This window comes from Acipenser ruthenus, chromosome 18 (assembly GCF_902713425.1).
Source record: "Acipenser ruthenus chromosome 18, fAciRut3.2 maternal haplotype, whole genome shotgun sequence".
Lineage (NCBI taxonomy): Eukaryota > Metazoa > Chordata > Actinopteri > Acipenseriformes > Acipenseridae > Acipenser > Acipenser ruthenus.
Genome location: NC_081206.1, coordinates 6,033,506 through 6,094,453, shown reverse-complemented (window position 1 = coordinate 6,094,453; position 60,948 = coordinate 6,033,506). Strand labels below are relative to the sequence as shown.

The following is a 60,948-nucleotide window of genomic DNA, read 5'->3' as shown; positions in this document are numbered from 1 at the left end:
TTCAATAAGGAGGGGATAAAACGTTTGAAAGGTTCATGCAATGAATGGATTAGGCTTTCATTATTTAAAAAGGTTAATAACTCAGGTCTCATAGAGACTGCGAAAAGATTACAAGGATAAACCAAAATTAGAAGAAAAAAAAATTAATTACAATTGCAATACCTTAAATTATGTAAATGCAACAAACCATGTTAACAGAAATAGAGATTGGAAGTGAAAGGAAGGGATAACAAACAGTTACCGCCGCTAACCACAGGGGTAGTGAACGCACCAGCACAAAAGAGAGTCCTCTATTAAGCAACTACCCCGTGGTAATAGGGGAGGGGCGTTCACAGTGACTCAGGAGTCAGATCTGCATGGCTGAATTGTGGTAAAAAAAAAAAAATAATAATAGAAAAGAAAAGGCTTGATTTTGAAAATAATTTATATAAGTATTAGTGTAGCAGAAGGAGCACATAAATTAACTTGTAGTGTTATTTATTTCAACGTGTTGTTGCTTATATATATATATATATATATATATATATATATATATATATATATATATATATATATATAAAACTTTACCTAACAGACCACAATCTTTTTTCAAGTTTCTTACTGTTCATACATATTAGTCTTCATGGTGTTAAAACATTTGTGAATTAGGTTACAAGCACGGGTTTGTTAAAGTATGACGAAACAAATGTACCTTTAGGCTACCTGAGACCAGCTGTACCTTTCTAGGGCATTCAAATATTTGTTTACATTTGCTTGCTACAGGTCTGATGTCAAACACTGCCTGATAGCAGTGCTTGTATACATTAACATCTTAGTTTTTTACCGAAACGAAGTTAATAGTAGGCTTTCGAGTTGATACTTGAAGTCAATAGTCTTTTAAGTTGATAACAATAGGTTGCTTCTAAATGTTGGAGCTTAACTTTTTCCTTCGTTTGGATTATCGGAGTATCAACTGTTTCCGCATTCCCTGTGTTCACACAACTGGTTTCACCTGATCGGCGACACACACACAACCTGAAAGGATTGAATCCTAAACTTAAAGGGTTGGTTGTTTCAAAGTGATTCGTTTTTTTGTTTGTAATCTCCTTAACTCGTTTCCTCCCATGTGGTGCAGCATGCATTAGGATGGAAGCGTTCTTTCGAAGGTACCTGCCTTGCCTAGTCAAACTGTGGGACTGGCTCTGGCCCGGCGGCCAAGAGGATCCCGTCAGCCGTCCCGCTGAGATCCGCACTGTAGCAGGTGACATTAAGATCCCAGCACCTGCAAGAAAGACGTCAGCGCCGCTCTACGCGGCATTGTATGATTTCACAGCCAGGAGCGAAGAGGAATTGACTATTAAAGAAGGTGATAAACTGTCGGTGATAGAAAAACAAGGGGACTTCGTGTTAGCCCAAAAACTTTCAGGCTCTTTGGAGTCGGGATTAGTGCCTGCCACCTACGTGACGCTCATTCGGGACGAATTTGCTAATAACCCGTAAGTACAAGGCTGTTGTGATTTAAATTCGTGTTTTTGTTGTAATTGCTATTTTATTTGTAAATTAATTATACTATACTCTAACTGTTTGGGCCTATATTACGCAGGGGATATGGAGTAAATACTAAAAATTAGATATAATTTGGCTTTGTGGTAAAACCAGGACGCACCATCCACCCGCTCTCCCTCTATGGATCAAAAGGTGTTTTCTGTTTTTTTTTTTACAGGAACCGCGCCTATTAAAAATGGCACAGTACGATACTCTTGTGTTGTTACGTCATTTAGCTTATAGGCTGCACCTATTGTTTACCAGCAAAAATAAAGAAGTGTCACAATGACCAGATGTGTCATGGTTGAATATTATTTCAAATATTTCTTTTGTTTGGTAGAATATTCTTTCATTGGTGAGATCTTAGTTTTTACAAACGTTTTTATCTACACCAGGGACAGTAAATGTACCATCGCAGAGCAGTTAAACCACTACATGTTTACAATAAGCCTAGTCACGCCTGATCCTGTTTCCTATTAACAGTACAGGTCACAATCACAGGCGTTACAAGCTCAATGTAAAACATGGAATGGCTCCCACAGCTAAGCTGTTTAATGTGTACCTCTGAACGAGATTGTCTTGGAGGGCAATCGTATTCATACGCAAACTAGCAACAACAGCAAGATATCCCTTTTAAAATGTAAAACAAGATAACGTCTTTGTTAGCAGAGACAATTAAGTAGTACAAGGTAACGATACACGTTGTAACTTTAGTAGTCGCAAATTTTCTACATGAAAACTGATCCTCGTGATGGAAGTATGCAAACTACACACAAGGGCACTCAGTTTTGAACAACAATGCATTGCTATGAATGGAGAAGTCATTTCATGATCGGGTATTTCAGATGCATTAGACTGGTGCACTGCAGTCTGATCAAGCTTTTAGAGTGAGGTTTACTAACCTCTGGGAAGCTATTTTTGCATTTGTCAGGTATTCATTTTGTGTGTGTGTGTTTTCTTTTAGTTGGTATTTTGGAAATGTGAGCAGAAAAGATGCAGAAAAACTGCTAATGTCCCCTCTGAATAAACCAGGCTCATACCTGGTGCGCATTAGTGAAAGTAACAGTGATGAATATTCTCTATCAGGTAAGTCTGTTTTATTTCTGTTTACTTACAAGTGTTTAGGTACCTGGTGTTACATACAAAATATCATGACTTCTCTACTCCCCCTGCGAGGTATGACACAGGCCCGGTTTTTGGGATGGAACCGCATAACAGTCTCGCGTTTTGATTGGTCCATGTCTGTCACATGAATATGTCGTCACACGAGTGGAAAAGCGGGCAGGCATTTTTAACATTGTGATCAGATAGAGAGAGTGATCTGCTTTCCACAACCTTACCATTAAAATATAATGTGGTATTACACTGTACTGATATTACAAACTATGAGGAATTACTTTATATAAATTATCATGTTATGCACGAATGTAAGAATTGGCTTTCTGTGGTGGTGTACTTTTTCTTTCAAGTAGCATATATCTATAATCGTTTTTGCGATATATTTTAATATAAAACATATACGCTATTGCAGTTTTGTTACAGAATACATTAGTTTATCTCTAATGTAATCAAAGTTTTACATATAGACTGCCCCTGTTTTCATTTACGTCCCAAATTCTGGGCCGCTTTGCTTTTCAGATAATGTCCCAAATTCTGGGCCGCTTTGGTTTTTAGATAACGTCCCAAATTCTGGGCCGCCTTGGTTTTTAGATAACGTCCCAAATTCTGGGCAGCCTTGGTTTTTAGATAACGTCCCAAATTCTGGGCAGCCTTGGTTTTTAGATAACGTCCCAAATTCTGGGCCGCTTTGGTTTTTAGATAACGTCCCAAATTATGGGCAGCCTTGGTTTAGATAACATCCCAAATTCTGGGCCGCTTAGCATTTCTGAATTCAGCCCAGTTTTGGGGAATCAGCTGACAGCCGAGTTTATGCATGCACAGTTTACCATAAACTGGATCGTGAATTCATTTGAGAGTAACCCTTAGTACATTAATCAAAGTTCATGTATTTTTTACTCTCCCCAGAAATCTTTTTTTTTTTTAATGAAAAAAACAAAAATGTAAATGTTAAAAAAACGTATTTCTTATTACATGAAGAAACTACATTGCACTGAAATAGATACATGAAAATTAATTTAAGCATTCGTTTTCCTTTATTAAAGGCTAATATCAAAACACATTTTTGGGAAGGAACATGGTATTCTGAAAAAAGGACATCTCGTTTTCTTATGTAACATACATCAATATATTGTAGTGTTTCAGGTTCTTTTTGGACAGAAATGAGACTGCAACTGTGAGTAGATGAAGGCCGTTTATTTTGACAATAATTAAATAATCACAAAATAAAATCATAAAGTGAGGGAAAGGAGACTGGGAGTCGAAAGTGAAAATAAATGATTGTAGTAATTTTTCTTTTACTCCAACTCCAATTCCCCTCCACACACGTGTACCACCATGCAATCCTGGCACGCACACACCACCATGCAACCCCTGCACGCATACACCCACCATGCAACCCCTGCATGCATACACCCACCATGCAACCCCTGCACGCACACACCACTATGCAACCCCTGCACGCATACACCCACCATACAACCCCTGCACGCATACACCCACCTTAGCAATTCTTTGCAAAATATATTTTCGGGTATTCAGCCCCATTCATGTCTATGGCAGTGTTATAAAACACATTTTCAGGCATATCTCTCGAACCCGAGCACGTAGAACCACCATTCAAAGTGATATAGACTCAGGGGAGCACCCCAAACCACCCCCTAAAAAGGTGTGGTGGTTCACCGAAAAACTCATGTCATGACGAAAAAATTCACTTTGCCAAGCCGTCCTGGCATTTGAACCATAAAAATAGTGACTCCTTGTGCGGGGCCCCATGGGGCCCCAATGCAAAAAAAAAATCAAGTTCCTAACCCCCACAGAACCCGAGATACGCCCTGTCAAAAATGTCCAAAAACTACCCTTTTCGGGGTTATCTCCATGACCCCGGGGCCTAGAAACCGGGTTGAACTTCCTAGGGTCATGTCTGGGGGCCCTCTTTCACAGGGAGCAACCCGTTTTCAAATGCTACATTTTCAACAAATTTTCACATTTTCAGCATGATGGCATGTCAAGGTTGCATTTCCAATAGCTTTTGAGCTCCAGGTTGGCAAAAAAAGTCTAAACTGGTGTCCTTTCTAGCTGGGGACACGTCACTTGGAGGGATCGACAGGGGCCCCGAGGTGGACCTCCATACCGATTTTCAAGTCTTGGGGACCCCCGGAACCCAAGATACAGCACCCTGAAATATGTCTATGGGAAATCCCATTATAAAACCCCTTTGGGGCAACGGCCACCATCTGGCGGTGGGGTGGTGTTTGAACCCGTGGCTGATGTCTTTCTTTAGCTAAGACTCTTGTGTATGCAAAGAATGTCCTTATGAGTTTGTTGGCCCAGGGGTCGTGGAGATACGGGTACGATAAGAGACCACCCCCTTCCCTATGGCAAATCCCATTATAAAAACACCATCGGGGTAAGGCTCAGCTAATGGCGGTCGTGGGTCTTACGAACTCGAAGGAACCCATTTTCTTTAGCTAAGATTGTTGTGCATCTAAAAAGAGTACAGAAGCACCAATTTAAGTCCATTCCAAGTGTTTTGTGATCACAGTATCAGCCTGAGTGTATCGGTGCACAATTTTGCACCAAAAGCGAGGGGAGGCGAAAAAAAGCACTACATACCCTATTCTTTAAGATATCACTTTGCACTGCAAATTTGAGGAACGCAACCACTTAGCAACTTGCAAATTGGTACTGCAATTTAAAGGCCTGTAGTGCCTAACTGATTCAAGTGTTTTTGGAATGATTCTTGCAAAGACTGATTTATAAGAAAAAAGAGAGATTGACAAACAGCATTTTGCTTTATATGCAGAAACGGGCAACTACAAGAGTGTGTCAAACAAGCTGTGAATGTCCCAGGAGGCTACAGAGTACCTCTGAGTATGAATCCAGATGCTCGCAGTACCTGTTCTTAGATGTCCGAAACCACTGTATCGCTGTATAACTGTATACCCTATAAATATAACTTTTTATTGTGTATTTGAGGAACACAACCAATTACAAACTTCATTTGAATTGCTGTGCTATCAGAATATCAGTGTATAACTTTGCTGGGTATTGCAGTGTATGCTGGGTATCAAAAGGTCTTCAAACTTTTACAAAAGGCCGTCAAAGTTACAAAAAAATAGGTGTGCTCCTAACCTAATACTTGTCTTTTTAATTCTGTGCATCCAAATACTTGTAGTTAAAAGTTTTAAGAATTAAGCTTACTGTTTGTTGTTCTGTCCTAAACCAGCAGTTTGTCACCCAGATTTATTAAATAAACAGGGGGGGGGGGTCATCAGATTATTCTCCATTTTATTGTAACTGAGGTACCGTTCAGTTGAGTGAAAATTGTAAAGGGGTACTCGAGCTGAAACCTCCAGATAGAAGGGCTACAGTTTCAAAAAAAGGTTGAAAACCCCTGACCTACAGTATAAATGATCAGGAATAGATAAGGGAAATGCTGACTAATACAATACAATAGGATTTATTTGAAGTTGTTGAAGGGCACTGGTCTCTTAAACCCAGAAGTTCTGATAAACCCCTATGCCTCACTATATATTGATGGACATTACATAAGCAAATGAGATGACCTTTTTTTTTTTTTTTTGGTATACCATGTTCCTAAATGTTTTCTGAGGAGAGTACAAAAAACATTAACTTTGATTCATGTACTCTTAAATGAATTAACGGTCCAGTTTATGGTAAACTGTGCATGCATGACTTAGAAACTCGGCTGTCAGCTAAGCAGAATATCTCAAAAACTGGCCTGAATTCGAAAATGCAGAATTCGGAACGTTATCTGAAAACCAGAATTTGGGACGTTATCTAAAAACCAAAGCGGCCCAGAATTTGGGACGTTATCTAAAAACCAAAGCGGCCCAGAATTTGGGACGTTATCTAAAAACCAAAGCGGCCCAGAATTTGGGATGTTATCTGCAAACCAAATTGGCCCAGAATTTGGGACATTATCTGAAAAGTAAAGCGGCCCAGAATTTGCGACGTAAATGAAAACAGGGGCAGTCTATATGTAAAACTGTGATTACATTAGAGATAAACTAATGTATTCTGTAACAAAACTGCAATAGCGTATATGTTTTATATTAAAATATATCGCAAAAACGATTATCGATATATACTTGAAAGAAAAAAGTACACCACCACAGAAAGCCAATTCTTACATTCGTGCATAACATGATAATTTATATAAAGTAATTCCTCATAGTTTGTAATATCAGTACAGTGTAATACCACAATATATTTTAATGGTAAGGTTGTGGAAAGCAGATCACTCTCTCTATCTGATCACAATGTTAAAAATGCCTGCCCGCTTTTCCACTCGTGTGACGACATATTCATGTGACAGATATGGACCAATCAAAACGCGTGACTGTTATGCGGTTCCATCCCAAAAACCGGGCCTGTGTCATACCTCCCCCCTGCTCCCTGGTTCAGTACTGAAGCAAGTCAAACCAAGTTGAACGCTCACTAACTTATTAAAATAGCATTTGTAGCTATATGTCCTTTATGTTGTAGGTTAATCTAGATCTACATTACAACAAAATGCAACTTGTATCATAAATTGTGAAGATAATATGGGGGTCTGCTACACCAGAGCACACCAATTCTCTGAAACTCTAGAATGACATTGAAGGTATATTTAAAATGTGGGAAATAAGACCATGTAGCTTTCTCAGCACAGTTTCAATTAAATATATTTGCTGAAAGGAAGTGGTTAACCACATGCTGGTGGTATTGGACAGCTGCGAAACATGAAGTGTAAATGTATCATAGTATGGGCTCCTGCTTTAAATATAAAACTAGACCTTAAAGATCAATATATACAGTGTATAATTAAATTAGAAGTGCTGTTCAATTCAAAACTGAACATAGGGAAGAATAGAAGATGACATAATTGGTGTGAATTCTCTTTAAAACGCTTCATGGATGCATGTGGAGGTTTCAGAGGTTTATGTACAGCGAGTCAGTGAGAAGTCCAGCTGTCTCATCTCAAATCCTTTTTCAAATGATTTTCTTTGTTCTGCATCACATGTCTAGTTGGCTCCTGACTCCTCCTGCCATAGCTACTTGCTGACTGTTCTGCAAAGAGGGGTCAGTAAGAGACCAAGGCAAGCCCTGTCAAAGCACATGTGCAACTGAGTTAAAGAAAGAACTGAGTGACACACCACTTTCTTTTACAAGTTCAAATACTGCACTCAAAACTGCTCAAAAAACAAGCCTGTCGATGGCATCCATCCCTTTACAATTGGGGTTATCAGTAACATGGTGCTCACTGTGACTTTTATTCTCTGTATTATCATGTAAAAATAGAAGTCTGACATAGTCAGAGGGACAGATATAGCCCTGATTTCTGATCCTCTCAATAGCTTGTGCATAAGAATGTCCTTTTCAAGTTTCATCATAACTCAATAAGCATACGTGTGACTGACAGACAACCTCCGTATACCCCTTGATTGTGATGCGTTCAATAATCTGTGCTTGAGAACAATTGGACATGTGGTTCTTTGGACAATGGAAAAGTCTAAAATGACATTCGGTTCCCATAATGCTTCTTGCCTTAAGGACGCTTTCATCTGTCTGAGAAGCAATTTCCTGTATACCAAGTTCAATTCTAAATAAACCATTAACGCTTCATAGAAATACCATTGTCTCACTAACTGATTGTAAATTTGTAAAATGTTGTTTGTTTGTTTGTTTTTTCTGTAGTTCGGAATGAGACCCAACCCAATCATTTTCGAATCTACAGAACGCACGCAGGCGATTACTATATTACAGAGAACAAACATTTCCCCTCCCTTGATGAGCTGATAGATTACTACCAGAGCCACTGGAAGAGTCTAGGGGTGCTATTAGCTCAGCCTTGTACACAACAGGTATGACCACTGTCTTCAAATATTTATCATATTACCTGTCAACCATTATTAGTAAGAAATATCTAGCATCCATCGGTATCATAGACAGAAAGCAAATAGTGACCACAGCCTTTTTGGTGTGTGTACAACATATGCATCGCATATAGTTTTGGTTCTTAGTTTTGTAAAATGAACAGATGTTTAACTGAAAATCTTACAACCTCTTTCAAAAAACAGGATCTAATTAAAGACTGGAGTAAACGCTTTGAAAGTATGCGTTTTATCAGAGCCAGCTCAGACCTGTCGGTGTGTTCGGTATGCTGTGCAAAATTGTGCTGCTGTTTGTATGCTGAGCAGTCTTTTCACCCGCACACGTACGCATGGCCAGTGTGCTTCAGGGAAAGGGTTGACGTTCAGCTTGGTTTTCCAGAAGGAGCAGTTTGAAGGAGATTCCTGGGAGAGGCCCCGGGAAGAGTTTGTTCTCCAGGAGAAACTCGGGGAGGGCCACTATGGAGAAGTCTGGTCAGGAGTTTGGAAAAAGACAAAGAAGATGGTGGCCATTAAAATGCTGAAACAAGGTGAGCTCTCTGATCAGCTGAATGTAAAGCAGAACGTGTACATAATAACTTGAAGGGATTATAGCCAATCGGATAATTCCATAAATGTTGCCACGCAGCTTTTTGAAAGAAGCACATTTATTTTCATTTGAAATGATATCCAGTATCATACCAGGTTACAAGTCCGGTATGTAATACATTCTTTCAAAAATAGTCATAATATTGTCAGGTGTTTGATACCATTTTGATTAAAGCAGACATCAGCTGCTAGCCACAAACAAGTAAAGACAAACTGTTTCTGTGGTAAGGGTTTGCGCAAAACCAATCATACCACTATTTCAAAGTTCTGAGGTTATGTGGAAGAAGTTTTAAAGAAGTGTCATGGCTTCGAATGGGTATGTTCCCATTTTTAATCTGATTGAGCAAGCTGACAAACTGCATGCAACGTGCCAACAGGAAGTTCCGGTAGACATATGTGTACATTAGCAGGAATAACTGAGGATTTCGTAACAAAAACAAATCACGTATTTACAGCAACTATGCTGATGTCATAGCACCACAGTCCTGTGCAACTTACAGGGTGAGTATAACAGAGTAGCAAGAAATATCCTGTTTCAAAAATTGCAAAACCAAAAATAAATACAAATTGTATCCAACAATGCGGCACGAAAATGGTGCTATTTGCTCAATAGTTGAACGTGTGAATGTGGTTTGCAGTGCATTGCTGTTGCTTTCACACACACACACACACACACACACCAGCAAAACAATAAATGATTTATTTTGACTTATAAATAAATAGCAAAGACGCATAATAAGAGCCGATTAGTAATCAGGGCGATATCAGAAAATATGGACCGGTATGGGAACTATTGGGGCCCCCAAGAGAAGACAATGGCCTGAATTGCCAACCAGTCTGTAATTCAGTGCATTTTTATGACTAGATATCAGTGGTGATATGGAATGTGAAGGTGTCTTTTGCTTTTGATTTCTGTTGTTTTATGTCGCGTGGACTGGATATTGCTGTAGCTTCTCAGGGCTGGTTAATTGTTCAATGTGTTTTGTTGGTCACTGACAAGCTTTTTCTTGAATTTCTCTGCAGAGGACATGAAGCAGGATGAGTTTGTCAAAGAGGTACAAGCCCTGAAGAGCCTCCATCACCCCAAACTGATTGAGCTCTATGCCATCTGTACCCGCGGAGAACCCGTCTACATCGTCACTGAGCTCATGTCAAAGGGCAACCTTCAGGTCTACCTCAATTGTGAGTGAATGACAAAAACATTGTGTGTATGGATACTAATGAAATGGAGAGGTAAATTTCATCACTGCTGAAAGCACTTGCTGAAGCTTGTGCCTACTTGACTTTTTTTTTACATTCACCTCAAAGAAATAAAAGAGCACAAATGTAAAACCACGTCAAAATGCAGACATATGCAAGCCCAGGTGTAAAAATGTATTATCTTTCATCATTTGCTCTTCATATCAAGGGAACTTAGGACAGCATTATTGACCTCCATTGAAGCACACACCATTGCATACTATTGGAGTGGTGAAGCAGTTTCGCTAGTATAATGATGCTATCCAGTGGTGGTATATGAGCTCAATTCTGAGCTTTTTTCTCTTTCTGTTTTTGTTGGCCCTCACAGCTGCTGAGGGCAGGCAGTTACTCCTGGCCCACCTGGTTTACATGGCCAGTCAGGTGGCTGAGGGGATGGCCTATCTGGAGGATCGGAAAATCGTTCACAGAGACCTGGCTGCTCGCAACATTCTTGTAGGGGACAATCTTGTCTGCAAAGTTGCCGATTTTGGACTTGCACGCATCATTAAGGTAAGGTCCAGTAAGATACAATCAAGTGGGATCGGGATGTAGTTTCATGAGCGAGTAGAGTTACTTTGAGTCAAACAGTACATAACAGCTGTTAGATTCTTGAGTCAAGGAATAAAAGAACAGTTGAAGTGTATTGAATTGAATGTTAATTTGGTAACTGGTGTTCCTGCAGGACGATGTGTACTCAGTCAGTGCAGCAACTAAAATCCCTGTGAAGTGGACAGCTCCGGAGGCTACCTCTTTTCACAAGTTTTCTGTGAAATCAGACGTCTGGTCCTTCGGAATCCTCCTGTACGAGATTGTAACCTACGGCAAGATGCCCTATGAAGGTAATTGATATTTTGATGCTCTCTTTAGATCACAGAAGTTTTATAGATTGCTGAATTAAACAAAACATACAAGCAGTGCTGCTGAAGCCCATACATGCATATAGGGCAGCAGTGTGGAGTAGTGGTTAGGGCTCTGGACTCTTGACCGGAGGGTCATGGGTTCAATCCCAGGTGGGGGACACCGCTGCTGTACCCTTGAGCAAGGTAATTTACTTAGATTGCTCCAGTAAAAACCCAACTGTATAAATGGGTAATTGTGTGTAAAATAATGTGATGTCTTGTAACAATTGTAAGTCGCCTTGGATAAGGGGGTCTGCTAAGAAATAAATAATAATAATAATAATAATAATAATAATAATAATAATAATAATAATAATATCACATGGTGTATAAACTAGAAGCAGTTAAATACTGAGTGTTTGTTGCAGCATTGCATCAACAGGCTCTTAGACAGTCAACCAATCAACCATGTCATATGATCCCCAACAGCTTTCCTATACGGCCAATTGTTTTGATTGTGTAATTGTTTTCCCAGTGGCTTGTCCTGAGCCGGAAATGTTCATTTACAGATCACCCATCTAAAAGGCAGATATAACATTTCTTGTTTTATTTTTGGCCTTTGTTCTTGCAGGTATGACCAACAAGGAGGTTGTAAATATGCTGAACAAAGGCTACAGGCTCCCCTGTCCTGAGAACTGCTCCAACACCATTTATAAAATCATGCTGGACTGTTGGAAGGACACTGGTACAGAAAGGCCATCTTTCCACGCCCTCCGTAGCCAGCTTGAGGTCATCTACTCAAAATTGTACTACAACCAATCATAGCATGCACAAAAGACCTTGAGATAGATATAACTGAAGGGACCATGCATCTAGAAATGCAGGCATGTGGGATCATTCTGTCTTGTCACTGCAATATAAAACCAGTTTGATCTCAACAATCTGTGGCAAGTTTCCATATGGCCATCCAGCTACTGGAACCTGCACCTTATACATCAGTCTCTGCGTGACACTAAAGTGGACTAAACATATTCATTGGAGGATTCTCTCTGGAGGCTGAAGAAGGTGTCTCTTGAAAATGTGCAAAATTTGTTATCGGGTCATTTCTGTGCCATTCGCAGAGTAGCTAATGCAGTTCGTTGTACAAACAATGTATGTGGCCTATTTTTTTTACCCATTTTGTAAGGATTGTGTTAATGAAATCTGATCAACATAATGCCTCAGGTTCATATATAAAAGAAAAAAAAGTATTCAAATATGTATGCTGAACTAAAGGTAGCAATACATTGCTCTCTTAGCATATGCATATCATTGTGATGTATTGGTACTACAGTATATACAACACGGTTGTTGCTTTTGCTGATTCCTGTCCCTATTATGAATAAATCTCAAAGCACATTTTGAACATTTATAGAATATATTTAGCTTTTGTTTTCTTGTCTACCTCTGCTGCACAATATTTCTTTTTAGACTCGAGCCTTTGTAAGTTTTTTTTTTATATAATACAATATGTGAAAATTAAAGTAATTGTCACAATGTTTTATTGAAACACATGTGAAAAATCTATGTTATATATACACCATGTCAAGTTTCTTGCCACGAAATATTGATAAAATAATGCACTAAAGTACAAAGCCTAATTTGGAATTGGTGTTTTACAGAATGATAACATGGTTCTTTCCTTTTTGTGTTCTATATTATAAGTTTCAACCACCTTCCGTGCCTTTTAACACCTGGGTGAACGGGACCCTATACCAGACATGTCCACTACACACGCCCCAAATCACTTTAAACCAACTAGAACAATCAAGTGATATTACTCAAGGTCACTAAAGCACGCAAGGGTTTTTTATATATAAGACTGGACTGTTCTCCTTTAAGTAACTGGAAGAGGAAATGCATTTAACATATGACCCATGTAGCCCACATTATGATAAGATTAATAATGAGCGTATATAGATAAGTAAGCTACAACAGTTCGATGTGCAGTCTTTGGTGGTGTTTCTTAAGTTGGTCATTAGTCAAGCTTTAACATGTGATTTAAAATAAATATTGACATAAGTTTAGCGTGTTGCAGAACCTGAATCTATTACTTGTAGTCTGCCTCAGTCTAACTTGCTAGGTTTCTATAATGCATGATACATGCATACTGGCATGTTGGGAGTACTCCCAATGTACATTTACATTTAGAAAATGAGTCATCTGGTCACAAAGTTGGTACTGTGCTAACCTGAAGAACATTTAAAACACCCCTAGGGACACACCTCCCGTTACTAGCCATGCTTGTGCTCCTATTTGCAACAGCAAAGGATGTTATAAATGACTTTTTCCCCTCAAATTGGGTTTTTGATCCAAGCTTTTTTTTCTTTTCTGTATGTAAACTACATTCAAATGGGATTTTCAGCATTCATACCTACTTTAAAACTACATTCAAGTGTGTTTGTCATGCTACAGACACTATTGTTTTTTTCTTTAACCATCTCTCAGTAAATGCTATTGTGCCAGTATCTACTGTGAACAAGAACTTAGGCGTGGTTTAAAATTGAATGCACCGTAATAAGGAAGTCCAACTATAAAAAATGAGAAAGTTACTTCTCAGGGCAGAGAAATGCACAGGTCTGGACCTTTTGTGGGTGTTACCGTTTTCTTTTTTAACAACTGAATGCTTTGCTACCTGGGGTAGTGGTGGCTTATGAAACCTTTTTTTTCTTTTTTAATTATCGCTGTTTCAGAATCATACAAGAATAGATACAGTTAGTATATATTATATGGCTGCTATTTTAAAGCGGATCTGTCCCTGTCTAAATTGCCTGTGGGACAAATGTTGTGGCGATCAGCAGCCAAAACAGGATTTTGACACAGAACTCGGTCCGGATTCAGATGATACTAACACGGTCGATACCGAGCAACGCTATGTGCTCAATAAGAAGCCTCAGAACGAAGATGCAATTTACACGGCAATGTGGCGCTTCAATGCCAGGACCGAAGAAGAGTTAACCTTCGAAGAAGGTGATGTCTTTAAGGTCTACACCTTTTCTGGAGAATGGTGGCAAGCTGGGAAGCTAGATCCCAATGGAAAAGTAATCGGTAAAGGATTTGTGCCCTACAATTACCTGGTGCGCGGAGAAAGTGTAGAAGCCCAACTGTAAGTAGACTTTAAAACACGATTAAAGCTTAGAACAACTTATTTAAGTGCGTTTAACAAGCGTTTAGTGTTTTTTTTTTTAAACAAGTGTAAGCGATGCTCTACGGGACTGGGCATTCTTATTAAGTTTTAATGAACTGTAGAAAATGTGAGATTTAATATACCCCGTAGTTTCAGCACTGGTGTACGCTGATCAGGGCTGCTGGGTTAGCTGGTCACGCTGTTTGAAGAGACTTGGTGCTGGTTAAGGATAGGGTTATGCTGTTCCAAAAAGGTCCATTTTTATACCTGGTGGGTGCCCAAGTAAGTGACCAGTATAAATGTTCACCAGTTTACCTGGACTTGCAGGGCACTTACGTACAACAGAAACCGTGTGTTGCTGACGATTTCATTGGAATGTGTACTTTGCCGCTGAACCAGTTTACAGGTGTGATGAATTGTTTAATATAGATCATAAAGGAAGACATCCGATTGATTGATTTCTGACGTCCTTTCCCTGAAATAATCATACAAACAATCGAGTGAAACTGGTTTTGAGCGTAGTTCCTCAAAGTCCAAGTTGAAACGTGAAACCCTGAAGCAATTGCAGGAAGCCCAATCCTTATAGACCAGCTTGTTACTAAGTGTCTTTCAATCTAAAGACAATCTTAAGATCTCCCATTGTTAGAATCAGCTCTATTTGTTGACCCTAATAGAGAAATTCCACTACCTTTTTAATTATGCAGTAGGAATTGAAAAATGTAGGATTGCTTGCAAAATAATTTACTTGTATCAATTTGCTGTTCTTGCCCTGTATCATTGGATTCTGTAATGTATTAAATTAACCCTGTATGGTATCTACATATTCTGTCCTATTATGCATACCATGTTAACAAACATCGAATTCCATGTTGTGATACATTTTTTTTAAACGTTCTTTTATTCCAGATGGTACTTTGGGAACCTGAGTCGCTCCGAAGCCATCACCCTCCTTCTTCAATCGGGGAATGCTAATGGCACTTTCCTGGTCCGAATCAGTGAGAAAGAGAAAGTTGGCTTTGTTTTATCTGGTGAGTCTTGGCCCCCTGTGCCTGTGTAATGCAGTTCAATGTTAAACTGAAGAAAGTCCCTTGCAGAAATAGCACTGGGGCAGGCAAGGCACAATGAAGTGATGTAGCTTTAATTAGTGATGCCAGGACCTTCGTTGGCATGAATTGTGCATGCAGTTCAATGTGTGGCTCTTGGTGCCAGGGTTTAGGAATCGTACCACTCCAGTGATTTGTAATCCATACTGTGAGATCTGTTTTTGCACTTGACACAGAAAGTGATTGCTCTGATGATGCTGCTGTGCACAGCCCTACGAAGTATGCCATGTCTAAATCCCATGCTGTGCCACTGTATGTAACAATAAGCATGTTTTAGGGATGTGTAGAAAAGTCATTAAGCTAGATCTAAATTTTATGATAAGGACCATTATCCTTCAGTCTTCAGTACCATTTCAGTGCATGTCTTTTTTGAATATAATGTCACAGGGTCCCTGCAAACTCAAATGCATTTATTTACCTGGAAATAATCCTTGATATCAGAGAATCAGGTTATAACTTCTTTATGAGCAGAACACAGTATACATCTAAAACAAAGCCCTGATCGCACCATAAATACTAACTTCCTTGACGGAGAGACGTAATAAATATTACAGCATTGTGAAATGTAAAAACAGACTTCCTTTAAAAATGAAAAAAGGAATTGAAAATGCAAACGAGCTTCAGAGTATTTCTGAAATATTATTTCAACAATACGGAAGAGGCAAAAGACATCTGACTATAAAATGATAGCTCTTTGTTCTAGCTTATATAGCACCTGTACAAACTTAGTAGAATTAGATTGCATTTACATTAAAGAATAGGAGAATAAAGCAATCACACACTCAACATTTACAGCTGAAGAATATCTTTATTAAGGAGCCACAACAAAAACTGATTGTGTTTCGTTAAATTGAAGAAACAATAAACCTGGATCGAAACATTTTTAAAATGTGTCTTTTTTTCTACAGTGAGGGTTGACACCAACGTGAAACACTTCAAAGTTCTTCAGAGACACGCTGGCTTGTTCTATCTCAATGACAAACACACATTCTCAACCCTGCTTGATGTCATAAACTTCTACAAACAGCATAATCTCGCTCCGGGTGTGAAACTAACCAACGCATGCACAAAAGTAAGTTCAGCTAAGTTATGACTAACTCAGGGAGTGGACTTACTGCACAGGTGTCTCATTATACAATGATTCCTTGTCACTTGTGTCTATCTGACATGCACATAGACAACTGTGGTGGAGTGTCCCGTCCCTATATGTATTTGTATTATTATTTATATTATTGTTTGCGGCGCGGATAAAAGCGCAGAGTATTTGTTATTGTTTTTATATTTAAAAACCCTGTGAGGATGCGTGGCTGATCAGCTACTGATTATTTAACTAGCTGACAGTCACGCATCCTTACCAAACGCTTGCAGACTGTGGCCGAGGGGTAATAAGATAATTAACAGCTAGTTAACCCCTCAGCCAGAGTATAAGAACCTGCAGCTGTCCGTGCTGCGGGGAGAGAGTGTACAGAGGAGAGAGCGGAGAGAGCGAGAAACTGCATTTAAAAACAACTGCTATATTTAAATATACTTGTTTCTGTTTATTTGTTTGGCCCACGCGCCTTTTTCTTTCCTGGTCTGGCTCTTGGAGGCGTTGTTTGTTCCACGCAGGAGACCATATGTGATCGAGCAGCTGCTGAGTGGCGTGTGTGGTGACGTCACGGACCAGGAAGTAACAGTAAACAAAAGGCAATGGATGGAATGGTGGAACCGTTTTATTAAATAATAAAACGAAACAAACAGTTTAAACCAACAACAAAACAAAAAGGCGCGTTGGCCAAACAAATAAATATAGCAGTTGTTTTTAAATGCAGTTTCTCGCTCTCTACGCTCTCTCCTCTGTACACTCTCTCCCCGCAGCATGGACAGCTGCAGGTTCTTATACTCTGGCCGAGGGGTTAACTAGCTGTTAATTATCTTATTACCCCTCAGCCACAGTCTGCACGAGTTTAGTAAGGAAGCGTGACTGTCAGCTAGTTAAATAATCAGTAGCTGATCAGCCACGCATCCTCACAAGGTTTTTTAATATAAAAACAATAACAAATACGCAGCGCTTTTATCCGCGCCGCAAACAATAATATAAATAATAATACAAATACATATAGGGGCGGGACATTCCACCACACAACTCAAGAGCAGTGAATTAGTGAGTGGTCCCAGTACCACAACACATGATCACTTCACTGTGAATATGGCCTTACTGTAAATTAATGAATCTTCCAACTGTGAAAAGCATTTTCAACATTTTGTGTTTCAACAAAACATTAACATCATCACGCGTGTGCTTACAGCATTGTTTATTATTGTTTCTGGACACTTATGATGGTAAAGAACAACATCACTCTGTGATAAACAGATAAACAAAGACATTGGTGTGGGGGGGTCCGTCTTTGATGTATTAACAGCAGCAGGAAACGCAACATTGTGGCTGATTTTTTTTGACAGAATTATTTCAAAGTGGCCAGTTGACTTTAAAACCTACCTAATAAATGTGTTTCCACACACACACCGACTATGACGTAGCATTCAGTCTACAGGAGATCAGTAATAGGAATTGTGAATAATGATATTATAGATGTGCTATGTTTGCATTTTTAATTTCTTTCCAGCAAGAGCCCGTGTTGAAGGACCTTTCCCATTCCACTGTGGATGCTTGGGAACGGCCAAAAGAGGAGTTTACGCTTCAATCAAAACTGGGCGCTGGGAATTTTGGGGAAGTCTTTGAAGGACTTTGGAAACAACAGGTCAAAGTGGCGATAAAAGTGTTGAGAAAGGGTAAGCGATACTGCCAGGACTGCAGTCTTGATATTCAGCTTTAGTGTATTTGAATATGTACAGTATAGCCAGACGTGCTTTCGCCTTTAGATTCAGGGTGGTGTGCTATATGTAAGTTTGGCATGTATGTTAACATCTGTTGCATATACAGTTATTGAGCAAATAAGAACTACCTACACTAGCACTGTGATGACTCGCATGACACTGCAGAAACCCATTTTTGAATTCCTATGCGTTTTAAAAAATGAAAAACTCACAATGTAAGGGCTCTTAACAGAAGCAATAATACCATACACATGATTTGAGCTGCCTGGCTGGTAATGCCTGCTACATAGGGTGTCTTGCTGTTATAATCAATATGCTTTTTATAGATGGTAACTACAGGTGGGATAATGACTGCTGGCAAATGTTAATATCTTCCACAGAAACCATGAATTTCAAAGACTTCCAGGCTGAGACTCAGATCATGAAAAAACTCTCTCATAAACACCTGATCTCCCTCTACGCTGTGTGTACGAGCGGGGATACGTTTTACATTGTGACTGAACTGATGGAAAAAGGGAGCCTCCTACAGTATCTCAGGAGTAAGTGGACTGACCCTTTCTGGTTAAGGAGGCTAATGCAATTAAACACTGTAGTGCAATGTGACAGCAATGTTATGGAAAGTTATTGAGTTTCATTTTCTGCATTATAATAATAATCATTTGTCAACAGTATATTACAAAGGACAGGTTAAGGAAGTTTCCAAATCCACAGCAGGACATTTTTGCACTGTATTACAAATGAAGCAGACAAACGATAAAAAAATCTATATGCACTCCAAGCATTTTTGAGATACTAGTTTCTTTTCAGATTGTAGATGATTGAAACAAGACCCAGGTGGTGTTACATGCACCCTTCTGTAGGTGTAGTAGTGGCAGTTATCCACCAGATGGCGTACAGATATAAAGGCGCTCTATGAGACCCAGGGTCACAGCTTGACACTGGCACACACTGTATGTCAGGGGTGGGCAACCCTGGTTCTGGAGGACCGGTGACGCTCCTGTTATTTGTTCCAACTTGCCAATTAAGCTTCTAATAAGCACTTAATTGGTCCAATTAAGTAATTTAGGGTACAGTTGGAACAAAAACCAGGAGGGACAGTGACCCTCCAGGACCAGGGTTGCCCACCCTTGCTGTATTTGGTTCTGTTTCGCAATGATTCTAGTTTTACAGTGCTAAGAGTTCATGTTATCTCCTCCTCACTTTGCTTCTCAGGTAAGGAGGGCAGCACGTTAAGCTTGCCCCACCTTCTAGACATGGCAAGCCAAGTCGCCTATGGGATGTCCTACCTGGAATCCAAGAACTTCATCCACCGTGACCTGGCCGCGCGAAACGTTCTGGTCGGGGAAAACGGCATCTGCAAAGTAGCGGATTTTGGATTGGCTCGGGTGATTAAGGTAATTAACCTACGGGTTTTTTTTTTTTTTTAATTTAGTAATCACCAATTATTTTATTATTTTCTCCCAATTTGGCATATCCAGTTATTTTTAGGCTCAGCTCACCGCTACCACCCCCGCGCTGACTCGGGAGTGGCAAAGACGAACACATGCTGTCCTCCGAAGCATGTGCCGTCAGCCGACCGCTTTTATTCACACTGCAAACATGGTTAAGCACAGTATAGTATAAGCATAAGGAAGTGCAACACTACTGTGCAAGTGAACCTAAAACAAGCTGCTTTGAGTTTTTTTGTTAGGTGGGGTGGACGATCAGCCCACATCTCAGTAATGCGCATCACAGCTCTCGTCCCTAGCAGCTCCGCTTTTAAAAAGGGTGTGCTGTAAAATATAGATCATTGAGGTGGAGTTACAAATAGATTCAGTCTGCTGATCTGTGTCAGCCTTATAACCCCTTAACCCCTGTTTTGACATGCTCGTAGCAATAACCAAGTGATACATGCATGTATAGGCACTGCTGAGTGCACTGGAGTGATGCATGTATATACACTGCTGAGTGCACTGGAGTGATGCATGCATGTATAGACACTGCTGAGTGCACTGGAGTGATGCATGCATGTCTAGACACTGCTGAGTGCACTGGAGTGATGCATGCATGTATAGACACTGCTGATTGCACTGGAGTGATGCATGCATGTATAGACACTGCTGAGTGCACTGGAGTGATGCATGCATGTATAGACACTGCTGAGTGCACTGGAGTGATGCATGCATGTATAGACACTGCTGAGTGCACTGGAGTGATGCATGCATGTATAGACACTGCTGAGTGCACTGGAGTGATGCATGCATGTATAGACACTGCTGAGTGCACTGGAGTGATGCATGTATAGACACTGCTGAGTGCACTGGAGTGATGCATGCATGTATAGACACTGCTGAGTGCACTGGAGTGATGCATGCATGTATAGACACTGCTGAGTGCACTGGAGTGATGGAGACAGGGGTTTGGTGCTACAGGGTATATTGGAGATATCCTTTTGCTTTTCCTTAAAGGATGAAGTGTTCATGCTTTTGCTTTTCCTTTAAGGATGATTTTTACTTCTCTGACGAGAAGCGGATTCCCTACAAGTGGTCCGCTCCGGAAGCGATAAGCCACGGGCGCTTTTCTGTCAAATCTGACGTGTGGTCATTTGGGATTCTTCTGTATGAAATTGTCACCCATGGTCAGGTGCCTTACCCAGGTATGCTTTGTCAATATGCCCCTTTATTAATAATAGCACAGCATTTCATGTTAGATTTTGAAATGTCATTAAAAATAGTCAATGTATTAAAAATAGTATATGGAAAACTACAAAGCGGTGTATAATTCAATATGTTAACGTAACATTATTCAGCAGGTTTCATTTGACTTTATGAAGCAAAATGAGTTAATTCTACAGGGTGATGCACAACATTTGGCCATAGCTTTAGTACTGATGGCTTTAAATACACATTTTACAATATATCTATATTGTTATGGACTTTTTCAACAAAGCATCACTGAGCTCAAATGTATTTCCAGTCATTAAATTCCCCCCTTGTTTTATGCAGGGATGTCTAACCATGTCTTCATGGAAGTGGAGAAAGGGTACCGCATGCCATGTCCTGACAACTGTCCCCAAGCTGTCTATGCCATCATGATGTCCTGCTGGGAGAAGAAAGCTGATGCGCGTCCTGAATTCAAGCAGCTGGTCTGGAAATTAGACAACTGTACCAACTACGAAGAACAGAATTCCCAGGAGTGGGGATAAGAGACCAGCAGAACTTCCCAGCTGGGACGCTATCACATTATCACCAATGCACACCTGGCTGAATATTTTAAAGGAGGATCTATAGGACAGACACAATAGTGGCTGCAAAAATAAATCGTGTGGAGTAGTTATGTGCCACATAAATGCATAACGTGTGTGTAAATATATAACCACTATATATATTCAAGGTATATGTACAGTGTATATATTGGTATTACATGAGGACATACATGCAATTGAACTTCACTTAGATAATATGGTTTGGGTGAACTGGGTGCAGAGTCCTTTTATACCACCAGAGGGCCACCTTCTCTGCTACAAACAGACTGCAAATTATTTGTATTTGGGATACAGTATTTTCAATGAGGGAGATTCTTAACAGTTTTGTCGAGTAATGTTTTTTTTTTTTTTTTTTTTTTTTCTTTCAGTTAGTTCAAACTTTTACCAAACCTCTATAATTTGAACAGGAATAAATCCAAGATCATGGAGTTTGGAAGCTAAATACAAAGCTGCTAATGATCTTCCTAATAGCTATAACCAAAACATGAAGATAAGTAAAACATTGCTTGATCGATAACTGTAGATAAAAAAAAAGCTAGCATGCTTCTCTATCTGTCAACCACCTCTGGTGCCCCCTTGTGGTAAGACGTATGTATTGCAAGGCTGCCTTCATTTCACACCTCTGCTCAATGTTTAATAACAAACACTGCTTGACATTTGATGTGCAAAATCTCCTAATATATTTCTTTTTTTTTTTTTTTATATGATCAACATTAATATTTTGTTTGCCTCTTGGTCTTCTTTTTGTTGAGTTGAGTAGTTTAATCTGTTAATTGACAGATCCACTCATACTCTTAAGAGGCTAAAATAATATTAAGACAATAGTTGGCAAGACAATAATCTGCAGGTTTGACCATTAAATGTATTTGTGTCTCACAAAAGCAATAATTATTTATTTATTCTGATACTATGCTATATTTCATAAATGCAACATAAAATTCACCGCAATTGTAAAATGACCCATATAAATATTTATGTCATTCTTATCAAATAGTATGCAAAAAAATATATGCACGTGCATAGCACATGATCATGAAAATGACCTGTTCTCAGTATATGATATATTTGAGTGATGATACAACACTAATGAATGCTTCTTGGCTGATGTTCATTTCAAGTATCTAAACCATGATGCTGGCAGCAATCAAAGCCAACAGGCTACTTGAAATAGCTGAATGAGACACCTGCATTGCTTTAGATCTCATTACACAGGCAAGCTGCAGTGTGATCATTCATGGAATATAACAGGGTTTGACAGTGAACGTGAAGCTTCAGCACTCAGTAAACCAAACTAATTTCTGAAAAGCACTGTGTACAGCTCGCTCCAGCCGGTGATTGCTGATCTTGTGCTTGTTTGGTTATTTCAATGTGGGGTGACACTGCACGTCATTGGTCAGTGAGATGAGGAAGATTGATCAGTGTCACATTGGCTAGTCTGTCAGCCACTAGTCCCGCCTCACTGGTTATTCACAGCCTTGTTGTTTTGACACCTGATTCTGTGTGGCTGAAAGCAGGTCTCTCATCATACCGTATGCAACATATTTTTTTTAGCTCTATGTACAGCAATGGCCAAAAGTTTTGCATTTTTAGGATTGAGACATAATTAAAAAAATTATATATAGGAAAACGTCTGTGTACCAAAATGTGCACAATCAAATAGAAAAAGTTCATGTAGGTACACAAAAATCAATTATATCAGGACGTTTCGGGTTGGGTGGAAAAAGCAGTGCTGTAAACAAGCTACTTTTATATATACATATATAATCTGTTTCTTTATTTTAATACAGTACTGTATTGTTTGTTAGTTGCTAATCTTTTTATATTGATATCTTTACTTTTTCTGTTCAAATTAACAAGCGTTGCCTTATGAAGAGGTCAGTATTGTGTCATATCAGTGTGCCAGTCAACAATGCAGAGCTGTGCCAGGCTCCAGCAGGGTCTTTTTCCCTGATATAGCAACCGCACTTGTTGGGTTTATGTGTGTTTACATGGCTGGCACCAAGCCATGAGCTTCCAGCTCTGCATATCTCAAGCAGTGTGGGAGACGACTGCCATGCACACAGCCACAGCCAGCTTGAGAAATCATAGTGGTATAAATATAAGGGACGGTAAGGTCAAGCTCTGGCATGGTGAAATAGCGACAGTGTGAGCTGGCTGTTTTTTCAGCCCACACAGAAGGATCAACCACATTGGAAAATATTATTGTATCCACATTACAGTCCCTTTCTTACCAGGTACTCTATGACCTGCCTTTCGGTTTTAAAATGGTTTAAGCTACAGGGCTACAGTACAGTGGAGCAGATTTACTCTGCCCAATGTTGGCATGATTTATTTCTCAAAAGATGCATTCGAAATACTGTTACTGAGCTTGAATGGAGCCCAGTAAACGCTGACGAGGAATTCATAGCCTGTTTTTTAGGCATTATCACCTGGTATGTATTTATACCCACTCATACTAACACTGGGTGTATATGTTCACAACACCTTTCAGTCTCTAAAGCAAAACAAAAGGCATATTTGAAAGGGGGAAACAAATTTCACAACTCTGAAGAAATCATCGAGTAATTTGACTTATGCACAGTTTCTGTGTCTAGACAGCATGTAAGGCTTAACTGTGTCTTGAATTAAGACCTTTTTTCCGCCTTCTTGTGCAGGGTGACCTTTACTCTACATAACCTTGTAAACAAAGGGAAGACTTACTGAGCATGCCCAGTGGCCTTGCTTCACTGCATGCTGCTAAAGGAGGTCTTAGAGTGTTGTTCAGCAGACCAGTGCTTCAGTTACATTGCATTATGTAGGGCATAGTTTAAACGTGTGAGGCTGAGGCTTTACTATGTGTGGAATGTGTCAGGTATTTTTGCTGCCGTGTTTGCTCTTTCAATAAAACAAAAACATATTAAAAGCAGTATAGTATAGTGAGTTGTTATGGGGGTGATTCCTGATTCAGACTGGAGTGAACCACATCTTTTCTTTTTTGTTGTTTTAGCTTCCCTTGAATGAGTGGAGTGCTTTGTTCATGCTGTTTCTTGAATTTATATTTAATAACAGAGAAGGTATAAAACTGGCACGGAATGTGTCAGTGGTAAAATGGACTTTAGACTTGGGTGCATTGAAAAGCAAACTTACAAATATCTGTGATTGGCTTTTGCATTGTATTAGCATTACCGGATCTGCAGCTTTTCAGCTAGCCAGCTAGGCAGTGCTTTAAAGTTTTACAGAGCACCCCTCTACTTTCTACCCCCTGCTCAGTATCCAGAGCCAGGTTCCACTGAGAATGCTAGCAAAGCAACTCCACTCAGCCTGACTTCAGAGAACCTCTCTAGTTCTAATGGCACACTGACAAGCTCCTTTCTGAAACTTGCATATCAGGATCCTTATGAATCTAAAGGTCCTGATTTGTATCAGGGTTACACGCATGAGCAATTCTGTAGTCATTTGTATTGCTTCGTTTTTACTTTATATTCATTCATTTGGGGTAATGTAGTAAGTACATTATGGCTACTTCATTTTGATAAACATCACATAATCACATAAACATATTAACCAGTGATTAGATTCAGCACTTTTCACAGTTTTGAGTAACAGATACTGTGGTCCTCCAAAGCATACAGAACTGCTGTAAAGCACAGTGAAATCATGGGAAATATAGGTAAGCATGATAAAGCCTAGAGAAGTATGGTACGATATAAACTATAAGCAATGAAAAAGCTTGAAAAACCACACAGCTACGAATATAGATTATTTCAGCAAACATACATTACAAAATAAAGTTCCAGCTTGCTGAATAGATCTTTTTCAAATGACCTTAACTAAGCCTCTGTCTCTTGTCCTATTCCTTGTTGCTAGGAGTTCTCAGAAACTTCAGGGGGCGGGCCTTTCAGGCTTCTTAACCAATCATGTAATGTTATTTTCTTACTTAAGACCGTTGAAGCTGTGCTATTTTTTGTATGCCAGTGAACAAGCCTTAGGCAAGAAGAAATATATTTTAGCTCTGTTTTTAAAACATTGGACATTTAAGTGCTAAATTGATAAAAACAAACAAACAAAAAAAAACATAATAAGAATAAGAAGAAGAAGAAGAAGAAGAAGAAGAAGAAGAAGAAGAAGAAGAAGAATAGAAAAGATATCTATGCAGGTATTTATAAATAAGATTTGATAAACCTAAAGGAGTCTTCAATCAAAGAAGGAAACAGAAATCAAACTTACAAAGGTAGGTTCAATCTGTATTTTACTGGTCTGTTCTCGTAGAAATGCATAAAACTACAAGTTAAATATGAATATGAAACAATTTTGGATTGTATTAAATGCTATTTTCATTCAATGCAATGAATTTCAGCAGTTAGAATATTAACTGGGCAATATATACCTGTATATCTACTAAGAAAAAAACACACTTTGCAATGCAGTTGTGGTAAAATATGTACTGAAGAACAAGGAAGTCTAGCAGGTGGAGACATGGAAGAGAATTATCTGGCACAGGTTTCATTATCAAACAACAACCCAGCAGAATGCACTGCTTAAATGCAACGTTTCAGATATTGTCGATCAGGAGTGTGTTTTTCCACAGCATCATTGCAAAGAGGTCAGTGCCTGCCAGTCATGCCTTGATCAGCTGTAGTAAGATCAAAGAGAAGCAGCAAAAAGAGTTTATTGATGTTCTGCTCATGAAATGTCCCTGACATGTGTTACAGTGTTACTAAAAGAGGGACCTTGGTATGCGGACCAGTTTACTCTATACTAACACTTACAAAAGTTATTTACTGATTAAGTAGTACATGACACATAGAGATTAGCACCAATAAAAGTAAAATCATTTGTGTTAAATATTTTTAAGCAGTTGTGTCTAGCAGGAATTGTGGAAAATATTCTTATAGCATGCATTGACCACTGCTCTACATATACAGTCTATGGATTTAATGTTTATCATAAGTTCTGTTAGCGTTGCACAGTTGACCATGTCATACAGCATATCCCCAAAGTGGATTTTTTGTATGGGACCTCTGAATACTTTAACCGCTCCTTAACCGTTCTCCCTGATCCCAAATGGTGATGCTGACATTTCCAACACAGTGCGCTGAGCCAACAGAAGCAGTAAAAACAAAGGACAGAGTTCAGTCGTAACACAAAGTGCATCTGTCTCCCACGCATATGTCTGCTGACAGCATGTTATAGTGTTCCAGCAAATCAGCATTTCTACAGATTCTTTGAGCATGCCTGCCCATGGTTGGTGCCTGCAGAGGACATTAAATTAACAACCTCATTTTGAAACAATAACAATAAGAAAGGTTCGTATTGTACTTTGCGCGGTGTTGACTCATCATTTATATAACTCCTATTGCTGTAAATGCACGAGCAGCAACTTCATGTGTGGTTTTGCGTTCTGCAAGTTGTGAATGGTGTGGGTGGGATCATTATTATTATTATTTGTTTATTTAGCAGACTTACAGAGACTACATGATTTGTATCTGAACCCTTTGCTTTCACTCCAGTGTTTAAAGGCAGTTGTTTTCTCCCCTCTTTTAGAGCAGCTGTTGTCCAGCATGGCTGCAGTCCCCTCACCAAGCTGCCTGCTTGCGAGGAATCAGTTTTACAGAAGTAAGCGGCTCTGCACTCTGTATGGAACTTCAGTACAACTGTTATATAATCCAATCGAGCTGGCATTCGCCATGTGTCTTTTTATTTAAGACCAGTGCAATAGGATTCATCTGAAGAGACTAAGTTACTGTACCAAACGATCCAAAATATACATTAACAACATCTGCATTAACAAAACTGAATACAATACTGACTGAGACCATACTGTTTTGTCTACTTTTTGGTATATTTATTTACATGCTTAAGCAAGTTGTGAGAAATGAATGCACCGGTACTAATTATTTCAAGTATTCTACTCTATGTACTGTATGTACTGTAAGGAGGCTGTGTGGTCCAGTGGTTAAAGAAAAGGGCTTGTAACCAGGGGATCCCCGGTTCAAATCCCACCTCAGCCACTGACTCATTGTGTGACCCTGAGCAAGTCATTTAACCTCCTTGTGCTCCGTCTTTCGGGTGATATGTAGCTGTAAGTGACTCTGCAGTTGATGCATAGTTCACACACCCTAGTCTCTGTAAGTCGCCTTGGATAAAGACGTCTGCTAAATAAACTAATATATATGTATGCAGGCTAAAACATCTCCTTCTCTCACAGAACTGTAGGACTCTTCTTGTCACCCACCTAAAAAGATGAAAAACTTGCAGTAAACTATATCAGTCCATTAGTAAAGCAATCAATGGGAATACTTTGGTAAAAATATCAAAAAAATGATGAACTGACACAAACGTCACTATAATAATACAGAACACATGTAATGTCACAACATATGTTGTATTATTTCAGACCGACTGAATTCCTCTTCCAGCCTTTCATCTGGAATCTTCACACTGTCAAAAGATAGTGAAGGGAACCTCCCTCTAACCACTAAATCCATACATCAAGGTACGTATTACTGTGTTGGTTTGTCAACCAAGACCACACAGATGTTAAGGAACCAGTATTTCCTGTAAAAGAAAGTGTTCTCCTTGTGTTACAGACCACACTTGGAAGAAACCTGCAGAGCAAAACCATTGACTTATAACTTAGTTTTCTTTGGGCAGCAGGGTGACTCAGTCATTTTTATGTACTTAAAAATGAATTCACAACAGGGTTTGGTCTTGTACTGTCACGTGTAATTGTAGGGATGTACCTACGTAAGAGATACTTCCTTTGAGCATGAGAAAACTTAATTGTGTTACCCAGCTTACTTCATGCATCTTGATTGCTCATTGTGATAACAGCGCTGACTCAGAAGAGTAATATACACACTGCTCACAGCTCTATACATGCCAGTAACCTTACACTGGGAAGGGACCTATCCACAGCACAATCCATTGCCTAATCCATTGCCTATGTGCATGTTTTTGAAATACGTACAGTACCTATGAGTGCCTCCACTATACCCCCTATGTATCCCACAATGCATAAGTAATGGATTTGGTGCTAGAGATAAAGGCAGGAGGTTCTGCAGATTGGTAACATTGTATTGTTGGTGTGTATCTCTGGGCAGACAACAGTATCCCAGAGAGGTAAAAGATTAAAGAGCTATCCTAGTTGCAGGATGTATGATGTGTAAAATCAGTCTCCAAACTTGAGTGTTACATTTTTGTCTGTTTTTGTAATTAAAACTCTAACAGGTTCTCCAACAGCTGTGGAGAAAAGCTGGTTGAGCAGTGTGTTTTTTGGAAGTTTGGGACAGAACTCCAATACTGGCAAGGTTTCTTCAGAAAAATAGGATAAAACATTATCCCAACAGAAAGCACCAGCAAACCCGGACTCACTCTGATGGAGCCAAAAAAAAAGTAACTTTGTAGGGTCTGTGCTAATGAAGGACGAGGAAACCGGTACGTGTTTTAATGTTACTGAATTACAATGGCTTGAAAACCAGAGGAACTACATGATGCTCAAGACCGACGCTCCAAAAGGCGAAATGTGTTTTTTTCCCCCATTAGAAAACCAGGCAGCAGGCCAAACTTGGAACATTAAGAGGGGAAAGGAGTGTACATGGCCCTAGAAATCAGTTGGTTCATTGATAGTGCTAAAGCTCCGACAGATGTGTGGCTGAGAAAGAACAAACACACAAGTGTAGAATCAGCACAAAAGCTTGAAGTAAAACACTAAAGAGCAAATAAATTACGGTATGTTGAGCTCGCTTAGCAATTTTGCATTTTGCCAATAATTTGGAATAGGTTGAGACTGTTACATAATTCTACAGTACCGGGCCTTCTCTGAAACACACTGGAATGAACTTGAGGCTATTTGAGCGATGTACAGAAAAACAGGTAGTGCAAAAGATTACTGGAACACATAGAAACTACTTCTCAAAATGTTTCATCAGCCATTAGAAAATAGTTTTGTTTTTGTAAATATGTATAGCATTATTTTGTATACTATTCCAACATTTAAAATAAATATTTACAGTTGAGTTTTATAATTCTCTGGGATCTGTGACATACAAAATAAAAACTAAAAAAACCTAAATACCATTATACTTTATAACATGTAATAAATATTTGTCAATTCCACACACACCGTATATGGCCTCAGATTCATGTACTGTTCTGTCACAGCTAGGACTTTGCAGTTGTGCAATCTACACAAGCCAATGCTGCCTTTGCAATGTACGACACCGTATATTAAGCAGATTGCATTTAATACTGGATGTTCAGTGCATTAGAAGATTAGTTGGTGCCGATCTGGGCATCAAGACAATTTCATCATTGTTCAGCTTTTAAGACCAGAAATTTCAGTAAAAAGCAAGACGTCGACTGCTTACGAATCCAAAGGGAAAAATGATTAATCACTTACTGACAAATTGTTATGTAACCCACACACGGGGAATGATGCAATAAATAAGAAATTAAGTAGGTAGTTGCTCAACTGCACATTGTAGGGGAATTTGAACACAAAAACGCCCTGTCAAGCTAGTGTCTTTTGCTAATTCTCGCTTCTGTAAACTAAGTGCAGGTTAGAGCTATGGGCACACAGGCTTTCTTGTCCCTGATGAACACAGCTGCCAAAACTTGAATGTGTATCAAATGGCTTCCAAGATACAGTGCTAAGTACCGCATTAGACAACTTTTGTATTAAGACAACACTTTGGGGCTGTAGAAGTGTGCCTGGCTTTTATACAATTTCTTAAAACATCTTGCCTGAACACATTTTAGAAACTATAAATAATTTAACACTTTGTTCAAACCAAAATAACAAATCCAAAATCAGATGTGTTGGCTGCTGAAGGCTATTTTATTAAATCTGCAAAACCCAAGGTGGTAAGAAAAAAAAAAAAAAAAAAGGGTTACAGGAAATGTAAAGTTTTTTTTTTTCTTTGTTTAAAAACACAAAAAGCAGCCTTTCTAAAGTAATACATGTAATGGTGCTTTCCGTCCCTAGCGTTCCTCAGAATCGAATTCCAGAGCGCAGTTCCAGGTTTAGGATGAAGCCCCAGCCTCTGGTTTGCTGGGCTCACTGTCCTTGCTTGGGCTTGGTTTCCTCATCACTTCCCGAGCCAGACCACAGGTCACTTTGTCATCAGACAAGTGAAAGGTTCCAGATCTACAAAAGAGAAAACAGACACAATGAGTCATGATAATTTCTCACACACACCGCCTTAAGACTGGATGGATAGAGACAGATAGATCTCTAGATATAGAAAAGTCAACTTGCTTATTTGGAGATTCTGTCAATGTGGTCATAGTTGGCTGGTTTGGTTTCCCAAAGAATAAGCTTGACCACCAGTGACCAGGATCAGATTTTGGCAAACCTGCAAATAAAATAAAAAAAGGGGGGGGGGGGAGGGGGGGGTCAGGCTAACATGCAAGTGATAGATTCCAACCAATGATGTACTTGGTAGTTCTGAAGAGATTTCCCTACACTGATGAGGGGTTGGTCATGATCAAGGTGTAGTCAGACAGAACCCAACACGTTTCCTGCTGCTCATCCCAATAAAAGTGGAGACACGCCCGACCGAGGGCTGGCATGACCCCTCCCCCGCAATCTCTAAAAAGCATGGGAGCGGACAATTATCAAACCAATCCACTGAACAAAAGATACTGTCAGAAAGGGGAGGAAGGCCGCAGGCATTTGAGAACTCGCTTGGAAGAACTACAAGTACAGAAGTGACTAGTACCAACGCTACTACTGTACCAAGCAAGTCCTGCGCACCTGCAAATATGAATGACATTCCACAGCAGCCTTTTGGTCTACTTGCAATAGTGATGCAAACATTGCATGTAATTGTGTACTTCAGTTACAAACATCTGCTTACCAGGATGGTGCGGAATGACCTCTCCAGCATATTCAGAACTTCCACAAGAGCTGCTACTTGAGTTGGAACCCAGGCGCCCTGCAGAGGAAGAGAAAAAATGAATTATATCGGTTACTATAACAAACTGTGTCAAGTACTGTCAGACCTGCAACATGAAACCTAGAAGAGATTATATTTAACAATGAAGTCACGTGTAAAGTGCATGTTTTCACATGTAGGATTAGGATTTATAAAATACATTGATTAACCACTATGATAACATGTTTAGTCATGACATCCGCCTCCACTAGTCAAACAACTGCTTAGCCACCAGTTAGGTAAAGACTGGATAAATACCTTCAGCCTTGACCAAAATACTGCATATCCAGCCTCAAACTTACTTCGGTAATAATCGTGGGTTGCAACAAGCGAGCCGACTGAAGGAATTGATGCCATCTTCCTGATCTTATTTCACACGGTACCGAGGTGGTAAACCTGGGGGGGGGGGGGGGGGGTTGGTGGAAGACAACCAAGTCAGATGCCATTGAAAATGCATTAACACAAATTAAAACACCACACAATTTAAGAGATTAGAACAAGCTTCTTGAGGTGTGGGAGACTTGATATATACTCTGGGAAAACACCAAGCAAGAACAGGAGTTAGACAGCTGGACATTCAGGTTGAATTTCAGAGTCTGTGTCAAGGATTAGATTACCTTTCTTGGCACCACTTGCGTGGGACAAGTATTTTTTAAAATTAGAACTTTGGTGAAGGACACTATGGTACTGAACTGACCCCTCATGAAAGCAGCCATGTACAGTGTCAGGCAGAGCAGTCACACCACGTGCAGTGTGTGACTGTCCTTCATGGACTAATAAACCTTGAACAGTAAACAAATATTTGACTTTCCACCCCAGGTTGAACAGGTTTAAGATTACCATAATCTAAACTGAAGGGTTGGGGTGCGGGGGACGGGCTCCATATTGTAAAGGGATTGAGGATTTTTATTATTTTCCAGAGCCACCGTCCACCAAAATAAAGCACTTTGAAAACACTGTTCAACACTCAAAAATACATCTGAAAATGAACGTTACGCCTATTCCATGCCACGGTCACATTCGCAATGCGTGCAGTCAGTGTACTTAAAACGCCAATAAACATGGACTAATCAATCCTGTAGTAAATATTCTTTTAACTCCTTTAGCACAGTTTGATCTCGAATAATTGTTTTTGTGTACTCAGGCCACTGCACAGACTACAGAAGACGCCAATACAAAATACATGACGTTTGCGAGGGACAAACATTGCAGTCACATTAAACATTTCTAGAAACAAGATGCATACCTGCTCTAGAAGTTTTTACTGCTGAACGTCTGGGAAACTAGAAACCTGGATTCACTGCTGAAATGTCTGATGATATTCATACTATTTGGCAAACCTAGGAGAGAAGAAAATGAATGGAAAACACCGAGACACTGCTGTAAAGCACTTTCATTTTTTGTCCATAAATTATGAAAACACGAAAATATAGTTACAAAAAGGATGTACATAAAATGACATATGAAATGATTAAAAACACTCCACGTCACTGCCTGCCACATTTCGCTCACTCGTACATTCTCCGCCGTCGTTATTTCAATACAAACCAAGTTTTGTCTTTCAGACATTACAAATAAAAATGCTTCCAACAAAACCACGCGTAAATAAATGTTAACGATTGATATTAAGGGATTTAGTATTGGTATTTCGGACAATTTGCCCTGTTTAGGTGGTTTCCCATCCCGTCCATATTTTTTATTTTTTTTCACACAACACAGCACATACCAAGCCCCCCGCCCAACTTTAATTTACGTTACATACTTGATTTTCTTAGTTTCTTCGGCTTTCCAGTCCTTTAATTAGCACCAAACAGCAAAAATATCTCAGACAGCAAAGCTCAGGAAAATAAACGCTAGGCAACGGGGCCCATTTGTAAATGAAATACTGGGCACAAGCCTGCGTCTTCCTTTCTTTCACGTCAGTAAAAAATAATTAATTCTACCGATTTTCAGCGTCAGCTGTTTATATAGACTGGCTGGATGTTGACGTCATAGCTCTCCCCATCCCCCCCTGAAGCCGGAGTCAAGGGGCGGAGCTTCGCAGTCTGGGTCGACACACAGTTGCACACAGTTACCAAATCCGCTAAAAAAGAACCGCTTTCTACACGAGATTTAGCAACACTGGTTACATATGCTTTTACGTATGAGAGTTGTGTGGACTTTCCAACCACGTTTATACCAAAAGCTTTTAATTCTCCCTGGTGGTCTAGTGGTTAGGATTCGGCGCTCTCACCGCCGCGGCCCGGGTTCGATTCCCGGTCAGGGAATGACTCTTTTTTTATTTATGTGTTTTTTAAAATCTGAATTGTAATTAATTGTAATTAGAATAATGTAAGATTGTGTAATATCTTATGTATACTACAGAAATGTGAAGAGTACCGGGTGAGTAGGCTTTATATTTTCAAATGCTGGATAAGGGCGTCTGCTAAGAAATAAATAATAAAATGCAGTTGAGTAACTTACTAGTACTGTACTAGAAAATATTTTCCTTTCATTTACACTGCAGCACCACCTGCTGTGTCTTCAGCAGAATTGACAACTGTTTGCTGTTGTGTTGATTTTGTATTCTGCTACCACAAACTATAGTAAAAATGTTTTTAAAATGTGTACCCAATAAAAAATTGTAGCACTATTTCTTCAAAAGAAATACAAATAAAAAAGACGTAATTCCCTGACCGGGAATCGAACCCGGGCCGCGGCGGTGAGAGCGCCGAATCCTAACCACTAGACCACCAGGGAAGCGCGTTAAACTATTCTATTGGTAGTTTAAATTAAAACTTTATTTTCAAGTGATGTTCCACACTACCAAACACGGGATGGTTTGTCAATAGTGCAGCAAGACGTTCTAGAATTACAGTAGCTACCCGAACGTAACTACGTTACACATGGTGTGGTGATTTTATCATTGTCATGTATTTAGCGTGAACCCACCCTCTATACTGAACATGGCCCAGTATATAAATAATACTGTATTACACATTCCCTATACTAGCCACCATGAATGAAGCTTGTATTTTTTTTAGTGAAAATAATCCGTAATGCTTGTATTTTTTAAATAAATTTAGTATTACCAGCAGGGTTTTCATTATTCTGCCCTGATGTTAACCTACTTAAATATTTGTGGTTTTGTTACCGACGGTAGTTTGTACTATACAATATAAAACCTTTCAAATTAAATTCTTGTCTGTGAGCTTAACTATATGTACTTACGTTGTTACTGTTCAAAATATCTAACCCCAATACCTGCAGACTTGATTCATCCGTGTGTGTGACCTACTTGGTCAATTAATGTATGGTATTAGATTTTTTTTTTTTTATTTCTTCTTTTTAAAACAAGTTGTGTGATGCAACAATAGCTTTGCAGGGAAAACAAAACAAACCCTGAAAACATTGTAACAAGGAACAGGGATGTTTTAAAGGAATGCTTTATTGATCATTTAAAACATACATACCCAAAAGAGAATGATAATTCCATCACCACCCACCATACCTTAGTAACGGATCCCTTTGTCTTCTAATTGTACTCACACAAACTGATTTTTCATTTGTGCCTATAATGGCTATATATATATATATATATATATATATATATATATATATATATATATATATATAATTATTTTCACCCTTAGCGCGCTTATATATATTTGCAGCCTAATATTATTTGCAGCTCTAATAATAAAAGCAAGAAACTTGCCTTACATTCTGTTGGCTTAGTGTTAGTTGTATGAGGAAAGTCTGCATACTATGGATTTTACACAATTTGCAGCAATGCATAATGCTGAAAAACTGGAACTATAAAAATCGAACTTATGGCAATCTAATTAACTATTCTCACCTACAAATACAATATAACAGATTTAGAAAGAAAAGAAAATCCTTTAAAAAAAAAAAAAAAAAAAAAAAACACTTGCACAAATCACTAGTGAAAAGAAACTATTCACATCTGCCCATTACATTTTCTACATTTTTATTTATTTATTTATTTTTAAAAGTGACAGCAAACATATACTGGCCAAAAAAAAAAAAAAAAAATTCCAGCCCTTAAAAACAACATCTAAACTGCATTATAATCTGTTCACAGGGCCTGCATGCCACATTGGTTTTTAGTAAATGTTGGTCTAGCATATAGATTTAAACAGCCTTTCTTATGCCTCAACAAACACTACATATATTTGTATAGTAATGTTTACTGATTAGCTGGTAAAAAGCAAGTTTCAAGCTACTGTGATCCTCTACACGTTTGTTATCAATTACATGACATAAAAGCATGCATTCATATTTAGGTTACCAAAATCTGTCCCTCCATCCATAAATTCATCTATCCACCCACCCAGAGTGCTTAGAATTCAACTACGTTCATCCAGAAGCTACCTGCTCTCCCTTAATTAAACAGATAAAGCATAAAGTGATATAAGGCTATTAGGCATCAGATTTCACATTCACCTCTTTATACATCAAAGCGCTGCTTCACAGAGTACTAAGTGTAAAAAAAAAAAAAAGGGATTAGAGTTTGTTTGTTAACTCGTGTATTTCAGGTAAAAAAGAAAAAACAGAGATAAATACCTTTCTAACTCTTTTTTTTAAGCCCCTCTCCCAACATAAAAATGGCAGCTTAATGGTAAAGGTTATGTAAAAACATTATACAAAGCTGTGTAAAATTATTTCCAATACAAAATGGTTATTAGCCTATGTTTTTTTCTGGCAAATTCCATCATCAAATGAACATATATATGCACATGCTTTAGTGTTGGGGGATGGGGGCTTGCTCTGTTGAGAAGATGTGAAGTGAAAGGGCTTCAGTGATTGAGTGTGTCCTCAGCCGCTAGACATCCAGTCTAGAATGGCGCTCCGTCCTGAGTAGGATTCATTTCAGTGGGAGACTGCAGGCCATCCCCGTTCTCTCTGCCACCGATAACTTTGGACTAGGAGAAACAAAGATTAAACCAGAGTGGAGAAAATGCAAACCTTCTTACTCATGCAATTCCTCCAGACCTTGGTTACATATGGTCAGTGGCATTCATGATTTCTTGTAAATATTTCTGTAACAGCATTTATTTATTCTGGTTGCATTCATTTAATTCAAAATGTTTTTTTCAATGACCTCAAATTTACAGCCAGTTTGTTCCACCATTTCACCTAATGTAGTTTTTTATTTAAGTGAATTTATCTAAATTATTCACTGGGGTTTAGATTTACCTTGATAGTTCCAACTCTGTCTTCAAATGACTTGAACGATGGGGAGTTCCTAAAAACAAAGGAAAATTAATAGGACTTACAAAAATGGTTTACCAAATACAGTCAAAACTGCCTATAACAACCAATAAGGGTAAAATAAAACAGTGATTTATTTCCAGGTATTTTAACATATGAATGTACACTAGTTGGCAATTCATCACAGCGGTCAGGTTTGACTAATGTAATGGATTATATACAATAGACCACCTTAAACATATAAAAGGTTTCACGTTAAGAATTTAAATACAGAAGTAGCAACACTCAATCAACTCATTCCAAATAAAATCCTTTTTTTTCTCTCCAAAGTTTCCATTGTCATACCAATCAACGTCTAACATATCACTCTCTGAAAAGCATGCATCACTGGTGTTTACAGTATATGTCATTCTTAATCTGTACTTTATCTGCATTTCTTCCTTCTTACTGCATTTAACTGCCTTCATCATTATTGTCAATCTCCATACATAATCCTGTAAAATATACTTTCTTTCCAACAGAATAGCCATCTTAGCCAGGCTGCTCCATTCTGAAATCTCACAGTAACGCTTCACATTTTACAAGAATCTCAATTAAATAAATGACACGCTATTCAACACATTTGTAAAGTCTTACTTTATGATTCTGATACCAGTGCAGTGTACTGATTATACTATGACTGTACAATGACAATATTAGTGTGCAAGATACATATGATTACGTATCAGTTTGTTTATTTGCAGAAATGCATCTCTAGCAGCTGTACTTTACCTCATTGCAGGCATACTTATCGACTGGCGAATGGAGTAACTGCTACTTGGAATGCATTAAGAAGACAGAGGAAGCAAGTGTTACGGCAAGTATGTAAGTTTAAAAGAAAAGATTACAGGAAGCAAAGCATTAAAACAATAATGAATCCCATGCATTCTATAATTAGGCAAATTAAGCATGCAGCAAATGCAACACTGCCTATGTTGTTAATTTTTGAATATTTCAGCAAATGGTTAAAGCAAAACAGTCCTTTCCTCACAATCCAAAACCATTTACAGAGGAGATGTAGGCAAGATGTAGAGCTACTACTGCTACACTTGCTTACACATTACACCAACGCAAATCTTATCTATTTTCTTTTCTACAGATTCATTAGATATAAAATGTGTAGTTGTATATAACTCATAAAAGCAAAGGAAATATACATGTAACCTTGTTCTAAAGCCACACATTGTTTTACAGTGATTTTATGAAGTAAGATTTACAGCACACAAAGTCAAGTAGACAGTTGTTTCGGCTAGTGTATTCATCAACGTCTGCTTGAGTTATACGTTTCTCTAAGTTTTGTCTTGTATTTTGATTGAGTGTTTCAATTGCGGATACATCTCTTTATAAAGTAACTTGTATGCTTCTCCGCACAGTACTGGACAGTCTTACCTAAATGACTGTGAGAATGGAAGCGCTCTGAAGAAGCCATTGGCAGCAATAACAAAAGGACAAAAGTAAGGTAAGCAAAAATAATCTAATAAAATAAATGAGAAATTAAAATACTGAATGCATATGCAACTGCCAGTAAACTCATTTTCAGTTTGGTTCTTTGAAGAGAAAACACAGCATAGCAAAGCTTAATTCAGGAGCTTGAGCTTTAAATGATGTTAGTATTGCTTGTTATGCTGAAGAAAAAAAACAAAAAACAGGAAAACGCTTGCAGTGACAATAAACTTTTGCTATACTCTTTGTGGAGAAAAGGGTAGACATATGTGCCTATAGTCCTATATATTCTTTCGGGTGATTAAGGAATATATTATAAAAAAATACAATTAAAACAAATAATCCCATACAAGACATGCTGTCAGGCAGGGAGGGGGAATAAAGCAATTATAGTTCAAGGCATATCACTGGCTTGTTATGAAAAACAATGGCAACATTGTTACAGACAATTTACTTTTTAGTTCTTCACATGGAAATAAATATCGGAATCCATTGGATTTTCACGGTTAAGGATAGTTGTTTTTATCCTTGCATTGTCGAAAAAGGTCTCGACCATTTTAGATAAATAATGTTACAATATGTCAAATAAATAATGTTACAATATTATCCAAGTGAAAAATGTAAGGGTACAGTCATTTGAGGGAAAACAATGCAGGAAGAGAAAGTCTGAAAGGAAATGAGAATGCCATCGTTGTCTGAATGGCTGTGGTATGTATGGAATGACATCATGCTGTTGCCAGAAACACCTCCCATTTACTACGTGTGACAGGTTGTATTAAACACATTTCACCACCAAAGGAAATTTTTGTTCAGTTGATCTAAATTCAAAAAGGCAGAAATATATTGAATGCACAGCAAATGGAAAATTGCCACCCGTAGCGTATCCCATTCTCTGCACATCCAGATCTATATATGAAATCAGGAACATTATAAAAACCTTCCACTATGCCTTCTTAATTTAAAGCTGCATTTACTGAACACCAGGAACATAGAAAATGCACAGTTTGCGACTGTTATCTGTGGTGTATTTGTTACACTAAGTGGTAGAGGGAGGAGGACACAGTTAACAGCAGGGTTTGCCTGATCAAACAAGTGCAGCTGTAGATCTCTTTAGTTGACTTTGACTGAAACCACATGTATAACCAGACACGTACCTCATATCTCCAAATTTCCTGGTGATAACAGAGCCCACAGTGGTGAGAGCAGCAGAGGTCTTCTGGCCTGCCTGAGACAGTGTTTCCTGAGTCTTCTTGTATCTGCGTGAACCAAGAAAACACGTTTGGTGAGAACAGCAGCAAGGCCTTTCTCCATCTGAAGGCTGTTACTGACCATGTTACAAACAGAACAATTCACTACAAAGGGTTAGTCTAGCTAGAAAGCAGCAAAAGGACAGAGAGAAGTAGTAACATTGCAAAGCCACAGCAAAAAAGCATGTACTTCGTAACCCCTTTAAAATGATTAATGCTGGAAAAGCCCCTTAAAATAACACGAAAAAAAACAAAACAAATGAATCTATCCGTTTTATACAATTAAATAGTGTGTAAATGTTAACTGCTCAGGTTAAACAAACTGCAGATCAACTTTTCTATTTTTTTTATTCTCAATTCATACTTGAAGTCACCACGTAAAGAGTACTGTAAATGTTTTTACAAATGTCTTTTCTTCTCTTTATGCTCTTCAATCCTATCCAAAAAGAACTTTATAATGATCAATTCAGAAGCCCCAAAAAGAGCTACTGATGATTTCAGTGTGCAGTAATCTTATCTATACACTAATGTCCTGACACAATACGTCGCGATATGCACTTCACACGACACATGTGATAGTTCTAATGCATTACTTGTATGATGCATGAGAAGATCAAATGGATCACTTAATGACAGACTACTTTGTTAAAAAACAAAAATGTAAGGAGTTCGGGAGAACAACTTGGTGAACTGCAATGAGCAAAATTGCTTTTGGTCTAGTATCACAATACAAACCTGATTGGTTTAAAATAGACCTGCCTCTATTGCAGTGTCACGATTCATTGATATATGATGAAACATGACACCCCTAAAGTGCCTCTGAGCACAGAAATCACAAACAAGTTTAATGTAATGAAAAGTATAAAAGGTGCAATGCCAAATCACAGAACATGTTCAACTAGAAACACAAACTAGCTATAAGGCTGCTAACTTCAGAATGGCTTCTTCCAGGCAACTCAGAACTCTTTTTAAGTCTCTGCAGGACATGGTTTATTTGTGATTGCTAAACTCACAAGGGTGTGGTATACTGCCAGCTCGACACTTACAGAACATTACATTGCTTAACAGGAATAAGCTACACACGTTTCACCACAGGCTGGTTGAAGCTAGTTTCTTTGTTTCAGAGCTAGTTGATCCGATCACAAATAACTGAAATTATTTTAATCAGGTTGTTCTGCTGCGTGATCCTCATCTTACAGGCAGGAATTGTTCATTGTTGATTGCAAGAATGAATTTTCCCTTAAATGCCAGCTTCAATGGAAAATACATGATATACATAGTCTGAAATCCCAACAGCTTGAGGTAATACATTGATATCCAGGAGAGATAGCAAACAAGAATCTGGAAACAAAAACGTCTGACACACACACACACACACACACACACTTAAATACAAAATATAGCTTAACTTCAAGCAATCAGCAGGCAGTTAGTGATGTACAAGTACAAGATCACACCCGAGACATAACTGTTACAAGTTACAAATACAGGTATTGCTTTAAGCTTTGGCAGGTTACATTTCATATAATACAGCATTTTACTACATGGCCATTTTCATGTTCTTACAGAGCAGCAGCATACGTGAAAAGCCCAAGCCGCCACCAGAGTACACAAAACACACTTGAAACACGACTGTCTGGCGTGATGACGACCTACTTTTTTTGATTATTCCTTTACGTGGATATCTTTTATTTGTACAGAAATGTCATGTTGTTGCATTCTTTATTAGTCGTGTTGTCAAAGGGCAGCTGGCTCTTTGAGCTAAAGTATATTATATAAAATAAAAAACTGTGCTTGTTCCAAAATCACACCAAACTGCTTATTGTACAGACTCATGGGCACTCCACAAATGAAATAACACTTTCAGCATTTTTACTATCAAGTACATTTTATATAGACAACTGTAAAAGGAAAATTAAATGCAAGATTTAAATGTGCTTGTAATGTTTTTTTTTTTTTCTTTTCTATAAGCCAAAATGTAAATGACATTGAAATAGGTACCCCATCTATATGTACTGAAAATAGCAAATACATGTTCACATGTTAAAAGCGGTTAAACTAAAAGTGGGTTTTATACTAGGTGATTAAATCTTCATTTATAACCTGTATAACCACAAAAGCCTAACCCTCTACGACCCAGCCTTTATTTACTTGGGCACACTAAACTAAAAAAAAAAAAAAGGATCATCAACACAGGACATAGAAAGAATAACAGGGTCAGAGGGACAGCTACAGGTTAACATCAGGGCTTCAGTTAAATACATGCTGACTGTACAAGCGTTGTTTTCTGTCAAAAGCAATTTAATAAAAGGTATGTGTATTTGTGGAAAAGAGACTTTTTTTGTCCTACCCCCACAAAACACTGAAGCCCTGCTATTAAATTTTTTTTTTTTTTTTTTTTTTTTAGCAAAAACAAAAACTCACGCTTCTGACTGGGTTAAGTCCTCCAAAGTGGCACTCGCTGACAGATATCTATAAACACAGGGTGTAACAGGAAATTGAAAGAGACCTTAGAGAAACAGCTGCAGTTTAACACAATGTGACACATAAAGAAGCAGCCTCCTGAACCTGCAACAGAAATGGGATTAGGAACAGCAGTTAACCTCTGGCGTCATTTAGCAGGCGCTTTTATGCACAGTGACTCAGACACTAGGGAGTGAATTATGGGTCAACAATTGCTCCTGCAGTCACTTACAATAGGACCTCGATTTTTTTGAATGCCTAAGAAACACCTGATGATGACGTATGAAGAACAATGGGCAACCCAAGTTTATTTGTAATAAAAGCAGTACCAAATATCACGCAAATCCATGTTAATACATAAGGGCTTCTCAGCAGTACTACAAATGTCTGTAAATAGTTGACTCTACCTACGTTTCTAGATTACGCTCAAGAGATTATTTCGGGAACATTATGCAGGTTTATATTGACTATCCAACTCTAAATCCAATACTTAAATCAATAACAAAGGTAAGCTTGACTATTGTTTACTGGAACCCCCCCCTCCTCTGGTCCCCCCATTTAATATCAAATGAGAGTTTTATTACAATGACATAACAGCCTATAGTGTGTATTTAGAAAGTGGTGCATCATACAGTCAAGGAAGCAGACATTCTGAAGCCTATGAAAGAAAACAAAAACATGATTAAAAACAATATAACTTTGAAATGAAAGGGAGTGACAAGGGGAGTAAAACGATCAAACATGGAGGACAGACAAAAAGAATTCAAATGTTGGTATTTTTGGCGACCTCTTATCTTTCTACAGAATACATGCACATGATAAAGCCTGTACTGTACATGAAGAGCTTATTCTGTAAACTTCTGGAGCACATTCTTTAACTAGGAAAAAATAATCTGAATTGTAATGGGAAGAAAACTACACCTATTTTAAAATCCCTTTGCAAATATTAACATTGAGTTATAGAGCAATCGCACATTAAATTGCAATTTTAAAAACTTCAAGAAAATTATATTCAGCGAGTAATAGATTACATTTTCTCAAACCGTTTTAATTTGTCTAAGCACATTTTGTTAAAATGTGGTAGTATTCCTGTTTAGTACCTCAAAATAAACTTTCTTTCATCCTCTCTCAACAACTTTGGGTTATCTAAAAAAATGTCTTAAATCCTGAACCCTTGAATTCCTGTTTAATCCCATCGATATTTTAATAAAAGTAAAACATTTCAGAAGGGAAGGTGCCTCATTTTACTTCCGCCTTTCCATGCGTAGAATGCGAGATGGAATGCACTCCGATGAGAAAAGCTCTGCCAACACCAGCTTGATCAGTAAAAGCCTTGTCCAATGTTCAGGCTTTTGATTACACACACACATAAAATGTTTATGAACTTATGAGCACATACTGGTATGAAACCATTTGTTCTCTTTGTTAGAAAACCTAGGCCTTCATCCAGTGTAGGAAATATAACATTTCCTTAAAAATAACTAATTCCGTTTCAACACAGGAAGGGCTGATAAACTTTATAATGGGAGTTATTATTCCATTATTCCATATGAAATTAACACATGCTGATCTGTTAACATTACTTACATATCGTAGCTCTTTTACAATAATAATAATACAGTGGACATCTCAGCACAAAAACCCTGTCTAGTTTCATAGGCTAATACAAATTAACCAAATAATTCAAAACTCATGTTTACACTAACATAGAACATATGTAATTCTTTAGGAAAAATTAATCCTTAAATACTGCCACAGCAGCACGGCCCTGCATGACAAATAATTCTGAAAAATAACCCCATCATATCATGCTTCTCTTAAAAATGATCCCCATAGCAAGCTTACTATCTAATAAACATAACATGTAGACCCTATTTTCTTGGGGTGGTTTTTAAATACAATCTTGACACAGCAAAAGAAAACCATAAAGTCCTGTGACGTTTTAGTTTCAGTTAGGGGGGGTTTAGTACAAAGTTAGAATTTTGTAAGCTACTGGTGCATTTATTCTGTGTTTACTTTGCAACTTATTTTTTTGTTAATCTAGTGTTGTGGAATTAACAGTGACCAGTAACTACAAAATTCAACTGAAAGTACATTTTTGCACAACAAGCAAGCACAGCAACAAATGACAAACAGCTCTCAAAAGAAGCCTGCAAGTATTTTTCAGCCCAGCAACACAGTTGATTAAATACTGTGGGCTCAGGGTTAGTCTCAGTTCCTTCGTTAGTCAGCACCGTTAGTTCGGTCTGTTCCATAGGGTTTTGGCGAGTGTGAGACCTGCTCACTATGTAACACAATTTTTGTTCCTGGGTAGTAAGTGCTATTTCCTAATTGCTTATGCCTCAAAAGTATAGAAAATGGCTATTATTCCCCACAAACTTTGCTTTTGTGACCAGGACAGTGATATTTTGAAATGTACCTATTTCCAATGAGAAAACGGGCAAATTTGTGTCTTTTCATTCACATAAAGTCAGAAAAAAACAACATATGAATCCAAATTAACATGTATTTATACTAAAGTAATACAAAAATGACTACAAAAGATTTAGAAGCTAGTAGTTTTTTGAGATTTACGATTATACTGTAAATCAGCCCCCAAATGTAGTCTCCCATCATGTTCTCGTTATACTGTCCTTTGTAGTGGCGTTCAAAGTCCAGTATATCCTGGTGGAAGCGCTCGCCTTGCTCCTCCGAGTACGCTACCATGTTCTCCTTGAATTTATCAAGATGAGCATCAAGGATATGGACTTTGAGGGACATCCTACAGCCCATTGTGCCGTAGTTCTTCACCAGAGTCTCAACCAGCTCCACATAGTTTTCGGCCTTGTGATTGCCCAGGAAGCCCCGAACCACTGCGACAAAGCTGTTCCAAGCCGTTTTCTCCTTACTAGTGAGCTTCTTGGGGAATTCATTGCACTCCAGGATCTTCTTTATCTGTGGTCCGACGAAGACACCGGCTTTGACCTTTGCCTCAGACAGCTTAGGGAAGAAGTCTTGAAGGTACTTGAAGGCTGCCGACTCCTTATCTAGAGCTCTGACAAATTGTTTCATAAGGCCCAATTTGATGTGCAGTGGTGGCATCAGCACCTTCCGGGGGTCCACCAGTGGCTCCCACTTGACGTTGTTCCTCCCCACAGAGAACTCGGTCCGCTGTGGCCAGTCCCGCCTGTGGTAGTGCGCCTTGGTGTCCCTGCTGTCCCAAAGGCAAAGATAGCAAGGAAACTTGGTAAAACGGCCTTGGAGACCCATCAGGAATGCCACCATTTTGAAGTCTCCTATGACTTCCCAGCCGTACTCATCATACTTCAAGGCGTCCAGCAAGGTCTTGATGCTGTTGTAATCCTCTTTGAGGTGCACTGAGTGAGCCAGGGGAAGAGACGGGTACTTGTTACCATTATGGAGCAGCACGGCTTTGAGGCTCCTGGATGAGCTGTCAATGAAGAGGCGTCACTCATTCTGGTTACAGGCGATTCCGATTGCCTCGAACAGACTGGTCACATTGTGGCAGAAGCAGAGCCCATCTTGACGGGTGAAGAAGCTGGAAAAAGGTTGGTGACGCTTCCTCTGATCTGCGACTTGCACACTTTCATCCAACAAGTTCCACTGCTTGAGCCTAGACGTCAAAAGCTCGGCATTGGACTTGGTGAGACCAAGATCTCTAATCAAGTCGTTGAGGTCTTTTTGGTTGGGGTAGTATGGGTTTCTCTCCTCAGCTCCACCTCTGAAATTGTCATCTGGATCTACAACGTCTTCCTCGCTCTCTGAGCTCATGGCAGTGTGGCACCGGGGCGATGGATGAAGGAAGGTCCGGATACGTGATAGCAGGTGCATTCCTACCAGTCCGACGTTTGGAAGGGTCCACCATGCAGAAGTAGCAGTTGCTTGAGTGGTCAGTGGGTTCCCGCCAAATTCTTGGGATAGCGAACTTCATGGCTCTCTTTTCCCCTCTGTACCATCCTACAAAAATACATTTATTTCACCCATGACTAATGTGTAAGAGATTCTCGCAACATTTTTCATATACGATATATTTTTTCAATAACATTGAAAATTGTAAAATATTTTAAAATTAAAAACTTTTACAATTTTTAAAATTTTAACACATTTTATAACATAGAATTCCGAGCAACAATTGTCCATCTTACCTTCCAGAGTTTTTTTGCAGTGCTCACAGGTGAAATGAGGTGCCCAGGGTTTGTCTTGATCCCCGACAGGCATGCCGAAATATGCCTTGTAGGCCTCACACATCTTAGCAGATGCTTTCACTGAGTACTTTTTCGCTCTTGTCTTGATAAATTGGCCGCAGGCATAGCAAAATGCGTCTGCCGGATGCTTGCAGCCTCTTGATGTCATCTCAGAAAAATGCAGATATGTATCCACTTAGGCAGCTGGAACTAAACTGAACTGATGGGCTTAAGGCCCCTGTATTTATACTACTATTTATAGTACTGGAAAGTTCTAGAAAGTTCTAGAAGTTACTCCGCACTGAATCTATCTGGAATGTTCTGGAAAATAGGTACATTTCAAAATATCACTGTCCTGGTCACAAAAGCAAAGTTTGTGGGGAATAATAGCCATTTTCTATACTTTTGAGGCATAAGCAATTAGGAAATAACACTTACTACCCAGGAACCAAAAAAAAAAAAAAATTGTTACACGGTGTATAATCACTTATGATATCATAAACAAAGACATACGTTCGAACTCATGCTGCAAGTATTTTATATATTAATTTTACAAAAAAAAAAAGTTGAAAAATTACCCCCCTCCACTCCTGAGAAATGTAGAGGTGCTTTTTTTTTTATAAAAAAAGTTTTTCATAGCTTGGTTTCCTAACTGCACTGCCATGCACAGGTCTCACAATTTAGCAAAGCCCCCTGCAGCCTTTGGCTTTAGCAGAAACATGAAAAGCACAGAAAGAGCAGACTGAAATTCAGCAACAATTTAGTTGTGCAAGGGACTCACAAATCGGAACCGGTAACTTTCTCATTCCACTCTCCGAGTTTCTCGCTGGTTTTCACATAGCTACAAACAGAGGTCTTGTTAATGAGAACACTGTACTCTTTCTTGTGGTACAGTTTTAGTTGACAAGCATCTTAAAACTGGGTGAGGACCATACAGAACATGTTTCATTCTGCACAGACACTAATGAAGGAAAAGGTTATTTTGTTTGAGCTGCCAAATCTCAGTTGACAACACAGCGAGCTACGCCAGATTTTATCCCGTCTTCCAGCTTATTAAGTTATTAGTCATCATAAGACACGTTCTTTTTTATGTAGCCCAATCTAAACAAAACAGTCTAAGGTGTCCAGTCTTCAAACTAGTTTGGATACACTAGAGCAGGGATCTCCAACTCTGGTCCTGGAGAGCCCCAATCCTGCAGGTTTTCTAGGTGTCTTTACATCATCAATGGATACAGATCTGGAACACCTGTTAATCTTGACTAATTAGGCCAATAATTTAGTGCAATTAAGTAAGTGAGAGCTCAGTTGAAATGAAAACCAGAAGACCCAGTGGCTCTCCAGGACCAGGGTTGGAGACCCCTGCACTAGACTAATGTCTTCCACTGACATGCAAATAAATAGCTACATGACTAGAGAGCTCATTGATAGTGTCTGAGGTCCCCTATTCTCTATACACTAGCAGAACATCACACTTCAAATGACATGAGGTGCTTTAGATGAACTGTTGGAGTGGCAGAATACCTTGGAAACCACTGGGCCTGTACACTATCTAATATTTATTTTGTATGGATCTTATTGAATTAAGCACACCAACAGGACATCTAAGTAAATGAGCTCACTATTGAGATTTCATTGTATTTCAATCAATATTAATTTACAAAACAAAAAACTCCCTAAATATCGTATGTTGCTCTGCTCATTAGATACTTACGCTGAGGATGTCTGAACATCTTGCCAGCCTTTGGTGAAGTTTTGTTTCAATTCGTTCAGCGGAGTGAGTCCCAGTTTTCTTTTGAGTTCGTAAGCGGTTTTCTCTTTGGCAGCGAGCACCTGGCGCAGGGTGACAATCTCATCCTCCACCTGGGAGAGATCAATTAAATCCCCCCGTTGTTCAGTCAGGCAGTAAATACACAACAGCTGTAATAGAATTCTGTCTCTCACCCGTCATGACTGTCAGATGTTAGATACAGAATAGGAATCAGTTTAGTGATCTCACTTTCCCTAAGGAAATAACAAGACAATGCTACAACGCTGAGGTAAAGGGTGAAATATGTCTCTCCTCGTCTACACAATGAAAATATTAAAGGATAACTGAAAAGGCATTGCCCTTATAAGGACTACTGTTTCTGTAGAAACAGACAACACTAAGAAGAAGTCATTTTTAAGAGATGTTATGTATACTATAACTCTGATGCAACACAAAAACAAGAAATTGCAACACAGTCCAATTTATATATTTAAAACTAACAATTTCTGAAACTTAAATTTGAAATAAATTATACTGTAATAAAGTTATATTGTAAACAAAACTTTACATTTTAAAAGTTGGAAAAAAAGTTTAAAATATTTTTTGTGGACATTTGCATCATGTTTCTTAAAGCAATTACCTTGGTCAACTCGTTCTTTAATTCCTCCGACTCTTCTTCAGTCAAGCCTACAGGCACTGTGGTACCTGTGGCACCTTGTACTGGCACGTCTGTCAAGCTGTCCGACACAAGCCCTTTATTGGGAGAGTTGAGGTTGATATCTGTCACCAGTACAAGCACAAGCATCAACTGTTTAGCCATTCTGCATGGTTGGTGCACACAGGTGCATCTCACTTGAAACAAGAAGTCATGCCTTTCTATTTACAAACATGCACAGCTGTCCTCTCAGGGTACATTCAGCACAAACTGTTTATTGATTTCTGTAGACTAGAAAAATAAAAAATGGCCAGATACACCGCATTACAGTATATAAGCACTACAGGGAAATATAAGATGGCACTACCTCTACACTTGATCATTTTTTTGTTAACAATCAATATTCATACAGAAAAAGCTTATTTAAATGCATAATTTGTCTGGATACTCTGGATTTTATTTATATATATCACAGAAAAAGCCAATTTGCTGTCAAACATGTGTTTGACACGGATTGTCTTTTAGAAGAAAATGTTATTACTACAGTAATTAGCAGTGCACTTCCTCTTTGTTTCAACAGTTCTGAAATACATCAAGAAAACTGATTTTAAGAAGGAAGTTTGACTGGAAAAGAACAAAATCTGTGAATATTATAGTAATACTTTAAACTATTTAAATGCAATATGTTACAGCACTGAAAGTACAATACATATGTTATTGCCTGCAAGTACAATACATATTGGGTTGAGGGGGAAATGGTCAGCCAGTTCTTACACATTTTATAGCAGGTTGTCATTTATTTTCTTAAAAATATTTGCATCCTTTGGTGCGGTTTTTGAAAGGGTGACAAATCTACAGTAATAAGAAATTACATTTGTTGTCTTTTCCACACAGTGCGCACAGGGATAACAAAAGTCCGGACAATTATTCCCCCACAGATATAAAGTAGCATTGTTTTTTTTTTCATATTTTTCAAGATGAATGCAATAAAAAAAAATTTAAAAGTAAACAAATTAAATGTGTGCCCTGAAGTGTACAATGAGTCATACACTGTACTGTAGATGTAGTGTGGCGTGAGGGTGTGTCCAAAATGGAAACCATGTTACTGCTGACAAACCACCAATACTTCTTTATAACAAAGGCAAACATCATTACCTTAAATGTAATGAAAATGGCAGTAGTGTCCTATATCCTATATCCTATATAACGGCAAAATGTAACTGTGGCTTTTGACTAAATAGAAGGAAGAAAAAAACGTTTATCACCGGATATACATGTGTCACAACATTGTGAAATCAACATTTCTGAAGCAAGGAGTTAGTATTTTAAAATCGGTACATGATTTGTATTTCTCAGACTGTATGGTCACTAAATAAAATACATATTATTAAGATTACAAGATATTGACTATCTACCAAGTCTAGTACTAAGAAAAAACGTAAACAAAAACACTCCCCCAGTACAGGGTCACATTATATACTGGTACATATGTTCAAATTGTAAATAAAAGTGCCTTATTTAACGATGCCGCTGCATTTAAACGGAGCTACGGATTGTTTTATGTGTATGTATCCATTATAGTCCCACCCCTCCCTTCACTTTTATTTTTGTAAAAGACCTCGGGCCCTGTCTCCCAAGGAAATCGACAGTCGTGTCGTTACCACTCCTGACGACAACAACAGGCAAAGTAGAAAATACCTTGATTTGCAGACTCCATCTTGTCAGAATTCTAAACAGTGCCTGGTCTTTCGATGTCGACGTTGCGTGTAAAAAATATTAGCGCTGCTTTATGTTTTACCGAGCTTTTTCGAAATGCAAAATATCTCCTCTTAACATCAGACTCTACAACAACAAAACCCAGACACACCGCTGCACTACGAAAATGACTCCCTTCAGCCTGCCGAGCCTTAAGCGTCCTGCTTCCGGCGCTGTACAAAGACGTCATTGCAATTCTACACTTCACCTGCAAGGTAAATAGAAAACATGTTGGGAAAGAAAAAAACAACAGAACATCTCATTTATGCGCACCAAATATATATATTTTTTGGAATTTTGGTAGAAACCGAGTGTTTTATGTTTAATCATGGTACCATACTTGAATTAAAGCGTGGACTGTTGGAATCTCGGAGTAATCAAGGTGCGGTCGCCACTTGGATGTTTCCATGGAAACCAGGTTGCGCAGACTGGCCGGGAGGTGGACTGTTTCACAAATACCATATCTAATCCACGAATACAACTAGTTCAAAGGCCACCAGTGCAAACCAGCACCCGTTCTTCAGTTGATCACATCAATAAAGGATGCCATGTCTTGACTCCCATCATGCTCAGTAAAATGTAATACGCGGGGAGGGGGTACCTCTGACAATTATTACCAGTCTAAATTGTATTTATTCATTTCGTTTTCTATTGACCATATTTTGCGTTTAGGTAACGGGAGGCAATAAATGACACGTAATTAAAGCATGCAGTAAAGTTACAAACATTGTGTAACCTATTCCTAGAGAAAGCCCATGTGGTTATACCACTTATAGAGGCCTCATTGAGCACATGGAAAAAACTAACTGTCTGGACCTTGAGATAAAGCTCTTGCAATCTGCACATAACCATCTCTATGATATACAGTGCCAATTTCTATTTATTGTCATCTTGTGTGTGTGTGTGTGTGTGTGTGTGTTTTGTCATTAAACAATTTTTGAATTAAGGATATTTTCATTTCTTAGAGAATGGTTCAACACATTTCTCCTTAAGAAATGATGACTGAGCCAGTTGTCGTTGACCCACAACTAGATTAAAAAAAAATAATAATTAGATAGTGTTTTTTGAACTCCCCCAAGGACAGAACAGAACCTTACTGTGTTTGCTGGTGCTGTGAATAGGAGTCAGTGCAGATTAAGTGAATTAGAGAGCATACAGGAACCATGCTTTGGTCTGTAAATTAATAACACATGATCAATTGTTTATTCAACCTGTGTTTCTCTTGACTGGCGCTGAAGAAAAGCACGACATTTATTAATGCCATTGAAACTCAGGGCTTTAGGACATTTGAGACCTTCAGCATTCAGCTGGGAATGCTGTCCACCCCCACCCACTCCTTTGCCCACCCCCGCCCTCGGAAAACACTGTAGGAGTAAAGAGCAGCTTCTCTTGTAGAGCATGGGGGTGAGTCACTTCTCTATTTCTGAGCCAGGCAAAAACTAGGCAGAGAGACAAATTGAAATCAAAAGTACAATTTTCAAGTTTCTGCATTACTGGGCCTACCTCTTAAGGATGTTTACAATGATTATATTCTGTAGCTTCAGGCTCCAGATGCTTTTTTTTTTAAACAACAAACAAAACATTTATTTTTAAAATACAGGTACAGTAGGTCGAATTTTGAGTTAGTATCTAGTACTGCAGGCTATGTTTTATGTTCTTTACCACTAGAGGGGGCAATTGTATAAGCAAAACAACCGATTGGCCGCTGACACACACACAAAAGATATTGTAAGCATAGGAAAGACAAGGCAAAATTTGTAAAGAATCGTAAAACTCATAGTAAACCCTGTGAGAGCATGATAAATTCATAAATTCATAAATTCTTTTTTATTTTATTTTTTTTATAAATTTGCAATCTCTTATTGTTTTTCTTTTTTTTTTTTTTTAACCCCATTTTCTCCCCAATTTGGAATGCCCAATTTTAAGCCCGGCTCACCTCTGCCACCCCCGCGCTGACTCGGGAGAGACGAAGAGGCAAACTGCTGTCTTAAATAAATTAGTATTATATTGACTAATTCACATTCAGGTTTTTTAAGATGAGTTACATGCAACCTTTAAAGAAGCCAAACAATATTTAATTAGCTAAAAATAACTACTGAGTTAAAGATTTGTGTCTGATATACTGTGTGCAATTTAACAGCAAGTATGATTGTGTGGGTACAGTGTGTCATTTGTGTATCATGCAGGGATGGTTTAATTCCCCTTTAAAAACCTACAGATCCTGTCTGAGTTTGTTTGCATTTCCCCTTAACACTCGTCATGTGATGACCACACCCTGTTTCGGTCTTATACCCTGGCTAGCTCCGTCTATACCCCTACACTATGACTCTGTACTGTCTTTCTGAGCTCCAATGCCATGTGACTGCAGCTGGCTAATTATAAGATGACATTTTCAATCTAGCTTGCTCACAAGTGACCTTTACCAACCACACTGATCAAAGGCTATTAGAATCTTACTAAACCTAGGATAACAGAGCCTTATTTTTTCCCCTGTGTTATAATGCTATTCAATCTGACTTCACAAAGTCTTAATGTATTCTATACACACTTACTGTAAAACACATACACTGTACCTGTGGTACAGTGACATTGAATTGTAGTGAAGATTGGCAGAATAATGTACAGTAATTCAATATTCCTTGCTTGCACTGTAACTGGTGCTGAGCAATCATACCACGAGTTTGAGTGGAGATCCTTGACTTTGTGATGCAATGAAGGTCTTCAGCAAATTATTGAGAGGTTTCTAAGAATGTGTCCTTGTAATTTAGTTGTAAACAGACACATGGAAAAGTTTATCACAGCTAAGGACAGGAAGAGTTGTGGTAACCTCCCTCGAAGAATATTTTAAAAGAATACATAAAGAAAACATACCAATTCCTGTCTTGACGGCTGTGAAAAAAGATTATTTTCCTCAACCAAGACTATCCCATATCCACCTACAGTAGGGCTTGGTCCTGCTAGATGTTTAGTTAGAAGCCAGCTACCACAGTCAGAGTGGAGCGCACCCTGCTAGGGCAGTTGTCAGGCCCTGGATAGATGCTGCTGAGCAGTTTCTTGTTCAATATTTGATCTTGAGCTGTTTATTTTATTTCTGGATACAGTTCACTTTGTATGCTTTTGTATGTTGTATGTCTTAATGGGATACTTTATGTCATTATATTGTTCTGCTATTATTTCTGTTTAGTTTATTATTTACCCAGATTGTAAGTATTCCAGCAAAAGTGTCCCTTTTCAACCACTAGGTCTGCTTCTGAAAAGACTCCTACATTATTTACGTGAGGCTAAAAATGGGTGCAGCTGCATAAGGATGTCATGAACAACATTATACATTTCTCATCTTAATATATAAGAAGAAAGTTTGTCTGTCAATCACACTTTGCTTGGCCTCCTCTTTCATCCAGGGGAAGGTCGAGGGCTATGTTTGGATCTGAACTGTTGACCCCTGGGGTACTTTATTTAGTAACCCCATTGCTGGATCACTACAGTAGCCATGTATCTCAAATTAAAGAAACCCACAAAACCAAAAGTTAACAAAAATTTGAAAAAAATTGTACGACACCCAAGATTGGTAACTTATAGGAAATCATAAGGCTACTGTTCCCCAATTTGTCATGCATGAAATATTGAATTTATAGGTTATAGCAAAGTGTTATAAGCACAAGTAACTATGGTGTTTATACCAAACCTTAATTCAGTGCTTTATAACATGTCATCACACTTTAGTAATGTGTCATTCAAATGTTTCATTATGTGTGATTAAAATGTTATTCCTTGTTAATAGCCACACTATAACCTTTGATGACATTTGTTATTTCATCACAGACAGGGAAAATCCCATGAAAAATAGATCTAGAAATGTTTCTACGTTCCCTGCAATGGTGGTTATTTCCCATACACCTGGGATTTCCTGTAGATCACGGAGCACTGACTGTACCACACTGTATCAGTCAGATAATCCATTAGCATTTTTTCACTTTCTGTGCCATGTCTCATCATCCAGGCTGAAGATAAAACAATATCGGAACTGCTGTGCAGTGTGCATCCGTGAAATATAAAACCCCAACCCAAACACCAAACCTCTTTATTCTCTACATATCCAGAGAGGAAGTGAAATTGAAAATAGCCCTGGGGGAAACTAGCAAGTAAACCAATGTTACGAACAAAAATGAAGTCTACCACGTCCATTAAGCTTTCTGTTTTTATTCATGGTGCACAATGGATTTGCAATATATATATATATATATATATATATATATATATATATATATATATATATATATATATATATATATATATATAGCTTTAATTAGAAGACCCACCTGCACTGTGACATTCCTGCTCACTGCTTGATGTGTTTTAGATCAGGGTTGGGTTAAATGCATTATCTGCATCGAGATGGAGGTCATTCGCAAGACAACCCACCCTGAACAGGAAAAGATTTCGGGATTATACAAATTTCAATTAACCTAACATATCAACAGTAATAATGTTTTTCCTCAAAAGAGCCACCTTCCCAACGTTTCAGTATGTTTAACATACCTTTGTTAAGGGAAAGTGTGTTTAAAACAAACAAAAAACAAACAGTGGAGATGCCGTGGTAACTACACTCCCTTATGTATTAATGTGTCATTTACTACACAGTTAATGATGTATGCACTATATATCATTTCTTGGAACACCAGACTTACCATTGCACATGAAAAAAAAACCCTGCAGTTGCATTAAAAGAAAAATAAGTTGCAACACTTCATGGTAGCAGCCTGCTCTGCAAAGTTAGATGACTGTACCTGTACTACTCATACAGTGTGACTTCTGATAGTAACAAGATTATCTGCTAAACTGCACTCTTAATACACTACTGTGCATGAACTTACTGCTGATAATCAAATGCAGTATCCTAGTCATTTTATAATGTAAATAATGTGCTGTACTTGATTCTCCAGTGTCTGTATAACATTAACTACTGTACACAGGAAACACAATTATAGACCTGACGTTAATTTCTTCTATAATTGTGTTTGATTCACTACCACCAGTCCAGTAGTTAGCACATGTGTCTCCTGGCTTGACGTGGTCATGGCCCCCACTAAGCCTGGACCTTGGTTAAAATAATGGCAATGGTTTCCTGCCTGGCTGCAAAACAAGGTTTCCACAGGGACTAGACTTACTGTCGCTTCATCTGAGCTCAAACTCACAATGTTACTGTATGTATTAACAGTCACCTGGCAGCACTGGTATGGAAAAGCACAAAGCCTCACTTTTCTGTTTTATGGAGTGGTATAGCCTGTGTGGAGGCCACTGTTCTAAGTTATGAATAAGAAATGTATTAATTAAAAGAAAAAAACGATTAAAGGAAGAATTGTGGCTACTGTTCGTGAGGCGATTTTTTATGAGGTCTGACAAAAAGAGAAAAGACAATCTTCTCCTACTTAAACCATTTCTTTAAATAAAACATTCTCGGAAAAGACCGGGCAAAACTTGAAAGCAATGGCAATGTCAATAAAACCAGATGCAAGTTTAGAAGCTGCTAAAATGGCTCTCTTTCCATCACACTTGCCAATGACTCTGGCTCCAGACCTGTCATCACACTTGCATCCCAGTATCTCCCATTTGCAGGGAGTCAAGTTCCTGCCCTTAATCAGCTTCAAATTCACCTTGTTGGGGGGCTTAAAGTCATGAAACATCCCCTTCTGATCTTACACGCTGGTCCTTATTGCTGGTCACAATCTCAAACTGAACCTGAATTAAAATGATCTCATCACACCCCTGCTGACCCTAAGGAGACATGGGGGTTGCATTGAAAAACCAGAGATAAACAAAGGAAAGTGTTTGAAGTTGCACATACAGTTCCAGTCATAAGTTTGTGCTCAAAAGCACCAACCTCCCAATGTTTCGGTATGTCTAACATAACTTTGTTAAGGGAAAGTGTGTTTAAAAACCAGCAGTGGAGGTGCTTGTAGGCTATATGTAGTACAGTATATTTCTTTCCCTTAGTAACACAGTCATTTTAAACTGTGTGTATCAGCCCCTCCCCCTTGTCTGTAGTTACCAGCAGTTTTGCTCTTTCATTACTGCCTTCCTCTTCCTGATCCCTCCTTTGAACTCTTGAACTTTGTTTTATGAGCTTGTCTTCTGGCCCGAACCCTCCCCAATTTCCTCCCCACAACCACCTGGACAAGCTCAATTGGTTCCCAAGACCTGCCTATCAGCCATAACTATTAACCATTTCTTATCACTTTACCCAATGATTTCTCATTGACTCACTTTCCTTGTTTGTGAATTTAGTCTTCAGTTTTAATCAGCAGTGTGGAGTAGTGGTTAGGGCTCTGGACTCTTGACCGGAGGGTCGTTGGTTCAATCCCAGGTGGGGGATACTGCTGCTGTACCCTTGAGCAAGGTACTTTACCTAGATTGCTCCAGTAAAAACCCAACTGTATAATGGGTAATTGTATGTAAAAATAATGTGATATATTGTAACAATTGTAAGTCGCCCTAGATAAGGGGGTCTGCTAAGAAATAAATAATAATAATAATCAGGTTTGACCCAAGGGGTGTGGGGCAAGGAGAACAAAATTTTTATTTGTATCATTTTTAAAAACTTTGCTGTCACTGTAAGAGACAGAAACCAGACTCTTTTGTGGAAACTGTATTTTTGTTCATGCTTTTCAGGTAAAAATCATTTTATACATCTGACGCTCGTTAAATTGAGACAAGTTGAAATAAGTTTGATGACTGCATGTTCACAGCTTTCAAAGATTATAGTTAAATCATTTTTAAAAATCTAAAAAAAACATCTTAAAATGTCAACATCACTTGGCATCTGTTGTTATCTGTTACGACCACAAAAAAGAAGAATAAACTAAAGCTGTTGACAGACAATAACCAAATAATGAACAAATAATGAAATGTCAACATAATGGTGAATACTACTATTTTTAAACATATAGCGAGAAAAAGCTCAAGCTCAGAGCTTAAAGGAGAGAGGTCTCCTTTATCTTTTGGCTGTTCTTTTCTTTTTTAGGATATTCCAAATACAACATTACAGATAAACCCCTGCATGCTGGTACCTGGACTGTAGGTCATATGGTCTGATTCCAGCCAGATCATTGGTGTGAACTTTTTATCTGTAACTTGGTTTGCATATTCCAAATGATACACACAAAGAATGACTAGATCTTTACAGAAGAAATAGGCGGGGCAGTGATAATATAGCTAGCGTTAATAAAAAGACAGTTCATTATAAACCCCTAGTTAGCACTCTTTTAAATTGGCATTTTAGTGTTTATTTCAAGGTCAAACGTTACCAAAATATGGGCTTTTGTGTTCTTCCGTTGGTACTGAAGTAGAAAGACCCTCGACTCTGTCTGTTAATGCATCTCTCCAGATGATGTTGTCCCTGGGGAGCTGAGTTATCTGGAAATCTTTACAGAACAACTAGGTCATATCAGGCACAACATACAGTATGCTTACAAAGGCTTGTTCTGCTGGATAAATACCCCCCTCCCATCACCAAACCCCCCTCAACAATCTATCTTCCCGTCAAGGGAACTGAACCACCCCAAAATAACATTCCCAAACCCGGATACACCCCCACAGTAAACCGAGAAGAACCTTTCACATCATCATAAATTAGAAAGGGGTCAGACGTCACATACGTGATGATGGGCTGTTTGGGAGGTGCACTGGCTGTAATGGGATCTTACACACCATCCCAGCCTTCGTGTTCAGTGAGTGGTGTGTGATTTTAAACCAGGAAGATACACTGGGTGTTATCTGTAAAACCCCATGAAAAGAGCCAACACCCACACTGTGGTCTTTGATTTTGTTTCATTGAGCTTGCACACAATGGAACCCAATACCACATTTTCCTGTTTGCAGGGTCTGCATTCAGTGTGAAGGAAAGTACCTCTTGTTAGCCTTGTTGTAAAGTTCAATGACACCGTTTCAGACAGGGAACATGATATTGTGAAGCTTGTTCTAATAAGAACAGATCTGTCTCTGTATAAAGTACCTTCGTGCCATCATACTGTACATTTCAACAGTTAATATACACGACTCATACACATCTAGTTCAGTTATAAGGTCACCATCATAAGGGGTACTTTAGCCAACACATACGTTATTACAATAAAGCAGTGCTAGATTTAAAATTCTATTTTCTTCTCATTTGCGAACACATTAGCAGCAATATTTTTACTGGTCCCACTTGACCTCTTTTGGTTCTTTCCTTGTATACTTCCATTTTTAATGTTATGCTTTTTCAAAGACAAGGCTATATAAGTAGTTGCAGCTGCTTCCTGGTGCCACATCACATCCCAGGCTGTAGCTCAGTTTACCTCCAATGGCCTAGCTTTAATCAGACCATGTGACCTACTACACAAGTGACAGGAAGTGATTTTGAGAAACAGTTTGATCTTTATCTGTATAGCCCAAAGTCTAAAAAGCACAAGACCAGAAGGGCAATGATAATGCCTTTGTGTTTGTCCCACAATGCTGTTGGCTATTCCCTGCCCTCATAAACATGTACCATGGCAGTATACCATTGTAAATGCAAAGCTCAGTCAAGCACAGTGAAAATTTAGATCTCTCAATAACAAAATACATAGCATTAGCCTTGAACTACAATGTTGCTTTAGTTTTACTCCAAGCATACTGAATGTGAAGTACAGGCAAGTGCAGTAACGCACAGGAGACAAGTATGATAAAGCATGGTAAAAAAAAGTCAGAAATACACAAAAAATAAACGGTATATTATGTATTATGCATTTCTCTGTATTTAAAGTATTATGGATTTTCTTGTTGTTACTGCATCTTGTAAAGCGCTTTTTGATGGTGGTCCTTTATGAAAGGCGCTATATAAAATAAAGATTGATTGATTGATTGATTGATTGATCATTACAGGGCAGTGAACACCATTTTTTCACAGCAGTGTAAGTGTGAAATGTTCAAATGACTTTACAGCATTTCATCTTCTTTGTAAATTATCCCTTTGTCATCATTTAAAATTGCATATCTCAGCTAGGTAATCTAAAACAAGAAGCAAAGTCCTCAAAAAAGGCAGTGGCAGCTAGTCTATACTGGGATACGACAACTGAATGAAAAAAAGAAATGTGTAATTAGTCCATTTCTAGACTAAAATCTTTAGTACAGTAAAACACCACCCATTGCTTTAAACTCAATTGTAAATGCTTTATAATTTCATGATAGTACAGTAGCCCTGTGAGCAAGGTGGTGTATCGTTTGAGTTAAGCTGCAGTTTGAGTTCAACCCACACCACAAAAGAACCACCCCTTCAGAGGCCTATGGGATTTGTTTGGTGTGGGAGAGTTCTGTCCACAAGCCCTAATGAATTTCTAGTGTAGGAGAGGATTATCCCTGAATTACTGTAGTCTCCCTGACTCAACGGCAGTCAGCTTTAGCCTCCACAGTGAGGTAGGAGTTGGCAGGCAGGTGGATTGACAAAGAGGACAGTGATGGGAAGCAGCTTTAGAGGGAGGGAGAGAGAGAGAGAGAGAGAGAGAGAGAGAGAGAGAGAGAGAGAGAGAGAGAGAGAGAGAGAGAGAGAGAGAGAGAGAGAGAGAGAGAGAGAGAGAGAGAGAGAGAGAGAGAGAGAGCTGCCCCCTCCCTGACCAGGACATGCACACATAATACAGGATTTGTTCACAAAATACCATCAAAGCTTTAAAGGCAGTAAAGAATGTAAAGGTAATATTACCGCTAGCCTGGGGCATTCAGTTAGCTCCTTATCCCCTGCAGAGCACAGAGCACTGCTTATCGGAGGTGGACAGTACAGGGGTGAGGCGTTTTTTTTTTTTTTTTAAGGAGAATGGGGTTAAGGTAGACTATATGCATTAGAGTGTGGTATATACAGTACCTCCCAAATCACTGCACCCCCTTTGTGCTTAATGGAGTACATTTCTTTCACCATGGTGTGTTGGATGCTGCTAACACCAATTGATCACAGACAGTCGACTGGCACGCTCTGCTTAACACATCTTCCTGCATATACGAAAAGCACGAATCAATAAAACAATTTACCAGGATTAGTTACATTAATCACAGTCAATATTAAGGTGCTATTGTTTTCTTTTGTGCATAATAAGCACCTAGTGGCCATATCATCTAACTGTGGCAATATTCTGAGGCATGGGTTCAAAGTTCACAGAGGAAAGGAGTTGCTGAGCTCAATTTAGTCTATAAATCACAAAGTCTCCATGCAGTTGTGCTTGTTTAGCATTCCTGTTTGGGAGAGGCCCAGGACTGAAGTGCATTCAGGTCAGGACTGAGGTGCACTCATGGAACCTGCTGAAACTGTCCCTGACTATAGCCAGTGGCATAGATTGTAACCTTGCATGACCACTAAATCACCAGGAAAAAAAACAAAAAAAAACTATACAAGGACTTTTTTGTGCTCTTCGCTCAGAGGTCATCACCAAGGTCACTCTGTCCAATTATGTTGTTTTCACTGACCTTCGCTTCAAATGTCATTTTAAATGTTTTTTTTTTAATTATTATTTTTATTTTTTTACATTCCTTAGTTTTCTCCCTTAATTTCATATTGTCTGCAATCACTCTGCATGGTTCTGGGTTCGGTTGCTACAATATAGAGCTGAAAGGTCACATTGTCCCATGTTACGAATGGAACAAGGATGGCAGTTCGAAGCCAGGTTAACGTAGATTTAGAGAAGAATTCTAATAACTCAATATTGGGTCAACAGAACCCAGAGCCATGGAAAATGACTGTCAACACC

General features: G+C 38.6%; 5 protein-coding genes and 2 non-coding genes across 27 annotated transcripts; 4 read left to right on the top strand and 3 right to left on the bottom strand.

Annotated features, from left to right (window-relative positions):
• Positions 1–310: 310 nt before the first annotated feature.
• Positions 311–12,621, top strand: LOC117420338 (tyrosine-protein kinase Srms-like). 2 transcript variants are annotated; one of them, XM_058990999.1, is made up of 9 exons: positions 311–370; positions 1,115–1,475; positions 2,489–2,610; positions 8,344–8,510; positions 8,920–9,067; positions 10,149–10,307; positions 10,693–10,874; positions 11,047–11,203; positions 11,835–12,621. In XM_058990999.1, the coding sequence occupies exons 2-9, from the start codon at positions 1,126–1,128 to the stop codon at positions 12,026–12,028; spliced, it is 1,479 nt and encodes a 492-aa protein (XP_058846982.1). In that variant the 5' UTR covers positions 311–370; positions 1,115–1,125; the 3' UTR covers positions 12,029–12,621. The 2 variants fall into 2 exon arrangements, with proteins under 2 accessions (XP_058846982.1, XP_033889666.3); XM_034033775.3 differs by lacking the exon at positions 311–370 and having other exon boundaries at positions 761–1,475.
• A 1,250-nt stretch (positions 12,622–13,871) lies between these two features.
• On the top strand, positions 13,872–23,091 carry LOC117420317 (protein-tyrosine kinase 6-like). The gene is made up of 8 exons (XM_034905904.2): positions 13,872–14,348; positions 15,276–15,397; positions 16,381–16,544; positions 18,079–18,244; positions 18,670–18,828; positions 19,502–19,683; positions 20,771–20,924; positions 21,274–23,091. Exons 1-8 carry the CDS (start codon positions 13,972–13,974, stop codon positions 21,471–21,473), a joined length of 1,524 nt encoding a protein of 507 aa, XP_034761795.1. The 5' UTR covers positions 13,872–13,971; the 3' UTR covers positions 21,474–23,091.
• A 2,399-nt stretch (positions 23,092–25,490) lies between these two features.
• On the top strand, positions 25,491–29,634 carry LOC117962957 (pancreatic progenitor cell differentiation and proliferation factor-like protein). 5 transcript variants are annotated; one of them, XR_009307649.1, is made up of 4 exons: positions 25,491–25,743; positions 27,062–27,128; positions 27,910–28,008; positions 28,743–29,634. XR_009307649.1 is itself a non-coding variant. In XM_034907887.2 (4 exons), the coding sequence occupies exons 1-4, from the start codon at positions 26,055–26,057 to the stop codon at positions 28,838–28,840; spliced, it is 330 nt and encodes a 109-aa protein (XP_034763778.2). In that variant the 5' UTR covers positions 25,761–26,054; the 3' UTR covers positions 28,841–29,634. The 5 variants fall into 5 exon arrangements, 1 of the variants encoding a protein (XP_034763778.2); XR_009307647.1 differs by having other exon boundaries at positions 27,057–27,128; XR_009307650.1 differs by lacking the exon at positions 25,491–25,743 and adding an exon at positions 25,761–26,115.
• Positions 29,635–30,330: 696 nt separating this feature from the next.
• On the bottom strand, positions 30,331–33,398 carry LOC131698595 (pancreatic progenitor cell differentiation and proliferation factor-like). Its single transcript, XM_058990994.1, has 6 exons — positions 33,213–33,398; positions 32,697–32,790; positions 31,753–31,846; positions 31,373–31,450; positions 30,772–30,868; positions 30,331–30,660 (listed from the first exon to the last, which is right to left on the bottom strand). The coding sequence occupies exons 3-6, from the start codon at positions 31,805–31,807 to the stop codon at positions 30,537–30,539; spliced, it is 354 nt and encodes a 117-aa protein (XP_058846977.1). The 5' UTR covers positions 31,808–31,846; positions 32,697–32,790; positions 33,213–33,398; the 3' UTR covers positions 30,331–30,536.
• A 247-nt stretch (positions 33,399–33,645) lies between these two features.
• Positions 33,646–33,717, top strand: trnae-cuc (transfer RNA glutamic acid (anticodon CUC)). The gene has a single exon. It is a non-coding gene; the product is annotated as a tRNA-Glu (tRNA).
• Positions 33,718–34,117: 400 nt separating this feature from the next.
• trnae-cuc (transfer RNA glutamic acid (anticodon CUC)) lies at positions 34,118–34,189 on the bottom strand. The gene has a single exon. It is a non-coding gene; the product is annotated as a tRNA-Glu (tRNA).
• Positions 34,190–34,859: 670 nt separating this feature from the next.
• On the bottom strand, positions 34,860–50,387 carry LOC117421156 (tumor protein D54-like). 16 transcript variants are annotated; one of them, XM_058990989.1, is made up of 10 exons: positions 50,141–50,386; positions 48,428–48,567; positions 47,752–47,900; positions 46,822–46,881; positions 41,818–41,865; positions 39,301–39,402; positions 38,093–38,119; positions 37,436–37,480; positions 36,650–36,698; positions 34,860–36,375 (listed from the first exon to the last, which is right to left on the bottom strand). In XM_058990989.1, the coding sequence occupies exons 1-10, from the start codon at positions 50,157–50,159 to the stop codon at positions 36,289–36,291; spliced, it is 726 nt and encodes a 241-aa protein (XP_058846972.1). In that variant the 5' UTR covers positions 50,160–50,386; the 3' UTR covers positions 34,860–36,288. The 16 variants fall into 16 exon arrangements, with proteins under 16 accessions (XP_058846972.1, XP_033891045.1, XP_058846973.1 ...); XM_034035154.3 differs by having other exon boundaries at positions 37,436–37,477; XM_058990990.1 differs by having other exon boundaries at positions 48,428–48,540.
• Between the last annotated feature and the right edge of the window lie 10,561 nt (positions 50,388–60,948).

Bases quoted from the DNA above. Each gene is read 5' to 3' on its own strand.
- LOC131698595 (XM_058990994.1), bottom strand. From the start codon at position 31,807: ATGGCATCAATTCCTTCAGTCGGCTCGCTTGTTGCAACCCACGATTAT. The intron at 30,869-31,372 runs GTAAGCAGATGT...TTTTATTTGCAG, and splicing joins GGTCATTCCGCACCATCCTG to GTTTGCCAAAATCTGATCCT. The intron at 30,661-30,771 runs GCAAGTTGACTT...TCTCTTTTGTAG, and splicing joins TTGACAGAATCTCCAAATAA to ATCTGGAACCTTTCACTTGT.
- LOC117420317 (XM_034905904.2), top strand. From the start codon at position 13,972: ATGGCTGCTATTTTAAAGCGGATCTGTCCCTGTCTAAATTGCCTGTGG. The intron at 14,349-15,275 runs GTAAGTAGACTT...CTTTTATTCCAG, and splicing joins GAAAGTGTAGAAGCCCAACT to ATGGTACTTTGGGAACCTGA. The intron at 20,925-21,273 runs GTATGCTTTGTC...TGTTTTATGCAG, and splicing joins TGGTCAGGTGCCTTACCCAG to GGATGTCTAACCATGTCTTC.
- LOC117420338 (XM_058990999.1), top strand. From the start codon at position 1,126: ATGGAAGCGTTCTTTCGAAGGTACCTGCCTTGCCTAGTCAAACTGTGG. The intron at 1,476-2,488 runs GTAAGTACAAGG...GTTTTCTTTTAG, and splicing joins GACGAATTTGCTAATAACCC to TTGGTATTTTGGAAATGTGA. The intron at 10,308-10,692 runs GTGAGTGAATGA...TGGCCCTCACAG, and splicing joins CCTTCAGGTCTACCTCAATT to CTGCTGAGGGCAGGCAGTTA.
- LOC117421156 (XM_058990989.1), bottom strand. The intron at 46,882-47,751 runs GTAAGTATCTAA...CTCTGTTTGTAG, and splicing joins GATGTTCAGACATCCTCAGC to CTATGTGAAAACCAGCGAGA. The intron at 39,403-41,817 runs GTGAGTTTTTGT...TGGTTCACGCAG, and splicing joins GACTTAACCCAGTCAGAAGC to ATACAAGAAGACTCAGGAAA.
- LOC117962957 (XM_034907887.2), top strand. From the start codon at position 26,055: ATGCAACGTTTCAGATATTGTCGATCAGGAGTGTGTTTTTCCACAGCA. The intron at 26,116-27,056 runs GTCAGTGCCTGC...CCCCTCTTTTAG, and splicing joins CACAGCATCATTGCAAAGAG to AGCAGCTGTTGTCCAGCATG. The intron at 27,129-27,909 runs GTAAGCGGCTCT...GTATTATTTCAG, and splicing joins GAGGAATCAGTTTTACAGAA to ACCGACTGAATTCCTCTTCC.